Consider the following 72,089-nt stretch of genomic DNA (forward strand, 5'->3'; position numbering starts at 1 on the left):
AAGAATTCCTTCCCGACTCCAATCAGACAATCAGAATAACTCCCTGGATCAACAACCCATCTCTTATAACTATAACCTGGAATATTCTTACTAGTGTTGAGCGCGAATATTCGAATATCGAATTTTTTTCGCGAATATCGGCACTTCGCTAATTCGCGAATATTTTGAATATAGTGATATAAATTTGATATTTCGAATATTATATTTTTTTTTTATTGTTATAGTTTTTTCTTTCCCACTTCCCTAAAGTTGTTCTTACCTGTCAGTGCCCGTTGCCGCTTCTGCCGACTTCCGTGCTCATCGAGCGTCCCCATCACCATGGGAACGTCTCCATATACTAGAATGTACTGTCGGATTTGAGAATTACGTGAAAAATCGCAATTCGATTAATTCAAGTTGTGGAATATGACGAATACATTCGTTATATTCGCTAATTCTACCAAGCCAACCATAGTAAACCAGGTCCAAGTTGATATCGCAATTCGATTAATTCAAGTTATAATAATCGAATTTCGATTTTAACTTAGCACTGCTATATTTAATTCTAGCCTAATATGGAATATAGCAGTGCTAAGTTAAAATCGAAATTCGATTATTATAACTTGAATTAATCGAATTGCGATTTCAACTTGGACCTGGTTTACTATGGTTGGCTTGGTAGAATTAGCGAATATGACGAATGTATTCGTCATATTCCACAAAACGAATATAACGAATGTATTCGTCATATTCCACAAAACGAAGATAACGAAGTATTCTGCATCTTCGTTTTAGCTACCTATTCATCAACTTCGCTAATTCTAGCAATCATATAGGAACGTTTACTATAGAGACAGCTAAGTTTAATTCGCTATGCGATTATATGACTGCTTTTTTAAAAAAAATAAATAGAATAATTATAATACCTGATAATTATTATAATTATTCTATTTATTAAAAAAAAGCAAAGTAATATAATCGCATAGCGAATTAAACTTAGCTGTCTCTATAGTAAACTTTCCTATATGATTGCTAGAATTAGCGAAGTTGATGAATAGGTAGCTAAAACGAAGATGCAGAATACTTCGTTATCTTCGTTTTGTGGAATAGGACGAATATATTCGTCATATTCGCTAATTCTACCAAGCCAACCGTAGTAAACCAGGTCCAAGTTGAAATCGCAATTCGATTAATTCAAGTTATAATAATCGAATTTCGATTTTAACTTAGCACTGCTATATTCCATATTAAGCTAGAATTAACGAATATGGAATATAGCAGTGCTAAGTTAAAATCGAAATTCGATTATAACTTGAATTAATCGCATTGCTATTTCAATAGGAGAGTAGCCTTTAAGTTAAAATCGCAATACGCGATTATTTAAATCGCATATTAATTGCGATAACAAGAATAATGACGAATATTCGATTTCGACGAATATAAAACGAATATTCTATTGAATATTCGCGAATTTCGTCGAAATCGAATATGGCACCTGCCGCTCATCCCTAATTCTTACTCTCCAGAAATACATCCAGGCCCCTCTTGAATTCCTTTATTGTACTCACCATCATCACCTCCTCAGGCAAAGGGTTCCATAGTCTCACTGCTCTTACTGTAAAGAATCCTCTTCTATGTTTGTGTACAAACCTTCTTTCCTCCAGACGCAGAGGATGTCCCCTCGTCACAGTCACAGTCCTGGGGATAAATAGATGATGGGAGAGATCTCTGTACTGATCCCTTATATATTTATACATAGTTATTAGATCTCCCCTTATTTGTCTTTTTTCTAAAGTGAATAACCCTCATTTTGATAATCTTTCTGGGTACTGTAGTCCACCCATTCCAGTTATTACTTTAGTTGCCCGTCCTCTGGACCTTCTCCAGCTCTGCTATGTCTGCCTTGTTCACAGGAGCCTGGACACACAGAGTAATATTCCACATTCTGAAATGACACTTTTTTAGTGTACCTCAATATTAAAAATTAAGTTTATCCAGAGCCAGAACCACCCAGGAGAGAGTCATTAGAGCAAGTATCCCTAGGACAAACTGTGAAAAACATCATTCCTTCAGTAGGAAGGAAATCATCTTCTATAGGTACCTACCCCATATCAATGTCTTTTGACAACCAAGATCATGTTTCAAGGCTCATTGAAGGGCTAGACACTGACTAGGTAGCATCTACGGGAGCATTACTATGCATACTATGAATAAGAACTCTTTGCATTGATAGAGAAGGGGAGAGGAAACAGGATCTCACTAATGATTGTCCATTATGAAACGCCTGCTTTGAGTACAGATAAAGATTGTATTGAGTGATAGAGAGGGACTACACATGTGTGACCACTTCTCCAATGGTTTGAGCTGGGTAAAGAATGAATGGATTCATCTAGAACCCACTCCAAAACTTGACTGAAGAGTTTTTCCATACATGCACATTAACGCTACACTGATGGAAATTGGAATTGGTGCATCTTTCCAATATGAGAACAAGCATGTATACAGTGTGTGATCATGTTCGCTTTGAAAACATGGAGCAATTTGTTAGGGATCTGAATATTGGTGGTAGTCTTGGCTCCCAGACTCTCACCATCTGTCTAATATGAAAGCTCTTTAAACAAATGTAAAGGGCATGTCAACGCTGAAACTCTAGTGAGTGTATTTTATCAGTTCTTTTCTTGTGAGAATTTGGAGCATGCAAAATCATAAATAGGCAAATGTCCTTATGAAAGTTGCCCAGAAAAAATAAGGTTCTTCAATGTAGCACTACCTATTGTAGCATATTGTCATTTATATTGACAAGGCTAATGCTCCCATAAGTAAGAGCACCCTATGATTATGACCCAGTCCCCCTTGTCTTAATTTGATGGATATCCAGTAATGATCGAAGACACCTTTCTGTGAACCTATCTATTATATATGCTGTTCAGTGGCATATTGTGATGTATTTATAGCCCGGATTAGAACATAAGGAGGAGGGGGTCATACGTTTACACTGCTCCCTGTCTGTTGAGAAGATTTTCATCCTTAATTTGCTAATCTTGGAACACAAGACACACACAAGTGCTAAATGCTGGCCAGAAGGGAAATTCTCGCCATTCATGCCCCTATATAGTTAATTTATTATTTTAATCCAGAACAGATATAAAATGTCCATACAGTTTCCACGGCCAGCACCATGGAGGAACAACAATATGACCCTACCACAAAAAGAAAATCCACTGTCGGAGCAAGGGGAGACAATAATAGGCATCTATCTACTTTGTCTAGGTATGTACAGTCAATACAGTGCACATTTATGACACATTATTTCTTGTGTGCAGGTCTTATATAGAAAGACTAAATTATCTACTTATGATATATATGCATTTAAATCTATCTATCTAATCCGTATCTATCTACAGTATCTATCTATCTATAGTATATATCTATCTATCTATCTATCTATCTATCTATCTACAGTATCTATCTACAGTATCTATCTACAGTATCTATCTATAGTATCTATCTATCTATCTATCTACAGTATCTATCTATCTATCTACAGTATATATCTATCTATCTACAGTATCTATCTATCTATCTATCTATCTATCTATGTATCTACAGTATCTATCTATCTATATATCTATCTAGCTAAGTATCTATCTATCTATCTATCTGTCTGTCTACAGTATCTATCTATCTATAGTATCTATCTATCTACAATATCTATCTACAGTATCTATCTATCTATCTATCTACAGTATATATCTATCTATAGTATCTATCTATCTACAATATCTATCTACAGTATCTATCTATCTACAGTATCTATCTATCTATCTATCTACAGTATCTATCTATCTATCTATCTATAGTATCTATCTATCTATAGTATCTATCTATCTATCTACAGTATCTATCTATCTATCTATCTACAGTATCTATCTATCTATAGTATCTATCTATCTATCTATCTATCTATCTACAGTATCTATCTATCTATCTATCTATCTACAGTATCTATCTATCTATCTATCTATCTATAGTATCTATCTATCTATAGTATCTATCTATTATCTATCTATCTATAGTATCTATCTATCTATAGTATCTATCTATCTATAGCATCTATCTATCTACAGTATCTATCTATCTATAGTATCTATCTATAGTATCTATCTACAGTATCTATCTATCTATAGTATCTATCTATCTATCTATCTATCTATCTATCTATCTATCTACAGTATCTATCTATCTATAGTATCTATCTATCTATCTATCTACAGTATCTATCTATCTATAGTATCTATCTATCTATAGTATCTATCTATCTATCTACAATATCTATCTACAGTATCTATCTATCTATCTATCTATCTACAGTATCTATCTATTTATCTATCTATCTATCTACAGTATCTATCTATCTATCTACAGTATCTATCTATCTATAGTATCTATCTATCTATCTACAATATCTATCTACAGTATCTATCTATCTACAGTATCTATCTATCTACAGTATCTATCTATCTATCTACAGTATCTATCTATCTATAGTATCTATCTATCTACAATATCTATCTACAGTATCTATCTATCTACAGTATCTATCTATCTATCTATCTATCTACAGTATCTATCTATCTATCTACAGTATCTATCTATCTTTATCTATCTATCTATCTATCTATCTATCTATCTATCTATCTACAGTATCTATCTATCTTTATCTATCTATCTACAGTATCTATCTATCTTTATCTATCTATCTATCTACAGTATCTATCTACAGTATCTATCTATCTATCTATCTATCTACAGTATCTATATATCTATCTATCTATCTACAGTATCTATCTATCTATCTATCTACAGTATCTATCTATCTATCTACAGTATCTATCTATCTATCTATCTATCTACAGTATCTATCTATCTACAGTATCTATCTATCTATCTATCTATCTACAGTATCTATCTATCTATCTACAGTATCTATCTATCTACAGTATCTATCTATCTACAGTATCTATCTATCTATCTATCTACAGTATCTATCTATCTATCTATCTACAGTATCTATCTATCTATCTATCTATCTATCTTTATCTACCTATCTATATCTATCATTATCTATCTATTTCTAGCTACAGTATCTATCTATTTTTATCTATCTGTCTACAGTATCTATCTATCTATTTATCTATCTATCTTTATCTATCTATCTATCTATCTATCTATCTATCTATCTATCTATCTATCTATCTATCTACACAATGTTGGGTATACAGGTATATAACACTTAACTGCTTGAACGCCTGAAATAAGTAATTTTATTATCTACCATTATTATACAACTCATAGCTCTCTCTATCTTTTTAACTATTGTATTACATTTTTTTTATTAAGACAATATGACCTTTAGCATTTGCAAACAGAGCGCTATGTATTTAAATTCATTCTTCATGAAAATTCTCAAGATTTTCCGATAGGGTACAGCACAAGCATCACTGCGATCAGGTACAAATGGATCTATCAGTAGCAGAAGTGCATCTGTCAGAATGACTTAATTACAAACTATCTCTCTGTTGCATTACATAATGTACGTCAATGGAAGGACTAAGTCTCATTGCATAACTTACTTGTGTTAAGCTGCAAATCATAAGCAAGCTATTGTCAAGTCAAATTGAAACCATATGAAAAAATACTAAAATATTTCAACATAAGTTTTGGTCACCTGAGTTTCCTACGCTCAAATGTTTGCATCAAAACCATTTATTGCCACATTACTCCCTTCCCTGAGCTCACTGCCATCCCCTATGAAAAAAAATCACAGAATAGCAAGGAAATTTCCTTAAAACTTAACTTTTATTACCCTGATTAAAATTATTGCATAATGATACCCAAGGAACTAAGAATGTCCGTCTCTGACCCTACCTAAAGTGGAACACTTGCCCTGATAAGGGCGATCCCACTCTCTTTAAAACTATTCACGGATGGCCCTAATGGATGACTTTAGGGGTACCGAAAACAGACAGTTGCGGGATTGCCTGCGAGTATAGGCTGGCCAAAGGAGAATATAGCTCTGCTCGACCCTATGTAAAGCGGAGCGCCCGCCCTGATAAGAGCTATCCTATTATCTTCGGAACGCCCCTAAATTACCCTAGATGATTATACAGGGAGAATATACTGCAGTGGCACTGCCAGAAAGGTCAGATAGTTCGTCAAACAAATGCACCATACAAGGTGTATAACATAGTTTAGACCAGGTAACTGAGAGGTACAAGCAGATAACCCATACAAATGAAGAAATACATAATATGTATTGCCCATAAATAGCTATTTCCCAAATCATTCCCTCACCTTCAATGTGAGGTTCATCTGGGGCAATGATAACACAGAATTGAGTATGGGTAATAGAATAACCATGATATCTAAAACACTGTTCCCCTGCTATTACTTGGTAACAAGCAGATAGTTAGTACCACAGCACTCATTAGTTTTATATTAAGTAGAGGGTTTTATTGATGCATATAGTCACAATAAATCCGGACAAACATAAAATATGTGATTGCCAGAAATACTCATTACAATTGGACATTTTGGTTCTTCAGCACAATGAGTGTAGAGCAAGGAGGCAAGTGGAGTTGTGGATGTCCGGGTTGATGCAATAGTGATATATGATAGTGTGAACATTCACCTATCATGGGCACCACACTTTTTAACGGAGTGCAGGTGTCTACACTATATTTTGCTAACAAGCAGTACAAAGCAGTACAGAAACAGCAACCAGCTCAGGTGGTTGAGCAAAATAGTATGACACGTAGCAGTCATTACTCATCTGTCTATGGTGGCGGTGACTCCATGGATCGTAACGTAGATAACACTGCCAGCATGATATACACCCCCTACTGAATAATCTACTTTATACAACCTGGGAGGAAGAGAAAGTGAGAGCTCTTCTTGCAATATTCTTGGCTCAGAAAGCTGATGGTTGCTTTTCAAGTTGACTGATAAATTGACATTGATTTTCCAAGTATTAATAGTGTGTCCTATGGATTAGAATAAGGATCTGAACAAGAACAAACATTTTCATATTAGACTTTGGTCTCACTTGTGTTTTGGCACTATTGAAGAATACAGATTGCTAAATTGTAAATTGCATTCTGCCTTTGCTTGATTTCTTCAGTAATAGAATTCTTCAGAACTTTTGAATGAATTCCTTTTGTAATATTGATGTCAGTCTGGCATTAAGAGTCTACAACTGTGCTGTAAATTCGCTATTTACGTCCTTCGTCCACTACAATAGCCTACCTGACAACACACAATGTATTGTTCTCAGCATGAGAGAAAGGGGAAAAATTCTCTAATATTTCATTACAAAATGTTTTCTTCTCTCGCGTGTCAAGATCGGATTGCCCTTTTGATAGAAAAAGACAAAGAAGATCAGATGTCCAAAATTTGGAATGAATGGGTTTTAAGATTATCATATTTACTGCTTTGTTTAATACATTGTGAAAACTAAGAAAGTTTGTATTGTAACGAAATAAATAATATGTATAAATATGTTATGCATTGTAAAAACTGATAACGTTTGGTACAGAATTATTGTATATAAATTTGTGTACATGCTGCTATAGGTGTCTGTTGTATGTTATAAGCAAGTAATGTTTTCAATTAGTATACTTTTACAATTATTTAGATCTATTATAGCATCTTACACTTTCATCATTTTCATTTATACTACTGACTTACTACTGTTACTCACATGAAAATTTTCTTATTTGCAGGATGGATGTCATGGTTTGGAAACAGTATTGTCATTTTTATCTTGTACAAGCAGAGGAACAGTTTGCTGCCCACAGATTATCTTACTTTTAACCTGGCAGTTTCTGACGCCAGTATTTCTGTATTTGGTTATTCCAGAGGCATTATAGAAATCTTCAATGTTTTTAGAGATGATGGCTTTCTCATTACCTCAATATGGACATGCGAGGTAAGAAAGAAAAGCAGAGTTCTGTCTAAGAGTCCCGTAGCATGTCTGTTATATGTTTGTGAAGTATTGTTTGAAGTTAGGCTTGCTATTTCTCTTGCAGGATTGTGGGAATCAACTGGCCACACATTAGATTTTTTTTAAAAATCGCCAAATATAAATACCATATAATATATACACCAAACAATCATAACAGTAAAAGTTTAGAAAGGTGGTACAAGACAAGCAACATCCACATGAATGCCAGGACGCTCAACAGAAGATTGCCTAGTGTAGTGGTTCTCAACCTTTTCACGCTAAGTATAACCTAGTCTCAAGATTTTCGAATTGAGTACCTCCAAGGAAGCAAATAATGATAAATGTTAACAAAATAATGCTATTCTCACACTGCTGTCTATTCGTAGCCTCTACCAGCCATTTCATCAGATTTGATTGAAAGTATAGCACAGCATGCAGCACTAATCTTCTTGTCAAAATGATAGATACCACATTAGAACCCATGATGGGTGACTATTACTTTTTAAATTGCATTCTGTGCTATTAAACATACAGGAGAATACATAACCACATACCTCTTACATCTAGTGATGTCTCATCCGATGTACATGTTCTCGTTCCTCATCTTCTCCATTCGGAGCAGACCACCATGATGACTTCTCATCTCTGTACAGAGTTTGTTACACAGTAGAAATTTGTAGAAAGTAGCTTGTGCCAGTAGAAAAAAAATGTCCCCTTACAATTTGTCAAAAAATAAAGTACAATCCCTGTTCAGATATTATTCCCTCTAGCGCTGCAAATTCCAGGACAAAGTGAGTGAAAATAATCCTTACAATTTGTGCTAGTAGATTACCTTTGTGCCAAATGATTACCTCCATGCCGCTGTTAGCAATGCAACGCAGGACACAAGCCTCTTCCGGCCTGTGTCCTGAGCTGTATGCAGCCAGGCTCAGGCGGCACAATGATGATGTCATCTCTCTGCATTCACTGGCCTCTGATAGGCTACAGGCAATAGACCTGCGATCAGAGTAAGTCGCTGGGCAGGGAGATATCGCCCCCATGCCCCAGAGAAGCATTTTACTGTATTGCCATACTGAGGACTATGATCCAGTTGAATTTCGAGAGGCCTTAGGAACCAGCATACCAGTGTACCACAGGTTAACAACCACTGGCCTAGAGCATCACACTGCCTTCTTCCCATAGTGCTTCTTGGCATCTTGGTATCATCTCTTCCCTATGTACTGTAGGTGATGCACACACATCAAGCTGTTATAATATAAAAGAAAATGATTTATTAGACCAGGCCAACTTTTTTATTGCTCATTCGTCCAGTTCTGATGCTTATGTGCACTAGACAGGCTAGTGCATCAATGCCCAACCTATATACTGTTGCCTGTTCATTGGTTGTCATTTCTGGGACCACTTTTGATAGGTACTATTCACCGCATACTGGGAACACCACACAAGAGCTGCCATTCTGGAGATGGTCTGACCAAGTCATCTCAAAATCACAAATATGTCCCTTGCCAAGATCATTCATATCTTAGTTTGGCCAACAGATCAGAACTGTTCAATCAATGTTAAATTATTTCAGAATTGCTAAGAATGTGTTATAGGTTGTAATAAAGGGATTGAGAGCTGTAGCTTCTCCATTCTGGAAATCACTGTTACAGACATCCCAACCTGCAAAAACTCATTTCAGGGAGGTTTTCTTTTTTTTTTTTTTTTTTTTTTTACGAACTTTTTATTACATTTTCCAAACATATGAAGTATCTGCACACTTTGCTCTATGGTGTGGAGGATGGGGCTCATTACCCTGCCCCAAATTATCATATTTATATATATGATTAAAGCATCCAGGGGGTGTGAATTTAACACTGGGGTAAATAATATAATTAAAATGGAGGGTTAAATGTGCAAATGTATTTTCAAAAAAATGCTCTAGAGCTCAATAGTTCTATAGCTACTGAATGAGACAGAAGAAGGGATGCCTTTAACATATAGATCTCCTTGAGAAGCCAATTTGACCCTAAAGGGTTAATTCAACCTGTAATCTAAACTCTGTCCTATCACTTCTCTTATCTCTCTGCTCTGCTATCTGACTGAGATAAACCTTTCCGGGATATATTGTCTCACATGCGGGTGTCAGGGAGCCGCTATCTAATAGCGGGAGACTCCCTGAACCTCCAGGAGAGTTGAGATCCCTGCTGTTAGCTTAAAGGGAGTCTGTCACCTCCATAAGGCCATATACAGTGCTTACATGGCTCTGTAGCAAACCTATACAGGATTGTAACGGTACCTTTGTTATTTTCTTTAGACTTGCACCAGCAGGAAAAACTGCGTTTAGTTCATATGCAAATAAGCACTCGCAAGTGCCCCGGGGCGCCGTTCAGTGTGTAGGTGCCCAGGCTGCTCTGCCTTCTTTTCACTTTACTCCTCCCCAGTCTCTGCCTTTGCCCGCCCTCCAAGTCTCTTGCCTCATCGATAGGTCTGGACTTGGAGGGCGGGCAAAGGAAGAGGCTGTTGAGGAGTAAAGTGAAAAGAAGGCAGAGCAGCCTGGGCACCTACACACTGAACGCCGCCCCTGGGCACTTGCGAGTGCTCATTTGCATATGAATTAAACTTATTTTTTCCTGCTGGTGCAAGTCTAAAGAAAAGAACAAAGATACCGTTACAATCCTGTATAGGTTTGCTACAGAGCCATGTAAGCACTGTATATGGCCCTATGGAGGTGACAGACTCCCTTTAAGATCACAAATTCATCCAATATGTTCCTATAACACATATCACTGAAATGCTAGCAGACCATTTTGCCTGGATTTCCCCTATAATTCCCATGTAGTATTGTAGTACACCTGTTTTACCTATATTTTATAGTTTCATGAACACTTGACTTAAGGGAAATGAGTCATGACTCACCTATAACATTTCTTTTTTAGCCAGTTACAACCAAACAGGGATAAATATCCTTTTCTTCTCATCTGTTTTCTGATTGTAGATTTTTTATTCTATTTCCTGATCATGATTATAAAGGCAGCCATCCTGCCTGACCTGTAGTTAACAAAAATTACAGATATATCTTACTGCAGCAACCATGGGCCATAGACGCAATGGCCAGGAGCTGACTCCTTGACTTTTATGCTCTGTGACTAGATATGAGTGATTCTAAACAAATCAAATGTGACCTTTATTTTCCAACTGGGCTCAATTCTGAATTAGAATTTTTGGTAATTTGATTTGGGTGAATCTTTCAAAATGTCATCAGTCATTTTTCAGATCAGAAGATAAGAAAGATAAGGAAGAAGGATCAAATGACCTCAGGACAGGGGTGTAGCTAAAGGGGATGCAGAGGTAACAGTTGCTACTGGGCCCAGGAGCCTGAGGGGGCCTAAAGACCCTTGTGCCACATAAGAAGATGCCGGTATTATAGAAAGTGCATTCTGCTCAAGTTACACCTCTGGCTGGAGAGAAGGGGTTAGTTCAAGAATTTGGCATGGGAGTTGCCGTTTAACTTTGTGCCTGAGGCAGCACGAAGGCTATGTGCTTCCCTGCCCTTGGCCACAAAGCACTGAAGGAAGGGGGGGCCCAAGCTGAACTCTTGCACCAGGGCCCATGAGCCTTTAGCTACGCCCTTACCCCAGGAGGTGCATGTATACACAGCAGCAGGCATGTGCTGCCAAAATATGAAAAACATTTTTTAAAAACATTAAAATCCTACAGCGCAGTTTGTTTTTAAAGAGGCTGTTTTTTACCACCAGCAATCATGCATTTTTCCATAGCCATATATATTGCTGTCATTTTAAGATACGCTGTCTTGGTGTTAAAGAGATTGAAATAAGTTTATTACTGTCCTAGGAGACCCAATAATGTTATCTACAATTTTCCAGGGCCATTGTAGCACTTTTTATTCTGACCTAAATCAAATTGTTTTGCCACGTACGTTCCCGCGACAGGTGGCAGGAGATCGGTGAGACTGGCAACACGTGGTTTGATCTGACATGTTTTCCGTTTGGATCAAATGACGTCTGTGTTGTTTCTGGTGCTTGCCACACCTTCTTTCCCCAAGTGTGGCTATTAGGGTCATTTAACCTTCTCTATTTATTGTTGTTTCTCCCACTATGCTTTGCGATTTATTGCTTATGTTTGAGTTGTGGATAGCTGTTGTGTGGATCTCGGCTGAGTTCCTGATGCTGCCATAGCCACTTGAAGTTAAGTGTTTTCTTTCCCTTTCGTATTTTGTTTGGATTATTTTGTGTGTTGCATTTCCCTGTCATTTGTATTAAGGCCTGAGCGAGACTCCTATTCGTCCTTCCGTTTGGAGGAACAGGTTGTCTCAGTCCTGACATTAGTACCAGGGTCCTATAGGGTGAGTTAGGACATTAGGTATTCCTGTGTATGAACTCACCTATCTCTGGGGTCTGTTCACACTGGTAGTTAATCAGGACTTTGATTAGGGTTTTACTAGGAGGTGTCCATCTCTTTTCCCTAGTTTCCAGGCCTTATTCCCTCACCCCTTTCCCTCCGATGTTCGGTGTGGTGTTTCCCTCCCACACCCGAACGTGACAATTTTATTCGGACCTGAATCGAATTCACTGACTGATTTGGCCAAATTAAATCTGAATCGAATTTCAAGAAATTCATTCATCTTTATCTGTGACCTGTGCAAAGGTCAGGAGGGAGTAGATAAGCTGTGACAATCCCCTATTGTGAATGGTGGATCCTGTGTTATCTATATATAAGTGATATCTGTCGTTGCAATCCTGTCTGTACTGCTAAAAGAGATGACTGCAGAAAACTGATCAGTACAGACCAAGAACTGGCTCCTGTTATTAGGCTTTGTAGCCAGTGCAAAAACTGCAGGATTTCAATACATAGATAGATAATTAAAAATTCTTTAGAAATATGTTTAACGTAAGAACTTTTTAAACAATCGGTTATTCCTTTTAATAGTTTTTGTCCATAGTCAAATAAGTTAGGTTTATGAGCCCTTTAATAATGCTTAAAAGCTACAGCTATTCCTTACAAGGTGCAAATGGTAAATACTGGGTCATTATTTAGAAAGCAGCAACAGAAATGTCTTTGATTACGGAACAATGCAGTGTACTCTGTACTACCGAGCAGGAAAGAAAACTCAGCAAAAATCAATTGACAAAAAAATCGGATGTGGTTTCTGTGACTTGTGCAGCAGCTTTATTAACAGATAATGGAAGGATTAGAGGCGCAGACTAAGTTGACATACAATAGCTACTTTGGCAATCTGTTTTCAAGCCATTCTAACTCTGTTAAAAAGGGATTAGAAGAGAAAGGTTGGTAACAAAAATTCTATGACAGCTGCCATGTGATAAATGAACAGAAGCAAAGTGGAAAGCATGGAGCAAAGGGAAATATGTCATGCATTGATGAAAACAGAGAGAAATGTTTGTATAATTTTTTATCATTATTATTATTATTATAAATTGGCCTCAGCAGGAACAAGAGGCTCCCTATCTTGCTCGGGAAGGGTGATTTTGTGTAAAGTTCTTCCAATGCCCAAAATTTATTGACTACTTCAATGCATCTAATATAGTAACATTAGGGGCATCTGTCAGCAGTTTGTTGATGAAAAACTGCTGACAGATAGGTAGGGGCATGAGACAACAGGTATTATATACAGTACTTCTGCCCCAGCTTTTAATCAGTGGATTGCGGTAAAAATAAGCTCTGAATGCTGGGAGTGTCACTCCTACAAGTGTAATGCAAGTGCACTGTGGATGGGCACACAGGTCTCCTGGTTGGACCCAATAGCTGTACTCAGAGGACAAGCATACACTGAGCCTGAAGCACTCCAACCCTTGGTGCATTCTTGGAGCACTTGTTGGAGTGGCACTCGTGGCATTGAATGTTCACTGTTACAGGCCTCTCGCGATTAAAAGCAGGGACAGAGGTTTGTATCACCTCCTGGACTTTGCCCCTAACTAGGACAAGTTAGCAATTTGCATCAACAAAACTTGTAAAATACTCCCTTTGAATACTTTATATATACAAAATATAGTAAAGTGGACCCCCAAATAAAATATTCAAAGTCACAGATTGTAAAATAATAAAACCGTTTATATTGCATTGTTCCATACATTAAACAATTAATAGTGCCATACAGTACCAAATGCAGATAAACAGTACATATAAAACTCAGATAAATGTCCCCAGATAGTGGATAGAGTGCCCAGATAGACATTGAATTATATTGTCCTGACGAATAATGCTTTTAGTGCACATGTGCATACAATACTCATGTCAATTGTGTCATATGGTGCACATGTAAACAGTGTCATACAATACTCATATAAACAGTGCCATACAGTGCACATGTAAACAGTGTCATACAATACTCATGTAAACAGTGTCATACAGTGCACATGTAAACAGTGTCATACAATACTTATGTAAACAGTGCCATACAATACTCATATAAGCAGTGTCCTACAATACTCATGTAAACAGTGCCATACAGTGCATATGTAAACGGTGTCATACAATACTTATGTAAATTGTGCCATACAGTGCATATGTAAATGGTGTCATACAATACTCATGTAAACATTGTCATACAGTGCATATGAATAGTACACTGCCCATAGAAACAGCATATGTGGTCCATGTATATAGATTTTTTACCTATAACTAGAAATGAGCGAATTTCATGTTATGAAATTCATTCACGCTTCGTTTGGTGGTACAAGCAGAATTGCTTTATGGATTCCGTTACCACGGACCATAACGCAATTCTATGACAGAATACATAACAGAATGCCTTTAGAGGCATTCCGTTATTCATTCCGTCATAATAGAAGTCTATGGCCTGCATAAAGGATCGGTCCCGTTTCGCGTTATGCAGGAGAGGACTCCCCTGCATAACGGAAACGGGACAGATCCGTTTTGCAGCCCATAGTCTTCTATTATGACGGAATGAATAATGGAATGCCTCTAAAGGCATTCCGTTATGCATTCCATCATAGAATTGCATTATGGTCCGTGGTAACGGAATCCATAACACAATTTTGCTTTGACCACCAAACGAAGCATGAACGAAATTCAAAATATGAAATTCGCTCATCTCTACCTATGACTTCAAGCAATCATATCTCAACATACAAGTATTTTGTTTCTCATTTTTAGTGTATTGCCTTTAAAAAAAGCTTAAAAATTTAACTACACTTTAGTTTGTGATATACACTATGCTGTATGTGAAATGTAAGTGCTTAGGTTGTAATAAGTAGAGATGAGCGAATTTCTCAAAAATTCCATTCGGTCGGTTCGCCGAATTTTCGGAACCTTCTGGCCACGCTTAACCTTCTGCCCACCGATTCGACAAATGACCATGTTCACCTCCCCTGGCGGCTTAACAAAAAACTGCCACACCGCCAAGTAGGTGATTTTACCCTCAACACTCCGCACTGACTGACTGCTACCTGCCTCCGTGAACCCCTGCAACATTCCTTACCTCCCACTGCTGCCACCCTGCTGACTCCTAGCCACACTACCAACTTGCTGGTGTCATGGTACCTTCTGTGACAGAGGTTAGAAGATCGGAGAGACTGACTGCACATGAGGTTAACTGACAGTCTCTTGATTCTCAGTGTTGTGGTTTGGTAATGACCACACCTCTTGTCAGGTGCAGCCTGTGGTCATTACTGCATTCCCTACTTAGTTTGGTCTCACACTTCATACCATGCGGTTGATATTCTCTGCTTGGATTTGGAAGAGTTGGTGTGTGGACCTTACGTGTGTTCCTGCTCATCCATTTTCTATAAAATTGTACTGTAGATAAATTGTACTGCTCTTTGTATTTGTTTGTTCCACTGTGCTTGTGGTTACTAGGCCTCAGGGAGACGCTGGTTCGTTCACCTGGGAAGGAACCAGTAGTATCATTCCCTGCCACTACCAAGGGTATTTCAGGGCTCCTAGGGTCTAGGTTCCGACGTATGTATTTTCCCACCTTCAGGGTATATAAATAGTGACAGGAGTCAGGGCCAGGTTTAGGGGCCTCCTAGGAAGTGACCTTTTCCCTCTCCGTAGCTTGATGCCTAGTTCTGTTTCCCTCCCCTCCCCTGTATTCATGACAGCTGGCCCCACCGCTGCTTAAAGCGCAAGCTGTCACCCTCTTCTCCCGATGATGATTAAGCCCCTTCGTCACCTGGCTCCCAATTGCTACATCATCATTGAGTACTGTCTGCACGTCACTGATGTCCTCCTCAACGGTCTCTTAGCAAGGAGCCTGACCTCTCGCAACACCAGCTCCCACACCACTCTCCTCATCACTACTTTCCCGCCTACCAAAGGAAGCGGCAGATGTCTCCTCCGGATCTTGGCTGGGCATTAGCTGCTGACTGTCCTCTAATAGTTCGTCCTCGCTGTCTAGTGGAGCTGACACTGGGAGCTTAGGCCTCTCGAAGTGAACCCTTCTGCCACGCCCCCTTACCTGCACCAGAAACATTTAGGCCTCTGCCCCTCCCCTGTGCAGGGCCTGTCACTTCTCTGTCTTACAAACTGTTAGATCAAATAAGTAAATAAAAAGGAAATTAATACACGCCAAAATGGGCTTTAATTTTCTCACTTCACCACACAACGGCCAACAAGCCCTTTTTCTTTTTCTTTTTCCCCACATAACTGCGGCCGTAAACGGCAAATAATATATATTTTTTTGCCACTAATACACGCCAAAAAGGGCTGTCATTTTCTCACTTCACCACACAACGGCTAATAAGCCCTTTTTCCTTTTCCCCCCACTAATAAATGACATAAAAAGCTTTAGAACATACAACTGCGGCTGTGAACGGCAAATAATACTTTTTTTTGCCACTAATACACGCCAAAAAGGGCTGTCATTTTCTCACTTCACCACACAATGGCTAATAAGCCCTTTTTCTTTTTCCCCACTAATACACGCCAAAAAACGTCTTTAGAACATATAAACAGCAAATAAAGTTATTTTTTTTGCCACTAATACACGCCAAAAAGTGCTTTAATTTTCTCACTTCAATAAGCCCTTTTTCTTTTTCCCCACCAATATGCGCCAACAAAGACTTTAGAACATATATATAACTGGACCGCACATGGGGTAAAAAGACCCCAATAACAAAAAAGGTTTGCTGGAATTACAGAGGTATCATCTATTGCAAACCTGAAATGAGCAGCAGTATAATGGCAATTTGGATCCCCAGTCAGTGCAGCAAGGTGTAATAGGATTGTTTCTATTACCCAGGCTGTAAACACCCCTATTGAACCCTGTTCTGCTTCAATACTGCGGAATAATTCCTCCCTATCCTTTCCCTATACTTCTAATGTTCTTTCCCTGAACTTCTATTGAGCAAAATATAAGTTTTCAAGTGTTTCCTATCACTGTCCCGAGCGCCTGCTGACGTCTCTCCCTGCACTAAGTACACTGGAAAATGGCTGAATCCAAGATGGCTGAGGCTATTTATAGGGCTGTGGCATCACAGGGCTGGCTGCTGATAGGCTGCATGCATGGCATTGTGGGTGATCCCTTGTTCCCAGAGTTCCTTGCTCCATGTCCTAACATGTACAGCAGCCATTTTAGAAAAATATGCGATTCGCTACCATGAAACGTGAGGAAATTTGGATCGAATTCCACTTCGTCAGCTTCGATTCGCTCATCTCTAGTGATAAGCACAAGCCAAATATTACAAACATTAGCCCCCTTTTATTATAGGCAATTCATTTCCAGAGAAGACAACATGTCTAAAGGAGACCTCCTTGCCTGGACAGACCAGCCATTTTGTTATAGGTAGTGATGAGCGTCATAGGCAATATATTCGTTTTCGTGATATTTCGTGAATTTTAGCTTAATATTCGCAATACATTTGCAAATTCTAGAATTCGAGATCTCTAGTCATTATTTTCACAATTGTGCAAATTGGTACTAATGATGCACATATTTTTTGCGCAATACATGCAACTTCACATTTTATCATGTCTGAGTAGATATTTGTACTGGAGGCCATATCTCCAGAAGGATATAGATACTCTAGAGAGAGTTCAGAGAAGAGCTACTAAACTAGTACATGGATTGCAGGATAAAACTTACCAGGAAAGGTTAAAGGACCTTAATATGTATAGCTTGGAACAAAGAAGAGACAGAGGGGATATGATAGAAACTTTTAAATACATAAAGGGAATCAACTCGGTAAAGGAGGAGAGCATATTTAAAAGAAGAAAAACTACCACAAGAGGACACAGTTTTAAATTAGAGGGGCAAAGGTTTAAAAGTAATATAAGGAAGTATTACTTTACTGAGAGAGTAGTGGATGCATGGAATAGCCTTCCTGCAGAAGTGGTATCTGCAAATACAGTGAAGGGGTTTAAGCATGCATGGGATAGGCATAAGGCCATCCTTCATATAAGATAAGGGCCGGGGGCTATCCATAGTATTCAGTATATTGGGCAGACTAGATGGGCCAAATGGTTCTTATCTGCCGACACATTCTATGTTTCTATGTTTCTACTGATTGGTGCACTAAGTATTGTTGTGACATCACAGCACTATGTCTGTAGCATGTATGTACGGACAGCAGAACCTATCAGCTACAATAAATCACTATCTAACCTACACTGACTATCTTCCACTAACTATCTGTATTATATATATGAGCTTACTAAATTCCTAATGTAATTGGATAAGGAATATGATCCAGATGAAAGCACAGAGCACAGCAATGTCACTGCTCTCTCTGAGAACTGCAAAAAAACAGCAGAAAATGGCTGCTGGGGAGTTTCTTATATAGTAAAGGGGTGGGCAACTTTCCTATTGGTTGCTACGGATGTTGCTAAGCTCTGACAAAGATATTGCAGCCTTCTCATTGGCCCACAAGCAAGAAGGGGGGTTACTGAGGAAAAAAAATCTAGAATATTCGCGAATATATAGCAAAATAATAGCAAAGACAGGTGCACTCTGCGGTCTTACTAAACCCTCAAACTGATTTTAAAATTGAGAGATTAGCCAACATGTCCTACGGTGTAGGACATGTCTGATCCCGAGCACCGCGCCAAGGTTTCTCAAGTAGCTCGGGGGCCTAACACTCACCTACCTGTGCCATATGGGCAATACCAGGAGCCAGTGGGCAAATTACAGGAGCATGAGGCCGACTCACAAACAACTCACCAGTTACCTCGAGCATGTAGCCATGCTTGCAATGGGAGGAGGGAGGAGTCTGCGAGTCCCACTCAAGACTGGCTGATATGGCCCAGGCCTCACAGGTGCACCTAAATATAGCCTGTAGATGGAAAGAAGGCACATTTAAATTGGAGTTTATACACCTCCAGGAATCTCTATATATACAAACTGAAAAGAATGTTGTGGTATTAAACAAGCAGGACGTGCTCAAACCCACATGCAGTTGTGCATATATACAGGGGAGCAAATCCTGCACTTGTGGCTCATTGCTAATGACGATCCCTAGCAAAAATGCATACAGTGGAGGATGCCGCATCGAACCACAAGTGCCACAATAGACATCCTACACAAGATAGCAATTATGTGGATGTGATAATCAATATAGCAATATAACAAAATAATAGCAAAGACAGGTGCACACTGCGGTCTTACTAAACCCTCAAACTGATTTTAAAATTGAGAGATTAGCCAACATGTCCTACGGTGTAGGACATGTCTGAGCCCGAGCACCGCGCCAAGGTTTCTCAAGTAGCTCGGGGACCTAACACTCACCTACCTGAGCCATATGGGCAATATCAGGAGTCAGTGGGCAAATTACAGGAGCATGAGGCCGACTCACAAACAACTCACCAGTTACCTCCAGCATGTCTCGGGCTCAGCTCGGGCTGAGCCCGATGCTCGGGCTCAGACATGTCCTACCCCGTAGGACATGTTGGCTAATCTCTCAATTTTAAAATCAGTTTGAGGGATTAGTAAGACCGCAGAGTGCACCTGTCTTTGCTATTATTTTTTTATATTGCTATATTGATTATCACATCCACATAATTGCTATCTTGTGTAGGATGTCTATTGTGGTACTTGTGGTTCGCTGCAGGCATCCTCCACTGTATGCATTTTTGCTGGGGATCGTCATTAGCAACGGGCCACAAGTGCAGGATTTGCTCCCCTATATATATGCACAATTGCATGTGGGTTTGAGCACTTCCTGCTTGTTTAATACCACACCATTCTTTTCAGTTTGTACGAATATATAGCACTATATTCTACATCTTCACGAATTCTCGAAGTGCCGATATTCGCAATAAAAATTCACGATTAGAATCAACACTAGTTATAGGGAGGTTATTACTTGATCAAATTTCAACATGGAAAAAACCCTTGTTTTTAATCATGAATATTAACGTAGATTCTGATTGTGTTCATGTTTAATTGGGAGAATTTCTTAAAGGAGTGACTTATGCAGTAAGGAAATGTGAAATTGGATATTTTTGAAAAAAAAATAGCAAAGGAAATATTCAGCACAGGGCACGCTATAATTATTTGGTATAATTATCCCTGGCCATATGAGACAACCTCATTATGATTAATTCATGACCACATGATATTTTATATTCTTCTCTTGGATAACATAATAGATGATATTACAGGACTTTCTCAAGCTAGAAATGATATTCATCAATATATAAAAGTGACAAAAGCTCATTGCTTGGGGCTTTGGCTACTTGAAATGTGATCTAACTAGAAAAGAAAGCCCTTGGTCTTTTGGGATAGTTTATCACTCACTTCTTATCAATGGCTCACTGGGGATGATGTCAACTGCCCTTTGGCATATTGATGAGTTATACAGATTTAGGTAAAATGTTTGTGTCCTAATTTTTTATTTTCTCTTCTTGGAATATTGTTGCTACTGACAACTGGGTTGCAGAATTTAAAATGGTTATCAAACATCTGGAGACATAAAGACAGTATCAAACAAAAAAAAAAAAAAAAAATAATAATAATATATAATAAAATATAAAAAGAACACTATGTAGTATATACCTCTTCAATTCCCCTCTGATTCAGCTCAGATGCTCTAGCAGTTCCCCCTAGTCTACTGGCATCAATGCTGAGCTAGGAATGAACTGAACATCTCAGCTGGATCTGTGTGAGATTGAAGAGATGAGTAGCTTTTCTGGGGGGTTTGGGAATGGTAATGAGAGCTTCTAGCCAGCCCATTGGGCGAAGAAATTCCCCTTTAGCTATTGCTTTTGCTAATATTATGTACCTTATTCCATTGTTACATTATACTGATAATGAAAATAAAATAAACAATTTAAAAAAAAAAGAGATGAGTAGCTTTTTTAATTTATAGTATTTGGTGCTGTTTTTATTGTTTCCAGAAGTCGTATAACCCCTTTATACAAAACCTTCAATAAAGAGACTGTTGGGGATTCATTATGACTTTTATAAACTAGTCTGAAAAATCCCCTAACAACAATTATACCCATTGGAGAGAATGGTTAAGGTTTTGTACCTAGCGATGTACTTCACTGACAATTTTTGTAAATAGAAAATAGGTAGAGATCCTTTCGAAAATTAGATGCACTTAGTGCTACACGTTAAAGTATTAGGTTGTTTTACTTCCTTCAAGTGCAACCACATCTGAAATCTCCCCCATTGTATCTCATACTTACCCCTTTGGTAACAAGCAAAAATATATTCATACCTGAAGCTACTACTCTGCAGACCGGTCGCCATATACTGCTGGAGGCAGCAAGAACTTAAGGCTGGAGACCTGGAGTCTTTAACAATTAAGTGAGATAGGATTCTCTGAGAGGACTGGTGTATGCAATAAGCACAGTGATATCTCTATATGGTAGAATTCTGGATTGGAAATTGCAGTTATACTGCTATGGGCTCATTTACATGGTTGGATACATGGGGCAATGAATGAGAATGAACCATTAAGAAGAAGCATTTATATGCAGCAGTCATCTCTTTTGTATGGGGATCAATGATCGCTACTACGATTAGTCATCCTGATACAATTGGCAGCACATTCTTGTTTACATAGGAATCTGTGCTGCCAACAAACAATGATAGGTGCCACAATAATGGTTGGATCACCTGAAAAATGACAGTTTTGTCAAGAACAAACATTCATATAAATAGTCGTTCCAAATATTTGGCCCAGTAATCTGCCCATGTAAATGGACCCAAAGAAGCCTTATCTATTAGCACGTAGTTCAGTGTGGGCATACCAACACTGAACACAAGTCAACTAAGAGTAGTATTGTTATCAGGAAGGATCCTTAGAAATATTAACTGAACCCAAACATCAGAAATGTGACGTTTGTTCTTTTTCATTACAGGTGGATGGATTTCTCACACTGCTTTTTGGTCTGGCCAGTATAAATACCCTTACCCTCATTAGTGTAACTCGCTATATTAAAGGTTGCCATCCACAAAGAGGTAAACTTTAAAGTGGCAGTACTTACTCTTATCATTTCAAAAACTCACTTCAATTTTTATAACTGCAAATTTTTATAATGAAAAGTATTATAATAAAAAGTTTTGCAAATTGCTAATATAATTGACATATGTCTGAAAGCAGCAGAGATTTTCATTATATAGGGTAATTATATCAGTCCAGAAACCCCTTTAAATTCAACATAAACACTTGACTGAAATGCTGTGGGTCTGTCGAATCTGCAGAGTTGTACAGTACCAGCAAAGCTGTAGTATTTCAGTCTTGTGTGGATTGGGCTGGCCTTTGGGGTGTGCGAGCTGTGCGGCCGCACAGGGCGCCATGGCAACAGGGGCGCCCGGCGGCCGACACAGCTCGCAGTCGGTCTCTTACAGCACGCCGGCCCGAGATTGTGTGAGGCGAGCCTGATGAGCTGAGCCGCTGCAGCTGCCAGGTCAGGTTCCGGAGCGTGGAGGAGGAGCTTAGGGGCGCAGGCGCATCGTCCAAGTGCTGCGCCTTCACAGAGAGCCACGGAAGGATCCGCTCAATGTGTGTGGGCGGCGGCCGGTGCTCTGCAGACAGGGAGGGAGCAGAAGACTTCAAATAGTAAGTACCTGTTCTTATTGTTTTTTTTTTTTTTTTACCAAATATCTTTCATTAAATGGGGGCAGGGTCTAATTAAGGGGGGCAGGGGACTGGATAAGGGTGACAGACACTGGGTATGATTAAGGGGGCGGGGGACTGGATAAGGGTGACACTATGTATGACAGGGGCAGAGGACTGGGTAAAGGTGACAGGGTATGATTAAGGGGGGCAGGGGACTGGCTATGGGTGACACTGGGTATCATTAAGGGGGGCAGGGTCTAATTCAGGGGACAGGGGACTGGGTAAGGGTGACACTGGGTATGATTAAGAAGGACAGGGGACTTGGTAAAGGTGACAGGGTATGATTAACCTCCTCAGGACCACCGTACGCAGGATTGCGTCTTTGCGGCGGTCCTGTTGTTCTGGGTGGACGCGCCGGTGCGTCCTCTCGCGAGACGCGAGATTTCGTGCATTGCCGGCCCGCGCATGCGCATCGCGGGCCGGCAAAAGTTAAAGAAGTATTTCGTCACCAGCCTGCCAGCAACGATCATTGGCTGGCAGGCTGGCGATTTTCAAAAAATCAAATCAGAAGCCAGATAACAGATCATATTAGTAAATATGATCTGTTATATGGCTTCTCTGCTTCTCTGCTGGTCCTTTTCGTCGGTTGGATCCAGCAGAGAAGCAGACTTCACTGTGAGTACCCACCAAACACTGTCCTTAGCCCCAGATCACCCTCCATCACCCCCATCACCCGAATTAACCCCTTGATCGCCCCCTGTCAATCACTTAGTGAAAGACAAAAAGTGATCAGTGTAAACTGTCACTTTTTTTTTTTCACTAGTATTGGCTGTTAGGTTTTAGGGATAGTTTAGGCCCCTTGGTTAGGTAGTTAGCGTCAGTTAGCGCCCACCCCACCGCACCGCAGTCACTTTTATTCGCTGATTAGCGTATCGCTAATCAGCATTTGTACTTTTATAGTATCTGTAAGTGATCAAAACTGATCACGGTCAGATCTATAATAGTATTAGTGTCACTTTAGTTCGCCCTCCACCCAAAACGCAGTGTTTGCCCGATCAGGCCTGATCAGTCGCCCACACGTGCGTTCACCCACGCCCGCCGCACCGCAGTGACAAAAAAAATTTTGTTTTTTGATCACTGCACATTCACTTTACACGCACTGCGGCGATAAAAAAATCTGTTTTGATATTTTTTAACAACCGCAGCAGCCTCCGGTACTTCGCTAGCCTCCCCTTTGTAAGACAGGTTTGCTTTTTTTCTTGGGTAGTCTCAGGGAATACCCCTAAATTTAGTAGTCCAAAATGTCAAACAGGGGGTATTCTTCTGAAGAGGCCTACAGGATTCTGACCCAGTCGGATGAGGAGTGGGAACCCTCATCTGACGAATCTAGCGGGTCAGAATATGAACCTGTAGAAAGCAGTGGCTCTCTGACCCAAAGTTCGGACGAGGAGGTGGAGGTCCCTGGCAGCACCAGGCGTACCCGGCCCCGTGTCGCTAGACCACAGGTTACGCAGGATCCGTTTCAAGAGCAGCAGAGTGGGGCTGTCGCTGCCGGATCACGTGGTGAGGCATACACCAGCAGCGCAGCCCTTCCTGGACCTAGTACCAGCACTGCCGTACAACATGGTGACGTGGCGAGCACCAGAAGGGCAGTTGAAGCTGGTACGGTGGCACGTGCACTAGTTACCCCGTCGCAGCCACCGCGCAGACAGGCCCGTAGAGCCCCTAGAATCCCTGAGGTGCTGGTAAACCCTGATTGGCAGTCACCAACTTCAGCCGCACCAGTAGTTCCCCCTTTCACCGCCCAGTCTGGAGTTCGGGTTGAGACGGCTCAAATCGGTTCGGCCCTGGGATTTTTTGAGCTGTTCTTGACTGCGGAACTCTTGGACTTAGTCGTGGCAGAAACAAATCGGTATGCCACACAATTTATATCCGCCAACCCGGGAAGCTCTTATGCCCAGTCTTTCCGGTGGAAACCAGTCCAAGTTTCCGAACTTAAAATTTTTTTGGGCCTTCTCCTCAACATGGGTCTAACTAAAAAGCATGAATTGCGGTCATATTGGTCCACGAACCCAATTCATCACATGCCTATGTTCTCTGCTGCTATGTCCAGGACACGATTTGAGACCATCCTACGTTTTCTGCATTTTAGCGACAACACCACCTCCCGTCCCAGAGGCCACCCAGCTTTTGACCGGCTCCACAAAATTCGGCCCCTCATAGACCATTTCAACCAGAAATTTGCAGATTTGTATACCCCTGAGCAAAACATCTGCGTAGACGAGTCCCTAATATATTTTACCGGGCGCCTTGGCTTCAAACAATACATCCCAAGCAAGCGTGCCCGGTATGGGGTCAAATTGTATAAGCTCTGTGAAAGGGCCACAGGCTATACCCACAAATTTCGGATCTATGAGGGAAAAGATCAGACCCTGGAGCCGGTCGGTTGCCCTGACTACCTGGGGAGCAGTGGGAAGACAGTCTGGGACTTGGTGTCACCCTTATTCGGCAAGGGGTACCATCTTTATGTGGAAAATTTCTACACAAGTGTGGCCCTCTTTAGGCATTTGTTTCTAGAACGGATTTGCGCCTGTGGCACCACGCGAACTAGTCGCGTGGGCTTCCCCCAACGGCTTGTAACCACCCGTCTTGCAAGGGGGGAGAGGGCTGCCTTGTGTAATGAAGAACTGCTCGCGGTGAAATGGAGAGACAAGCGTGACGTTTACATGCTCTCCTCCATTCACGCAGACACGACAATCCAAATTGAAAGGGCAACCCGTGTCATTGAAAAGCCCCTCTCAGTCCACGACTATAATGCGCTCATGGGAGGGGTGGACTTCAATGACCAGATGTTGGCTCCCTATTTAGTTTCCCGCAGAACCAGACGCTGGTATAAGAAGGTGTCTGTATATTTAATTCAATTGGCTGCCTATAATAGTTTTGTTCTCTACAGTAAGGCTGGGAGAACAGGATCCTTCCTTAAATTCCAGGAAGAGATCATCGAGAACCTCCTTTACCCAGGAGGTTCCGTGGCCCCATCCACCAGTGTAGTTAGCCATCTACATGAGCGACATTTCCCCAGTGTCGTTGCTGGTACCTCAACCCAACCGCCACCCCGAAAAAAATGTCGTGTCTGTAGCAGGAGTGGAATAAGGCGTGACACCCGCTATTTCTGTCCTGACTGTCCTGACCACCCTGCCCTATGCTATGGAGAGTGTTTCCGGAAGTACCACACACAGGTACACCTAGCATAGGGATTGCATCTCACAGGACAGGCACACAGGGCTATTAGGGCCCTTTTACTCACAGCTGCTGCAAACCTCTCCTTTCACCTGGGATAAAGTGCATAACGTACTTCGCCACATCTTTGGGCGATTTGCGCTTTGCACATTGTCCCATGGGGAAGGAGAGGTTTGTTCTATAAAGGTAAAAAAAACTAAACAAAAAAAAAATTACCGGTAAGTAAAAAAGTTAAACGTTCAGTTAAAAAAAAGTTTCTATGTTCCGTTCAACAGTTAATAAATTTATTGCGTTGCGGCCTGGTTTTTTCTTTTTTGTTTTGTTTTTTTTACCTTCCAGGTGGACCAACCGATCGACTAGCTGCAGCACTGATGTGCATTCTGACAGAAGCATTGCGCTGCTGTCAGATTACACGCAAGTCGGTGTATGCGGCGCTGCAAGACGAGATTTCTCCTCTGCAGTAAAAGATACGTTTGCCGAGGCATATGAGCTGAGGAGGTGGCGGTGTTCATATACTTTGGCAAACACTTTGTATATATATATAAAAAAAAAAAAAAATCCCGGCAATGATTTATTCATCCACATCGATTGATGTGAATGGAGAAATCGGGTTTGCCAGGGCATACGAGCTAAGTGGGTATGGATGTTGGGCGGAGCTCCTATGTCCTGGCAGACGCCTTTCCCCTCCTTTTTCTTTTTTTGGCAGAGATTTTTTCATCCACATTGATCGATGCGAATGAAGAAATCTGTGCCGTTCATTTTTTTCTTCCAGCCCAGAGGCTGAACGGAAAAAAAAAATCTCATTACCTGTATGCTCAATATAAGATGAATAGCAGAAACTCCTAATGCTGGGCATACATGTAATGATTGTGGAGACCCTCAAATGCCAGGGCAGTACAAACACCCCACAAATAACACCATTTCGGAAAGAAGACACCCCAAGGTATTCGCTGAGGGGCATATTGAGTCCATGAAAGATTGAAATTTTTGTCCCAAGTTAGCGGAAAGGGAGACTTTGTGAGAACAAAATCAAAAAATCAATTTCCGCTAACTTGTGCCAAATTTTTTTTTTTCTATGAACTCGCCATGCCCCTCATTGAATACCTTGGGGTGTCTTCTTTCCAAAATGGGGTCACATGTGGGGTATTTATACTGCCCTGTCATTTTAGGGGCCCCAAAGCGTGAGAAGAAGTCTGGTATCCAAATGTCTAAAAATGCCCTCCTAAAAGGAATTTGGGCACCTTTGCCCACCTAGGCTGCAAAAAAGTGTCACACATCTGGTATCTCTGTATTCAGGAGAAGTTGAGGAATGTGTTTTGTGGTGTCTTTTTACATATACCCATGCTGGGTGAGATAAATATCTTGGTCAAATGCCAACTTTGTATAAAAAAATGGGAAAAGTTGTCTTTTGCCAAGATATTTCTCTCACCCAGCATGGGTATATGTAAAATGACACCCCAAAACACATTTCCCACCTTCTCCTGAGTACGGAGATACCAGATGTGTGACACTTTTTTGCAGCCTAGGTGGGCAAAGGGGCCCACATTCCAAAGAGCACCTTTCGGATTTCACAGGTCATTTACCTACTTACCACACATTAGGCCCCTGGAAAATGCCAGGGCAGTATAACTACCCCACAAGTGACCCCATTTTGGAAAGAAGACACCCCAAGGTATTCCGTGAGGGGCATGGCAAGTTCCTAGAATTTTTTATTTTTTGTCACAAGTTAGTGGAAAATGATGATTTTTTTTTTATTTATTTTTTTCATACAAAGTCTCATATTCCACTAACTTGTGACAAAAAATAAAAACTTCCATGAACTCACTATGCCAATCAGCGAATACCTTGGGGTCTCTTCTTTCCAAAATGGGGTCACTTGTGGGGTAGTTATACTGCCCTGGCATTCTAGGGGCCCAAATGTGTGGTAAGGAGTTTGAAATCAAATTCTGTAAAAAATGACCTGTGAAATCCGAAAGGTGCTCTTTGGAATATGGGCCCCTTTGCCCACCTAGGCTGCAAAAAAGTGTCACACATCTGGTATCTCCGTACTCAGGAGAAGGTGGGGAATGTGTTTTGGGGTGTCATTTTACATATACCCATGCTGGGTGAGAGAAATATCTTGGCAAAAGACAACTTTTCCCATTTTTTTATACAAAGTTGGCATTTGACCAAGATATTTATCTCACCCAGCATGGGTATATGTAAAAAGACACCCCAAAACACATTCCTCAACTTCTCCTGAGTACGGAGATACCAGATGTGTGACACTTTTTTGCAGCCTAGGTGGGCAAAGGGGCCCATATTCCAAAGAGCACTTTTCGGATTTCACTGGTCATTTTTTACAGAATTTGATTTCAAACTCCTTACCACACATTTGGGCCCCTAGAATGCCAGGGCAGTATAACTACCCCACAAGTGACCCCATTTTGGAAAGAAGACACCCCAAGGTATTCCGTGAGGGGCATGGCGAGTTCCTAGAATTTTTTATTTTTTGTCACAAGTTAGTGGAAAATGATGATTTTTTTTTTTGATTTTTTTCTTCATACAAAGTCTCATATTCCACTAACTTGTGACAAAAAATAAAAACTTCCATGAACTCACTATGCCCATCAGCGAATACCTTGGGGTCTCTTCTTTCCAAAATGGGGTCACTTGTGGGGTAGTTACACTGCCCTGGCATTCTAGGGGCCCAAATGTGTGGTAAGGAGTTTGAAATCAAATTCTGTAAAAAATGACCTGTGAAATCCGAAAGGTGCTCTTTGGAATATGGGCCCCTTTGCCCACCTAGGCTGCAAAAAAGTGTCACACATCTGGTATCTCCGTACTCAGGAGAAGTTGAGGAATGTGTTTTGGGGTGTCTTTTTACATATACCCATGCTGGGTGAGATAAATATCTTGGTCAAATGCCAACTTTGTATAAAAAAATGGGAAAAGTTGTCTTTTGCCAAGATATTTCTCTCACCCAGCATGGGTATATGTAAAATGACACCCCAAAACACATTACCCACCTTCTCCTGAGTACGGAGATACCAGATGTGTGACACTTTTTTGCAGCCTAGGTGGGCAAAGGGGCCCATATTCCAAAGAGCACCTTTCAGATTTCACAGGTCATTTTTTACAGAATTTGATTTCAAACTCCTTACCACACATTTGGGCCCCTAGAATGCCAGCGCAGTATAACTACCCCACAAGTGACCCCATTTTGGAAAGAAGAGACCCCAAGGTATTCGCTGATGGGCATAATGAGTTCATGGAAGGTTTTATTTTTTGTCACAAGTTAGTGGAATATGAGACTTTGTATGAAAAAAAAAAATCAAAAAAATAAATCATCATTTTCCACTAACTTGTGACAAAAAATAAAAAATTCTAGGAACTCGCCATGCCCCTCACGGAATACCTTGGGGTGTCTTCTTTCCAAAATGGGGTCACTTGTGGGGTAGTTATACTGCCCTGGCATTCTAGGGGCCCAAATGTGTGGTAAGGAGTTTGAAATCAAATTCTGTAAAAAATGACCTGTGAAATCCGAAAGGTGCTCTTTGGAATATGGACCCCTTTGCCCACCTAGGCTGCAAAAAAGTGTCACACATCTGGTATCTCCGTACTCAGGAGAAGTTGAGGAATGTGTTTTGGGGTGTCTTTTTACATATACCCATGCTGGGTGAGATAAATATCTTGGTCAAATGCCAACTTTGTATAAAAAAATGGGAAAAGTTGTCTTTTGCCAAGATATTTCTCTCACCCAGCATGGGTATATGTAAAATGACACCCCAAAACACATTACCCACCTTCTCCTGAGTACGGAGATACCAGATGTGTGACACTTTTTTGCAGCCTAGGTGGGCAAAGGGGCCCATATTCCAAAGAGCACCTTTCGGATTTCACAGGTCATTTTTTACAGAATTTGATTTCAAACTCCTTACCACACATTTGGGCCCCTAGAATGCCAGGGCAGTATAACTACCCCACAAGTTACCCCATTTTGGAAAGAAGAGACCCCAAGGTATTCGCTGATGGGCATAGTGAGTTCATGGAAGTTTTTATTTTTTGTCACAAGTTAGTGGAATATGAGACTTTGTATGAAAAAAAAAATCAAAAAAAAAAATCATAATTTTCCGCTAACTTGTGACAAAAAATAAAAAGTTCTATGAACTCACTATGCCCATCAGCGAATACCTTAGGGTGTGTACTTTCCGAAATGGGGTCATTTGTGGGGTGTTTGTACTGTCTGGTCATTGTAGAACCTCAGGAAACATGACAGGTGCTCAGAAAGTCAGAGCTGCTTCAAAAAGCGGAAATTCACATTTTTGTACCATAGTTTGTAAACGCTATAACTTTTACCCAAACCATTTTTTTTTTTACCCAAACATTTTTTTTTTATCAAAGACATGTAGAACAATAAATTTAGAGCAAAATTTATATATGGATCTCGTTTTTTCTGCAAAATTTGACAACTGAAAGTGAAAAAATGTCATTTTTTTGCAAAAAAATCGTTAAATTTCGATTAATAACAAAAAAAGTAAAAATGTCAGCAGCAATGAAATACCACCAAATGAAAGCTCTATTAGTGAGAAGAAAAGGAGGTAAAATTCATTTGGGTGGTAAGTTGCATGACCGAGCAATAAACGGTGAAAGTAGTGTAGGTCAGAAGTGTAAAAAGTGGCCTGGTCTTTCAGGGTGTTTAAGCACTGGGGGCTGAGGTGGTTAAGGGGGGCAGGGGACTGGATAAGGGTGACAGACACTGGGTATGATTAAGGGGCAGGGGACTGGATAAGGGTGACACTGGGTATGATTAAGGGGCAGGGGACTGGCTTTGGTTGACACTGGGTATGATTAAGGGGCAGGGGACTGGCTATGGGTGACACTGCGTATGATTAAGGGGGGTAGGGTCTAATTGAGGGGGCAGGGGACTGGGTAAGGGTGACACTGGGTATGATTAAGAAGGGCAGAGGACTGGGTAAAGGTGACAGGGTATGATTAAGGGGGCAGGGGACTGGCTATGGGTGACACTGGGTATGATTAAGGGGGGCAGGGTCTAATTCAGGGGACAGGGGACTGGGTAAGGGTGACACTGGGTATGATTAAGAAGGACAGGGGACTTGGTAAAGGTGACAGGGTATGATTAAGGGGGGCAGGGGACTGGATAAGGGTGACAGACACTGGGTATGATTAAGGGGGCAGGGGACTGGATAAGGGTGACACTGGGTATGATTAAGGGGCAGGGGACTGGCTTTGGTTGACACTGGGTATGATTAAGGGGCAGGGGACTGGCTATGGGTGACACTGCGTATGATTAAGGGGGGTAGGGTCTAATTGAGGGGGCAGGGGACTGGGTAAGGGTGACACTGGGTATGATTAAGAAGGGCAGGGGACTGGGTAAAGGTGACAGGGTATGATTAAGGGGGGCAGTGGACTGGCTATGGGTGACACTGGGTATGATTAAGGGGGGCAGGGGACTGGGCAAAGGTGACAGGGTATGATTAAAGGGGGCAGGAGACTGGCTATGGGTGACACTGGGTATGATTAAGGGGGCAGGGGACTGGATAAGGGTGACAGACACTGGGTATGATTAAGGGGGCAGGGGACTGGATAAGGGTGACACTGGGTATGATAGGGGCAGAGGACTGGGTAAAGGTGACAGGGTATGATTAAGGGGGGCAGGGGACTGGCTATGGGTGACACTGGGTATGATTAAGGGGGGCAGGGTCTAATTGAGGGGGCAGGGGCTGGGTAAGGGTGACACTGGGTATGATTAAGAAGGGCAGGGGACTTGGTAAAGGCGACAGGGTATGATTAAGGGGAGAAGGGGTCTGATTAAGGGGTACAAAGGGTTGTTGAAGGAGTGCAGCCTGGGGATTGATGAAGGGGTTGATCTATACCTGCAGTACAGGGTTTTATGTATTATTCATTTGATCGCTAGGTGGTATCTAGTGCAGCCCTATGTTATTTGGTATTTTGTTTATCTATTCTTTATTTGGCGCAAATGTTGGCGTACTACATTTAGGAAATTCATATTATCTGTACACTGCTGCTGCGAATCTTGCATTTCTTTTGTACCTATACTTAAAAGGGCCTCTCTTTTAAATATAGGGGAGCGCCACAAGTTAGCTCGCACAGGGCACCTGAACACCTAAGGCTAACCCTGTGCGGATATATTCTAAAAGTCAAATCTAGGATGATCACTCGCAAAGATATTGAAGTATTTCATTTTTTCTGCAAAACGGTATCTCATATCTATAACATAAATAAAGAATATAGACGTTATGACAGAATACATGTAAAAATTACATTGACATTTAATAATTTGTAAAAGAAAATGTAAGCCTGTAGTTTACAGTTCCCTACCTGCAGGCTCTCTGTAAATGTTAAGAAACCTCAACAGTCACCCAAAACAGTAAAAATTAGATGGGGATGGTGCAGTCTCATGTTGTCAGAGGGGAGAGGGAACATTAGGAGTGAAATGATTGGATCAGACTGAACCTACTGGATCCAATGATGGGTAAGGACCTTACAAGTATTCCAAACATGATCAACATGCTTAACCCTTTGTTCCTGTGTCTCAGGCTGAAGCTACTGGTTTCAGTGGGTTCTGCCTATGATCTAATGATCGGTGAGGAGTTGGACCTTCTGATCGTTCCCCAGCAGATCAACATGCTTAATCCTTTGGTCCTATGGCAGCTAAGCTGCTGCTAAAGGTGTCTGACAGTGGCTTGTTCCCCTCTCCGAATTGAAATAAGCAAGCATACTTGGCCAGTTTGGACAAAATAGCTGTTGGCTTACAATTTTAAGTTATTTCTCAGTTCAGAATTTTCCACTGCAATTCTCTACTTATCTCTAGAAGAGCCATAGATTACTCACTAGTCATGACATCAAGGAACTCATTACCTTGATGACCCTGAACACTGCTTCTGGTTATTATACTTGTAAAGAATGGAAAGATGAGCAGTCAGGGTCATTGCTGGGGCAAACTAGAACAGGAATGCTACATAAATATGTTACCCGTGCCAAGCCTTTCTCGTTTTTCACCCTTTAGAAATTGACCTACAGTCTTGTGAAAAAATTAGGACACCCTTTGAAAGCATGTGGTTTTTTGTAACATTTTTAATAAATGGTTATTTCATCTCCGTTTCAACAATACAGAGAGATTAAAGTAATCCGACTAAACAAAGAAAACTGAAGAAAAGTCTTTTCAAGATCTTCTGTAAATGTCATTCTACAAAAATGCCTATTCTAACTGAGGAAAAAGATAGGACACCCTTGCCCCTAATAGCGAGTGTTACCTCCTTTGGCTGAAATAACTGCAGTGAGACGGTTCTTGTAGCCATCTACCAGTCTTCGACATCGGTCTGAGGAAATTTTACCCCACTCCTCAATGCAGAACTTTTTCAGCTGTGAGATGTTTGAGGGGTTTCTTGCACGTACAGCCCTTTTCAAGTCACCCCACAGCATCTCAATGGGATTCAAATCTGGACTTTGACTTGGCCATTCCAGGACTCTCCATTTCTTCTTTTTCAGCCAATCTTTGGTTGATTTACTAGTATGTTTTGGGTCATTGTCATGTTGCATGGTCCAGTTCCGCTTCAGCTTTAATTTTCTAACTGATGGTCTCACATGTTCTTCAAGCACCTTCTGATACACAGTAGAATTCATCGTGGATTCTATGATGGTGAGCTGACCAGGTCCTGCTGCAGCAAAGCAGCCCCAAACCATGACACTTCCACCTCCATACTTCACAGTTGGTATGAGGTTCTTTTCTTGGAATGCTGTGTTTGGTTTACGCCAAACATGTCCTCTGCTGTTGTGTCCAAATAATTCAATTTTGGACTCATCTGTCCAAAGAACATTATTCCAGAAGTCCTGGTCTTTGTCAACTTTATCGCTGGCAAATGTCAGTCTGGCCTCGATGTTTCTCTTGGAAAGCAAAGGTTTCCTCCTTGCACACCTCCCATGCAAGTTAAACTTGTACAGTCTCTTTCTGATTGTAGAGGCATGTACTTCTACATCAACAGTAGCCAGAGCCTGCTGTAGTTCTCGAGATGACACTTTAGGGTTTTTGGATACCTCTTTTAGCATCTTGCGGTCTGCTCTTGGGGTGAACTTGCTGGGGCGACCAGTCCTGGGCATGTTGGCAGTTGTTTTGAAAGCCCTCCACTTGTAGACTATCTTCCGGACAGTGGAATGGCTGATTTCAAAATCTTTTGAGATCTTTTTAAATCCCTTCCCAGACTCATAGGCTGCTACAATCTTTTTTCTGAAGTCCTCTGACAGCTCTTTTGCTCTCACCATGGTGCTCACTCTCACTTCAACAGTCAGGAGCACACCAAACTAAATGTCTGAGGTTTAAATAGGGCAAGCCTCATTCAACATGCAGAGTAACGATCTACTAATTATGTGCACCTGGTGTGATATACCTGTGTGAGATCTGAGCCAATTTAAGAGGGAATACATGTGAGGGTGTCCTATCTTTTTCCTCAGTTAGAATAGGCATTTTTGTAGAATGACATTTACAGAAGATCTTGAAAAGACTTTTCTTCAGTTTTCTTTGTTTAGTTGGATTACTTTAATCTCTCTGTATTGTTGAAACGGAGATGAAATAACCATTTATTAAAAATGTTACAAAAAACCACATGCTTTCAAAGGGTGTCCTAATTTTTTCACATGACTGTAAATGAGTGTAAATTATTTTGAATATCCATTTCACCCAAAGTATGACTGAAATTGTATGCTGAATTGCATTAAAATTTACCACATACATACTAATCATACATATATTATATTCCACAGCAAACTGCATTAGCTTTGGCAGCATTACAATATCATTGGTGCTGATCTGGATTGCAGCCTTGTTCTGGTCAGTGGCTCCTTTACTAGGTTGGGGAAGCTATAGGGGTAAGTTGCCTACCAGCAGGTTTACTAAACATTACAAATTATATTGGGTCAGAATTTTTCTGACAGAATCTAAAAATGTGATGTTCAGCCCTTACATATAACAAAGAACACTGTGTCCTCTTGCTAAATAACTATGATCAATGTACTACTCCAGATATATCTTGAACAACCTTGAGACATGTTTTAGCAAAAAATGACTTCTCATCATGAGCTTTATAAATTAGCAAAACTTATATTCCCTGTTGTATGACAAAACAAATTAGCTCAGGCCCTGTAACCTGAGAGGTCCAAAAACCCTTCCGCTACATAGGAAAATTGTATTTGGAATGACACATAGTAAGTGAGGAACCGATTTTGAATCATGGCCAAAATGTTCAGCATCAGGTTGATAGTGTATAAACCACCCAGAACATTGGCATGGAAATCTTCCAAATCCTAGTAGAAATTTGAGCTTCCAAAGCAATTTTTACACGTTCCCCAATGTTGTTGTTCAGTCATGGAAATTTAAGGAGTCTCATCTATAAAAACCTACATATGCACCAAAATGTCTTTAGACACATGTTGGAGGACCTTCTTGTACAATTATGGCCATGACCATTGAACATTATACATGAAGTCTACTAGATTTGTAATAATACAAAATATTTATTACTTTACAGTCTTGGGATAGCCAGGAGAGGCTATCCCACAATTGCACTAGGGTCATAAATTTGGTTATGTACAGATCTACAGTAGCCTGTCATCACCATAATATAAATTGTACTATGTCTATATTGGTTACATTATTAATTGCACATTTTCTTCTTTTTCTAGATCGGATGTATGGAACTTGTGAAATTGACTGGTCCAAAGCCAGTTTTTCCACAATTTTTAAATCCTATATTGTGTCCATTTTTATATGCTCCTTCTTCTTACCTGTGTTGGTTATGGTTTTCTGCTATATTTCCATAATTAACACTGTTAAATCAAGCCGCGCTTTAACTACGGAAGGGAATTTATCAGAAAGACAAAGGATGGTGGAAAGAGATGTAACTAGGGTATGTTTCCTAATTTATAAAATATTCCATTTCAGCCAAGAGTCTAGATAAAAAAATGCTGAAAAGAGAGATATTATCACTTTCAATACTAATTTTCCCAGCAAGGCTCATTTTCATCAGTATTTCACCTGGAGGGAACAATGCTGCTTAACAAAATTTACAAAAACATTTAGCATTTTCACACAGAATTATTTCCTCAATAATATTATACAATATATTACAGTCTATATGAATAAGAACTCCTAACTAATAATATATGTAATTTTAATTTAATTAGATGTTGTTTACAAGTTCAAAATATTTACTCCACTTCCTGACAAGATGCATTTTCTGTTTTTTCAGTAAATGCATCTCTGAAAAACAATTTTTTTCCACTCAGTTATTTAAACAATTTTTGTGCCTTTTTATGGTAATATGTGGGCTTTATTTTTATGTCATTTTAATTTAGTATTTTTTTTATTTTTACACAAAAAAGTCTTTTTTTTTTCAATTTTCTAAACTTTTAAAAGTAGAACGTGCCTGCTGTTTAAAACTTGTGAGCTAACTTTAAACCCCACACTTCCGCCGTACATGTATGGTGGTGGGAGTGAAGGGGTTAATTTCTAGCAGTTTTTTCCAAAATTCCAAACTAGCACTGCAACAATTATACAGTTAGTGGCAGTTTTTATATGGACCACTACTTATGTTTCTTTTTTTATTTATATTTTTATTTCCACTTTATGATTTTCCAATGTATTTTTTCTGGACATAATTTCCCACTGTAATTGCAGCTGCATAGCCTGACACTCAACATTCATCTTCCCAATCATTGGGAACAGGTTTTAGGAACCAGTAGCATGTCAACAAACTATACATACCTCAGTAGTGCAGGTGCGCATAAGAAACTTTGCAATTTTTATTTTATCAAATATAAATGTCTCTTTATTCCCTTCCCTCCTTCTGAATAGGGTTGAGCGAACACGTGGAAGTTTGGGTTTGCCCGGTTCGGCCGAACTTTAGGTCAAAGTTCGGGTTCCCAATGGGGACCCAAACTTCACTTTATTATTTTCCGTTATAACATGGTTAGAACGGAAAATAATAGCATTCTTAAAACACGTGGTGAAGTCACCGTAGGTCCTTTTGCAGGTCCTGAAGAAAAAAAGATACCGGCTGCGCGATCAAGTGGATGAGGTGAGTTTTTAGTTTTTTTTTAACCCCTCAATAGACATTTTATTTAGCATTCTGTTTTAAGAATGCTATTATTTTCAGTTTTAACCATGTTATAACGGAAAATAATAAAATCACCTGAACACCGAACCCTAACTTCAGTGAAAAAGTCTGGGTTCAGGTCGGGGTACCCAAACTCGCACTTTACAGTTCGGGTTCGCTCAACTCTACTCCTAAGTTAACATTTTCTGCAGAATCTGCCCTAACATTCAAGACAGACTGTCATCTCACTGAAGGATACAATTGCATGGTGTCTATAGAAGTCTATTGAGAGAGGAAGGTTTCTTCTCTGATAAGATATATTACAAAGTTTCATATGTTAACCTGTACTGCTGATTTATGTAAAGTTTGTTGAAAGTACAGTGACCATATAAATTTCCCTGCAGTGCCACCACTAGGGAAATTAAGCATTATACAATTCCTAGGGAAATCAATGGCCTTCTTATGTAATGCATAGAGGCAATAGGTCTGCCCCATCAATGGACACTCTGCACCACCTAATGACCATATTATACAATGTAGCAGAGTTCTATAGCATTTACTAGATATTTTGACAGAGTAAACTATAGATTTTCTTTCTATTTACAGGTGTCAATTGTGATTTGTACAGCCTTCATAATTGCTTGGTCTCCATATGCTGTTATATCTATGTGGTCCTCAAGTGGATATTATGTGCCTAGTCTTACTAGCATATTGGCAAGCCTCTTTGCAAAATCTGCCAGTTTTTATAATCCCCTCATCTACTTTGGGATGAGCTCCAAGTTCAGAAAGGATCTAAGCATCTTGCTTCCATGCACTCAGAAGAGTGGCAAGGACCCAGTCCGACTGAAACGTTTCAAACGTCTAAAGCACAAACAGGAACCTGTTCAACAATTGAGGCATGAGAAATGCCTTGAACATCCAGAAGGACAAGTCGCACCAAGTCATGACTCTGGGGTGGGAAGCCCTAGCAATAGCCCTCCACTTGAATTGAAAGATGTCTACAACTGTCATCTAACTATAACACCTGAAAACCCTAGTTATCAATGTGATCGATTATGAATTGTTGAAAGATTTAATAGTTTTCATAAGATTTAACACTTTTCTTAAGCTATAAATAATTGCTTGCTGTTTGGGTGTATCTTATGTTATCCTTTATTATTGAGCTACATTTCATATGTTATCTTCAAATAGGCAATTAATACAAACCTGCCTTATGGGGATCAATATGCTTGCCTTCATAAACCAAATGAATCACATAGTAATATGCACAAAGAGAAAAAATATCTCTTCATTACGATTGAACTAGTTTTGACTTTAAAGGGCAATAAATAATTTTTAGCTCACCAATTCTGGAAATCTTTTTAACATTGCATTCTAAACCCAAATCATTCTCCTAAATGAAACTGAAATGCAAATCCAAATACAGGGCAAAGGGAAAGAAAAGAAAGATAGAGCCCAACAGAATATTGAGATCAGTATCTGGATTTCAAGGGGTTATAAGGGATTAGAAATAAAGGTTTGTGTTTCTCCAGAAACAGTGGCCATTCAAGTCCACAATCCCCCTTTTAAAGATCTTACAATCAATAAGCTACTGTTATTCAACTTTTTTCAAACTGTTGAATTTAATTTTTTTCATTTATATAGCGCCAACATATTCCACAGCACTGTATAGATAAGGTCTTCACTCACATCCCAACCCCCATTGTGGCTTAGAATCACAGTTTCTTGGAAGGTGGAAGAAAACTGAAGGAAATCCATGGGAAAAACACGCAAACTCCCAGTAGAAATTGCCCTTGATCAAATTTTAACCCAGGACCCCAGATCTACAAGGCAACAGTGTTAATCACTGAGCCTATATCATGTCTGATCATATGCCATATAGAGCAATAACATTAGGTCAAGTCTTATGTAGTGTTGATCGAGCACAAAAGTGCTCGGGTGCTTGGGTCGAACACAGCATGCTCAGGTGCTCTACCGAGTACCCGAGCACAATGGAAGTCAATGGGAGAACCTGAGCATTAAACCAGGCACCCCCTGCTCTGAAGAGGGGTGGGTGTCTGGTTCATAAGAAAAGGTCAAAAATTAATGGAAACACCACCGAAATGGTTCCGGAACAGCATGGGGAGGATGTCTGGATGCATCTTGGACTTCCTGGTCGCTGCTGGGAACGATGTTGTCCGAGAAGTACGCCACTTTTACAGACTGACAATAAGACACACAAAACCGAAGATAAAATAGATTTTAGAGAAAAAATTGTTAGGAAAAATTATTTCCTGTATGTTTACTTGTATATAAAGTGCAAGTGCTGCCAAAAATTACAAGGGAGAGGCACTCCGATACAACCTATACATCACATAATGTAATACCTCATTCACATTGTGGTACAATTGTTCAGGTAGTGGGACTCCTACACTCATAAAGCCTATACACAAGTGAAAGGGCTTCCATAAATTACAAAGAATCGGCACTCCAATACACCCTTTATTACACATAAAGGAGGGAATCATACACCCTTAAAAAATTATGATTGATGGCCTGCTGGTGACTCTCTAAAACATTACGGGTGAGGGTCTGCTGCTGAGCTGACCATCTAAAACATTAGGGGTGAGTGCCTGCTGCTGAGCTGACTATTGAAAAAATTATGGACGAGGGCCTGTTGGTGAGCTGACCCTCAAAAACATTTTATGCAAGGGCCTGCAGGTGAGCTGACCCTTTAAAAGATTGTAGGTGAGGGCCTGCTGGTGAGCTGGAGCTTTAAAAGATTGTAGGTGAGGGCCTGCTGGTGAGCTGGCCCTCTAAAAGATTGTAAATGAGGGCCTGCTGGTGAGCTGACCCTCTAAAACATTATATGCGAGGGCCTGCAGATGAGCTGACCCTCTACAACATTAGGAGCGATAAGCATGTTGATATGATGGAAGAGGAGGAGGAAGAGAAAAGGAAGATTGAACCATACACCCTTTTTTGCAGTGGAAGGGGTGCATGGGAATACAGTGTATTCGGTACATTATACAAAAAAACATTCAGGGGCAATCCAGGCCTTGTTCATTTTTATTCAGCATTTTAAGTTGACAGGCGGATGCACAGAGGGATCATTGAGGATGCTGACACGGTCTACTACGTACTCCTTTACCATCTTCCAAAATGTTTCCCTCCTTGTGACACTAGGCCGCACATCAGGGTGAGGGTGCTGGCTGGGTGTCATGAAACTGTCCCAGGCTTTGGAGAGTGGTTCCCTGCCTCTGTTGGAACTGCTGTGTGTTCCCCTTGTCTCCCCTACTCGGTTGCCCCAAGGAACTATGTACTCTGATGCCAGCGTTATCAGTTTTGAGAAACCGCTGAACCACTAAGTTGAAGACGTGGGCTAGGCATGGGATGTGTGTGAGCTTGCCAAGCACCAAAGCTGCTACCAAGTTACGGCCATTATCAGACACAACCATGCCTGGTTCTAGGTTGAGTGGCGAGAGCCACAGCTCTGTCTGGTCTCTTATCCCCTGCCACAGCTCTGTGGCGGTGTGCTGTTTGTCACCTAAGCAGATCAGCTTAAGCACGGCCTATTGACGCTTCCTCACTGCAGTGCTACACTGCTTCCAGCTACCGACTGATGCCTGACTGGTGCTACAAGAGGATAATTCTGAGGTGGAAGTGGAGGAGGAGAAGTGGGGGTTGGAGCCCCTAACATAGGTGGTGGCGGAAACCCTGATGGAATTGGGGTCCGCAATGCTTGGCATCGGTAGCACCTGTGCCATCCCAGGGTATGACTCGCTCCAGGCCTCCACAACGTTCACCCAGTGTGCGGTCATGGAAATGTAGCGTCCCTGGCCTAAACCACTTGTCCATGTGTCAGTGGTTAAGTGGACCTTCCCGGTAACTGCGTTGGTCAAGGCACGGGTGATGTTACGGGACACATGTTGGTGTAAGGCAGGCACGGCACACCTCGAAAAATAGTGGCGGCTGTGGACTGCGTAACGCGGGACGGCCGCCGACATGAGCCTGCGAAAGGCCTAAGTGTCCACAAGCATAAATGGCAACATTTCCAGGGCCAGTAATTTGGAAAGCTGCGCATTTAGTGCTATGGCCTGAGAGTGGGTTGCTGGGTATTTACGCTTGCATTCAAATGCCTGGGGTAAGGCCATTTGTATGCTGCGCTGGGACACGAAAGTGGATGTGGTCGCTGATGGTGCTTGCGAAGTTCCAAGTGCAGGGCGGTAGGCATCCGGGCCTGCGCCTTCGACAGGAGATTGACCAGCACGTAATACAGGGGAAGAGGAGGCAGTGGTGTGACCCGCAGACACAGATTGTGGACCCAGGCGTTCGGCCCAACTATTATGGTGCTTTGATGCCATGTGGCGGATCATGCTGGTGGTTGCTAGTGTTCACGCCCCTGCTCATTTTTTGTATGGCACAGGATGCAAATTACAATTGTTTTGTCGTCCGCACTTTTCTCAAAAAAGCGCCAGAGTGCGGAACATTTACCCCTTGGCAAGGGAGATTTCCGCAAGGGTGTGCTCTGGGGAACAGTTGTGGGCCTGTTTGGTGTGGCCCGCCTTATCCCTTTTGCCACCCCACTGCCTCTTCCAGTCTGTTGCGGTGCTGCGGATCCCTGTACTGCTGTCCTCCCTCGGTTTGCCACCTTCCCACGTGAGGTCAGTAGCTTCATCGTCCACCACCTCCTCTTTCACTTCTTCACTCTGCTCATCCTCCTGACTTGTTGACCTAACAACAACCTTAGTTATTGACAACTGTGTCTCATACTCATCATCAACCTCTTAAGGCACTAATTGCCATTGACTTATTGGCAACTGTGTCTCATCATCATCATCCACCACGTGAAACACTAATTGCCGTTCCCCACCGTCATCTTCTTGTGACTGTGGATGCTCAAGAGTTTGGGAATCAGGGCACAAGATATCATGTCCCTCTTCAAGCGGGCTTGTCGAGAGGCCCAAATGAAGGTATGGCGCTGAAAATAGCTCCTCTGAATATTCGAGTGTGGGATCACTTGTTTGCCAAGACTCTCCATGGTGGGAGGAAGGAGGATCAGGGTGAGGATTCTGTTGACCAGACTCTTGGCTACTGAGACTGGACTTTGTGGAAGAGAGGGTGGTGCTTAACCGAAGCATTATCTGCTGCAATCCAACCGACCACCTGGTCACACTGGTGTGACTTCGAGAGTGGTGTCCTGCGCCGCCCTGCAAACTGGGACATGAAGCTAGGTATCGTGGATGTGTGTACTTCTTGTGCTCTGGCAGCAGGCACAAAAAAATTTAAAAGGGTATTTGGGATGTGGAAATGTCACAGGAGATATACCGCAGATAATGTCGCTGATGTCAGCAGCGGCCAATATAAAATTACAGGGAATGTCACAGGTACTTTGGATGTGGAATCGTTACACAGGAGATGTAGCGCAGCTAATGTCACTGTCCGCAGCGGACACCATCTACAGAAAAAGTACAATGGATGTCACAGATATTTTTGAGATGCGCACACATTACACAGGAGATGTAGCGCAGATACTGTCGCTGTCTGCAGCGGCCTATTGCGGAGGTCAGCAGCGGCTAATATGTAATTACAGGGAATGTCACAGGTATTTTGGATGTGGAAATGTTACACAGGAGATGTACCCCAGGTAATGTCACTGTCCACAGCGGACACGTCTAGGGAAAAAGTACACTGGATGTTACAGATATTTTGGGGATTCGCACACGTTACACAACGTAGATAATGTCGCTGTCTGCAGCGGTCTAACTATTGCACGCTATTTAGCTCAGGATGCGCTAAAAATTTATATTGCTGCCACATACAACAGTCCTTAAGAGGAATCTTGGGTCTGTAAAGTTTTAGCAATTTAGCGCAGGTTGCGCTAAAAATATATATTGCTACTGCCACACACAACAATAGTCCTTAAAAGGACTTTTGGGTCTCTGACAAGTTTTTAAACTTCCCCCAAAAATATTTCACTCCCTACACTATCTTTCCCTTCTTCAGCACAGCTCTCTCTGACTAACACTGAGCCGAACACGTGTCATCGGGTGCTATATAGCACCCAATGACATGTTCCGGCCAGCCAATCAATGTAATGCCAGTAACCAATATGGCTATGGCATTACAGTGAAGGGCAGCACTTACCTGCACGTTTATTGGCTGCGTAGCAGGCAACAAACCTGCGGGGAGGAGTCTTGAGCATTGCGCTCGAGCACATGCGGTATTCGGCCGAATACCGCCATGTGCCAAGCATCAAGATGCTCGAGCCGAACTGGTGTTCAGACTAGCATGCTCGATCAACACTAGTCTTATGGTACTCTTTTTTATTTATATTTTTGTATTAAGGGGAAATACCTCTAAGGCCACTTTCTTACAGTCAGTGTGTGGTCGGTGTTTTAACAGTGGTTTCCTTTAGTGATTGTGAGCCAAAACCTGGAGTGTAGACTACTCAGAGATAAGGTATAAGCGATAGATTCACGTTGTTCTGTGTTTTGGACTCACAGGTAAAGTAAAAAAAAAAAGAATAAAAAAACTTGTATTCGCTCACCCTTTTACAGCAGTACCACACCTCTTGGATCTCCACACTGCTCTAGAGGAACCCAGGCTTGGCTGTGTCTGTTCAATCCACCACTTATGCTGTGAATCCTGGACAAATGTTCAGGCACTTGTGGTTAAAAACTCCAAATCTTTATTTCAAGCGCAAAAAAACATCATACACTATAAAAAATGTATAATCACAGTAAAAAGAAAGACTTTTGCAGCGCTCACCTATCTCCGATTTTCAGATGCACGGACGTTGCCTGGAGCCGGCTACGTGTAAGAATCCAAAAGAGAAAAAATCCAGACACAGGATAAAAGTACACGGTCAAAAAATTGTACACTATAAAAAATGTGTTTTTAAAAAGCTATGCTTTTCAGATGAAGCACATCAGCCTTTCTTATGGTTTTTGACTCACACCTAGATTTGGCTCACAAAAAGATTACTGATGAAACACTGAATAAATGTAATAAATGCTTAATAAATGCCTAATGTATACTTCTCAAAGATTACTTTCCAAGAACTGAAATGGTTAGTAAGTAGGGTTGAGCGAACCTGAACTGTAAAGTTCGGGTTCGTAGCGAACTTTAGGATTTTTGGACCACGGACCCGAACCCAAACATTTCAGTAAAAGTTCGGGTTCGGTGTTTGGCTATTTTAAGGCGCTTTTTGAAAGGCTGCAGAGCAGCCAATCAACAAGCGTTTAACTTGTGTGCCCTTAGAAGCCATCACAGCCATGCCTACTAATGGCTGTGATTGGCCAAGTGCAGCATGTGACCCAGCCTCTATATAAGCTGGAGTCACGTAGCACTGCACGTCACTCTGCTCTTACTAGGGATAGGATGCTGGTGCTGTAAGGGACTTGTTAACTCTGTGATCTACAGCAATTTTTTTTTGTGGGTGCAAAGCATTTTTGTACCCTGCCCTGAGCCCAGTGACACAGAAAAATAAGTTTTATCCGTCTGTTAGTTAGGTTGGCGTCGGCGGCCATTTTGTGCAAGTTTAGTGCACCAGCACTGCATATGTGCCAGGGATAATAATTAAATCCTGTTCTTTTAGTTCAGCGGGCAACATATACCAATTTTTTAAGTGCACCTGCACGGCATATGTGCCAGGGGAAGGAAAAATAATATAGGGAATCCATCTGTGAGTTCATTGACCCAGGGGGTGACATATTCACATTTTTTTCTTTAAAGTAGAATCCAAGTAAATCCATCTATTAGATTCTGTGGGGAAAGAAAATTAGTTAAATCCATCTGTTTAATTTTGGGGGAAAAAATCATATTTTTTCTCTCATAAAGTATCTTTGCTGCCTTTGCTGCATTTGTGACAGTCCAATACAAGCGTTAAATACTGCTGTTATATTCTGGTTTAAAAAAAACACCTATTTTGTGGAAGATATTACATTAGCGGCCTTTGCTGCATTTGTGACAGTCCAATACAAGCGTTGGATACTGCTGTTATATCCTGGTTTTAAAAAACACAAATTTTGTGCAATATACTACATTAGCAGCCTTTGCTGCATTTGTGACAGTTCAATACAAGCGTTAAATAATGCTGTTATATCCTGGTTTTAAAAAAAACACCCATTTTGTGCAAGATACTTCATTAGCAGCCTTTGCTGCATTTGTGACAGTCCAATACAAGCAATAGATACTGCTGTTATATCCTGGTTTTAAAAAAATAGCAATTTTGTGCAAGATACATTAGCGGCCTATGCTGCATTTGTGAAAGTCCAATACAAGCGTTAAATACTGCTGTTATATTCTGGTTTTAAAAAAACACCTATTTTGTGCAAGATATTACATTAGCGGCCTTTGCTGCATTTGTGACAGTCCAATACAAGCGTTAAATAATGCTGTTATATCCTGGTTTTAAAAAAAACCACCCATTTTGTGCAAGATACTTCATTAGCAGCCTTTGCTGCATTTGTGACAGTCCAATACAAGCAATAGATACTGCTGTTATATTCTGGTTTTAAAAAAACACCCATTTTGTGCAAGATACATTAGCGGCCTATGCTGCATTGTGACAGTCTAAGGGCTCTTTCACACTTGCGTTATTGTCTTCCGGCATAGAGTTCCGTCGTCGGGGCTCTATGCCGGAAGAATCCTGATCAGGATTATCCTAATGCATTCTGAATGGAGAGTAATCCGTTCAGGATGCATCAGGATGTCTTCAGTTCCGGTACGGAACGTTTGTTGGCCGGAGAAAATACCGCAGCATGCTGCGCTTTTTGCTCCGGCCAAAAATCCGGAACACTTGCCGCAAGGCCGGATCCGGAATTAATGCCCATTGGAAGGCATTGATCCGGATCCGGCCTTAAGCTAAACGTCGTTTCGGCGCATTGCCGGAGCCGACATTTAGCTTTTTCAGAGTGGTTACCATGGCTGCCGGGACGCTAAAGTCCTGACAGCCATGGTAAGTGTAGCGGGGAGCTGGGGAGCAGTGTACTTACCGTCCGTGCGGCTCCCCGGGCGCTCCAGAGTGACGTCAGGGCGCCCCAAGCGCATGGATCACGTGATCGCATGGATCACGTCATCCATGCGCATGGGGCGCTCTGACGTCATTCTGGAGCGCCCCGGGAGCCGCACGGACTGTAAGTATACCGCTCCCCCGCTCCCCGCTCCTTCTATGGCAACCAGGACTTTAATAGCGTCCTGGGTGCCATAGTAACACTGAAAGCATTTGGAAGACGGTTCCGTCTTCAAATGCTTTCAGTACACTTGCGTTTTTCCGGATCCGGAGTGTAATTCCGGCAAGTGGAGTACACGCCGGATCCGGACAACGCAAGTGTGAAAGAGGCCTAATACAAGCGTTAAATGCTGCTGTTATATCCTGGTTTTAAAAAAACTGCCATTTTGTGCAAGAAACTACATTAGCGGCCTTTGCTGCATTTGTGACAGTCCAATACAAGCGTTAAATACTGCTGTTATATTCTGGTTTTAAAAAACAACTATTTTGTGCAAGACACTACATTAACAGCCTTTGCTGCATTTGTGACAGTCCAATACAAGCGTTAAATACTGCTGTTATATCCTGGTTTTGAAAAAACACCCATTTTGTGCATGATACTACATTAGCGGCCTTTGCTGCATTTGTGACAGTCCAATACAAGCGTTAAATACTGCTGTTATATTCTTATTTTAAAAAAAAACACCTATTTTGTGCAATATACTACATTAGCGGCCTTTACTGAATTTGTGACAGTCCATTAAAAGCGTTAGATACTGCTGTTATATTCTGGTTTTAAAAAAACACCCATTTTATGCAAGACACTACATTAACGGCCTTTGCTGCATTTGTGACAGTCCAATACAAGCGTTAAATACTGCTGTTATATTCAGTTTTATAAAAACACCCATTTTGTGCAAGATACTACATTAGCGGCCTTTACTGCATTTGTGACAGTCCAATACAAGTATTAATTACTGCTGTTATATTCTGGTTTTAAAAAAACACCCATTTTGTGCAAGATACTACATTTGCGGCCTTTGCTGCATTTGTGAAAGTCCAATACAAGCGTTAAATACTGCTGTTATATTCTGGTTTAAAAAAAAACACCCATTTTGTGCAAGATACTACATTAGCGGCCTTTGCTGCATTTGTGACAGTCCAATACAAGCGTTAAATACTGCTGTTATATTCTGGTTTTAAAAAAACCACCCATTTTGTGCAAGATACTACAGGGTGGGCCATTTATATGGATACACCTTAATAAAATGGGAATGGTTGGTGATATTAACTTCCTGTTTGTGGCACATTAGTATATGTGAGGGAGGAAACTTTTCAAGATGGGTGGTGACCATGGCGGCCATTTTGAAGTCGGCCATTTTGAATCCAACTTTTGTTTTTTCAATTGGAAGAGGGTCTTGTGACACATCAAACTTTTTGGGAATTTCACACGAAAAACAATGGTGTGCTTGGTTTTAACGTAACTTTATTCTTTCATGAGTTATTTACAAGTTTCTCTTTGTTTACAGCCATTGACATGTCGCCGAGGTTAACACGTGAGGAGCGGATAGAAATTGTGTTGATGTCTGGTGTAACGCAGTAACCGGGTCATTGCAGCAGATTTCAATGCAAGACACCCTACGAGACCACCCATCTCCCATGCTACAGTTAGCAAACTGCTTGCTAAGTTTCGTGAAAATGGTTCAGTGTTGGATTTGCCAAAATGTGGACGCATGAAATCTGTCTCTAATGAAGAAACATCAGTGGCTGTCCTAGCTTCATTCAGCAAGAGCCCACAGCGTAGCACTCGCCGCATGTCACTGGAGAGTGGCATTAGTCGAACATCCCTTCGGCGGATATTAGCTACTCACAAATGGCACCCTTACAAACTCCAGCTACTGCAGCATCTCAACTAGGATGACCCAGATCGGCGCACTGAATTTTCAGAATGGGCAAAACAAAAATTGGAACAGGACCCTCAGTTTACGCAGAAGATTTTGTTCAGTGATGAGACAAACTTTTATGTGAATGGTGAAGTTAACAAACAAAACCACCGCTATTGGTCTGACACTAACCCACATTGGATAGATCCATCCAAGACTGTTGGAACCAAAAAATTGATGGTATGGTGTGGTATATGGGGTACAAAGATAGTGGGGCCATTCTTCATCAATGGAAACCTCAAGGCCACTGGATATGCGAAATTGCTACATGATGATGTGTTTCCCTCTTTATGCACTGAAGCTGGCACGTTCCCTGAGTTTTTCCAGCAAGATGGTGCACCACCACATTATGGGTGTCAGGTCCGAGCATTCCTAGATGAACAGTTTCCTGGAAAGTGGATTGGTCATCGTGGGCCAGTTGAATGGCCCCCAAGGTCTCCCGATCTGACCCCCTTAGACTTTTATCTTTGGGGTCATCTGAAGGCAATTGTCTATGCTGTGAAGATACGAGATGTGCAGCACCTGAAACTACGGATACTGGAAGCCTGTGCTAGCATTTCTCCTGCGGTGTTGCTATCAGTGTGTGAAGAGTGGGAGAAGAGGGTTGCATTGACAATCCAACACAATGGGCAGCACATTGAACACATTTTATAAGTGGTCAGAAACTTGTAAATAACTCATGAAAGAATAAAGTTACGTTAAAACCAAGCACACCATTGTTTTTCTTGTGAAATTCCCAATAAGTTTGATGTGTCACATGACCCTCTTCCTATTGAAAAAACAAAAGTTGGATTGAAAATGACTTCAAAATGGCCGCCATGGTCACCACCCATCTTGAAAAGTTTCCCCCCTCACATATACTAATGTGCCACAAACAGGAAGTTAATATCACCAACCATTCCCATTTTATTAAGGTGTATCCATATAAATGGCCCACCCTGTACATGCAGCCTTTGCTGCATTTGTGACAGTCCAATACAAGCGTTAAATACTGCTGTTATATTCTGGTTTTAAAAAAACACCCATTTTGTGCAAGATACTACATTAACGGCCTTTGCTGTATTTGTGACAGTCCAATACAAGCTAAAGATACTGCTGTTATATTCTGTTTTTAAAAAAACACCCATTTTGTGCAAGATACTACATTAGCGGCCTATGCAGCATTTGTGACAGTCCAATACAAGCATTAAATACTGCTGTCATATTCTGGTTTTAAAAAACACCCATTTTGTGCAAGATACTACATTAGCGGCCTATGCTGCATTTGTGACAGTCCAATATAAGCATTAAATACTGCTGTTATATCCTGGTTTGGAAAAAACACCCATTTTGTGCAAGATACTACATTAGCGGCCTTTGCTGGATTTGTGACAGTCCAATACAAGCGTTGGATACCGCTGTTATATTCTGGTTTTAAAAAAACACCCATTTTGTGCAAGATACTACATTAGCGGCCTTTGCTGCATTTGTGACAGTCCAATACAAGCGTTAAAATTGTATTAAATTTGCATGTCACACTGATGTGTGACCTCAAGAAATTTTTCCTCTTTATGACATCAGCACTGCCTTACTCTCAGTGAACTTAATTGTTGACTATTGACGGTTACATTGTCGCTTGATATGATGATGATGATGTATAGTCTTGTGTACATGCAGTCTTACCCTTCAGGCCTCGATGCGCTTAGCTGACTAATTCAACAGGGAGGAAAAAAAGAAGGCATGACACTTTGCCATGGGCCACAAAGGCCTAGAGAATAAGGCACCTATTCCAGAGACCAATTTCCTAGCACTTATCAAATGGAGACTCCAGAAAAAGGGGAGGAAGGTAGGGGGATCTCAAGGTTCAAAGGGTTCGGACGATATGCAGTATATATATATAAACCATCTGTTAGTTTGGTTGGTGAATGCAAAGAATGAGGAAAGCATCAAATAAGGGACATGGCCCTGGTCGTGGTGCTGCTGGTGGAGCTCCTGTTGCAGGGAGAGGACGTGGTCAATCTGTGCCAGCTACACGCACAAGTGAAACACCTTCCTCAGGTGCGAGAAGGCGTCAGAACCTTCAGAGTTTTTTGGTAGGACCGAATGCGGCTCTACGAATGGTGAGACCAGAACAAGTACAGGCGATAGTAGATTGGGTGGTTGACAGTGCCTACAGTTCCTTCACATTGTCTCCCACCCAGTCTCCTGCTGAAAGATTAGAGTTGGCACCTGCAGCCCATAGCCATCAGTCTTTCACCTCACCCCCCTTGCAAATCATCCAAGCAGTCTGAGCCTCAAGTCATGCAGCAGTCTCTTCTGCTTTTTGGTGACTCTGCTAGCAGGGTTTCCCAGGGCCATCTACATAGCCCTGCCCCAGAAGTGGAAGAGATTGAGTGCACCGATGCCCAACCACTTATGTTTCAGGATGAGTACATGGGAGGACCACCGCAGAACGTCTCGGATCATGACGAAACACAGTTGCCAACTGCTGTGGCTTTCTGCAGTGTGCAGACCGACAAGGAGGGCAGGGGTGAACACTGGGTGGAAGATGATGTGAAGGACGATGAGGTCCTCGACCCCACATGGAATCAAGGTCATGCGCAAGTACAGAGCCCCCAGCACAGCAGAAGAGGGAGCATGGTGCAAAAGCGGAGCGGCCGTCCCCTAGACAGTACACCTGCTACTGCCCACCGCACCAAGGGACTGAGCACACCAAAGCCAGCTCCAAGGAGTTCCCTGGCGCGGCAGTTCTTCAGACAATATGCTGACTACAAGACACAAGTGGTTTGCAGGCTGTGCAATCAGAGCCTGAAGTGAGGCATAAACATTCTCAACCTGAGCACAACCTGCATGACCAGGCATCTAACTGAAAAGCACGAGCTGCAGGGGAGTAGACACCTCAAAAACAAAGAAAGGTCTCTGGCTCCTCCTGCTTCCTCTTCTGCTGCAGTCTCGGCCTCTTCATCCCCCTCTGGAGTGACAGTGGCACCTGGCACCCAGCAAAAAGAGGATGTGCCAGCAACGCCACCACCTCAGTCACCAAGCATCTCCACAATGTCCCAAGATAGCGTTCAGCTGTCTATCTCCCAAACACTGGAGCGAAAGAGGAAGTACCCCCCCTACCCACCCGCGATCCCTGGCTCTGAATGCCAGCATGTCAAAATTCCTTGCCTTTGAAATGCTGTCATTCCGTCTGGTGGAGACTGAGTTTTAAAAGCCTTATGGCGGTGGCTGTCCCACAGTACGTCGTTTCCAGCCACCACTAGTTTTCCAGGCGATCCATCCCTTCCCTGCACAACCAAGTGGGGGACAAAAGGTGTGCACTGCGCAAAGCCATCTGTGGCAAGGTCCACCTAACTACGGATACGTGGACCAGTAAGCACGGTCAGTGACATTATATCTCCCTAACAGCACACTGGGTAAATTCAGTGGCGGCTGGGCCTGTTAAGGATAGCAGTTTGGTGCATGTCCTTTCACCACCGAGGATTGCAGAGCTTTTTTCTTTGCCTCCTGTTGCTTCCTTCTCCTACTCCGCTTCCTCATCATCTACCACCTCCTCATCCGGTCAGCGTAACACCTTCACCACCAACTTCAGCACAGCCAGGGGTAAGCAGGCAGGCAGTTTTAAAACTTGTCTGTTTGGGGGACAAACCCCACACCGCGCAGGAGCTGTGGACGGGCATGGGACAACAGACTGATGAGTGGTTGATGCCAGTGAGCCTCAAGCCCGGCCTGGCGGTGTGCGATAATGGGTGAAATCTCGTAGCAGCTCAGGGCCTAGCCGGTTTGACGCACATCCCTTGCCTGGCCATGTGCTGAATTTGGTGGTGCAGAAATTCCCAATATGTCAGAGCTGCTGCAGAAAGTGCCGGCCGTCTGTGCACGCTTTCGGCGTTCTCACCCTGCTGCTGCTCACCTGTCAGCGCTGCAGCATAACTTCGGCCTTCCCACTCACCGCCTCATATGCGACGTGCCTAAAAGGTGGAACTCCACCTTGTACATGCTGGCAAGACTGTGCGAGCAGCAGCATGTGATAGTGGAGTTTCAGCTGCAGCTTGCAACATGAGTCGCTCTGCGGAACAGCCTCCTTGAAAAAAACGCTTCGGGCGATCATGGAAGAGCATGTGGCACAGGAGGAAGAGGAAGAGGGATCATTTACAAGGGTTTCAGGCCAGTCATTTACAAGTGGCTCCGAGGGTGGGTTCCTGCACCAACATACGCCAGGTAAACAATTGTCCAGCCAGGGCACAGTTCTGGAGGATGAGGAGGTGGAGGATGAGGAGGAGGAGACGGAGGAGGAGGAACCATGTTCACAGCAGGGTGGCACCCAAACAAGCTCATGGCCATCACTGGTGTCTGGCTGGGGGAATACAGAGGACACAGACGATACACCTCCCACAGAGGTCAGCTTGAAGTTGCCTCTGGGCAACTTGGCACACATGAGCATTTACTTGCTGCAGTGTCTCTGCAATGACCGCTGAGTTGGCCACATTCTAACTTGTGCTGATTATTGGGTGGCCATGCTGCTGGATCCCCATTAGAAGGACAACGTACCATTCTTAATTCCGTCACTGGAGCATGATCGTAAGATGCGCAGGTACAAGCGCACGCTGGTAGACGCGCTGCTGATGGCATTCCCACCTGACAGCGGGGGCACAGTGGAAGCACAAGGCGAAGGCAGAGGAGGAGGGAGAGGTCGCCAACGCAGCTGGGGCATCGCCAGCACCTCAGAAGGCAGGGTTAGCATGGCCAAAATTTGGAAAAGCTTTGTCAGCACGCCACAACAACCAGCACCACCAGCTGATATGGAACGTCTTAGCAGAAGGCAGCATTTCAGCAACATGGTGGAGCAGTATGTGTGCACATGCTTACACGTACTGACTGATGGGTCTGCCACCTTCAACTTCTGGGTCTCCAAATTGTGCACATGGCCTGAGCTTGCCCTTTACGCTTCGGAGATACTGACCTGCCCTGCAGCCAGTGTATTGTCTGAACGTGTGTTTAGCACGGCTGGGGGCTTCATCACAGACAAGCGCAGCCGCCTGTCCACAGCCAATGTGGACAAGCTCACATTTATTAAAATTAACCAGGCAGGGATCCCACAGGACTTGTCCGTACCTTGTGCAGAAGAGACATGTATACCAGCCTCACCCAGCCATTGTTGTACTCCAGCGCACTTTCTCTTTGTTTTATCTTTTATATTTCCCAATGTTTTGGGGTCTCCCCAAATTTGAACAATTTTTTAAAAATAAAATAAAAAACAAAAACCAGTGTTGGCTACCTCCTCCACCGCTGCTTCCACCTACACCGCCACATCCACTGCCTCCTCAACTTCCTACTCCATATGGACCTCCTCCTCCTAGATCAAGATTATTATTATTTTTTTTACGTATTTTATGTTATTTTAAGTCATTTCCCTATCCACATTTGTTTGCAGAGCACTTGCCATGCTCTTAACCACATTTTGCTGCCTTTTGCAGCCCTCTAGCCATTTCCATGACTTTTTTAGAGCCATTTTAGTGCTCCAAAGTTCGGGTCCCCATTGACTTCAATGGGGTTCGGGGTCAAGTTCGGGTCCCTAACTCGAACTTTTTTGTGAAGTTCAGCCGAACCCGTCGAACCCGAAAATCCAGGTGTCCACTCAACTCTATTAGTAAGCAACTAAGTCAAGATGACCATCCTGGATGTACATCTAGTCCGCTCAGTCAGCAACTCAACTAATGCACTCTGCTGACGAACATAGCTGCTGATTTCCAGCTCTTATGCAGGCAGCTTTAAATGGGTTGTCTCAACTGAATTGACAACTGGAGATGGAGCCATTAGAAGGGAGAGACTGCTAAAAAAATACTTACATACTGTTATTACTCAAGTACAAAGACAATGTCTTATTATGAAACAGTCTCCTGGAATGATAGGCACACTTTATTAGAATGATTCAGCATGTAAATACATCATGCTGCTACATCTGTCTACTCCTGCACCCCAACACCAAAGACATACAGACACACTATAATTGCCCAAAGTCAGGCAGAGAACTTGAATACATATCCCTCATTCCTAAACAGTGTAGTAGACTGCTTAAGGCAACTATTGTTGCCTGCACCTTCTCAAGCAACTCTTGTCTTTGTTTTCCTCGCCACCTTATGTGGACCTGCCAGCTATGGCAATTACTATTTACTATAAGCAGTGACATGTGAACAGATTTTGGAATGACTTGAAAATTTACTATTTTGGTGGTCTCCACAAGGAGAAAATTTCTCCAACTGCACATCAAAGTCCTCTCACCCAGCCAAACCAGTTACCTGCTCTGCCCTGACGATGGGGCAAAAAGCCTGAAACAGCTGTCTGCAGATGAATGTCTTTTCCTTATGGGTTTTGGCTTATTTCCCAAGTCACTGGGGGTAATTTACTAAAATCTGGCGTTATACAAATAAGTCAGTAAAAAAAAAAAAAAGGCACAAATTTGCTTTTGTTATACACCCGAAAACTTGTATGCATATTTGGTAAATGACCCCAAAATCTGTCTGCAGGGCCATTAACATTAATGTATAGGTTAGCCATCCAATAGGTGGCACTACAGCACTAGTTTTTGACCTTCTGAATAAGAACCTATCTACAGTTTAAGTCATAAGTTTACATACACATTGTCTACATTCATTAATACTCAGTTTTTTACAATCCCTGGCATTTAATCCTAATACACATTCCCTCCCTTAGGTCTGTTAGGATTACTATTATATTTTAGAAAGAGTGAAAGGTCAGAAAGACAGATACAAGTATTTATTTCAGCTTTTATTTCTTTCATATTTCTTTCATAACATCCTCCATGGCTCAGAAGTTTACATACATCAAGTCGACTGTGCCTTTAAATTGTTTATAAAATTCCAGAAAACAATGTCATAGCTTTAGAGGCTTCTGAAATGCTGACATCGTTTAAGTTTATTGGAGGGGTACTTGTGGCAGTACCTTAATGATCTACTAACTTCTTTGCTTGACATCATTGGAAATCAAAAGAAATCAACTAAGATATCAGAAATAAAATCATGGACCTCCACAAGTCTGGTGCATCCCTGTGAACAATCTCCAAACACTTGAAGATACCACGTTTACCTATTCAAATACCATGGAACCACGATGCCATCATACCGTTCAGGAAGGAGACTCATTGTGTCTCGTAGAGATGAACGTCCTTTGTTGTGAAAACTACAAAATAATGACAGCAAAAGGCCTTGTTAAGTTTCTGGAAGAAACTGCTAGATAGAAGCCACTGTTCCATAATGCCATAAAAAGTCAGCATATAGTTGACAGATATAGTCCACATTGGGCTAATATTTAACTTTTTTTTAGAAATTACCTCTGGTCTGATGAAACAAAAATGGAATTGGAATTAGAGATTATTTCAGGATAAATTCGATTCGCCTCGAAGCTGAATTTCCTCGTGCTTCGTGGTAGCGAATCGATTTGACCTGAAATAGTGTAAAAAACTAAAAAATTCTAACATCGGAGTGTAAAAACAGTATAAAATTAACATAAAAAAATGAATTCAAACTTACCGCCTCCATTTGCTCGTGACAGGCCGCCAGCCACCATCTTGATTGAAGATCTCGGCCAAAATCCCCTGCGTAGTGACGTATGATGACGTCATCTCGCACCATGTGAGATTTCGCGCAAGATATTAAAGCAAGATGGTGGCGGCCACTCACGTTGCGAGCAAATGGAGGCGGTAAGTTTGATAAAAATAATTATTTTAATTTCACACAGTTTTTACACTCAGATGCCGCAATCATGTATGAATGCAGCATCTGAGGGGTACAATTATGGGGAGCAGCGCTATCGCCGAGAATCAGCCGAATCGAACTTTTCAATAATTCGCTCATCTCTAATTGTTATGTGTAAAAATTGTGAGAATTGCAAGCCAAAGAACACCATCCCAACCGTGAAACATGGGGGTGGCAGCATCATGTTTTGAGAGTGCTTTGCTGCTGGATGGGCTCTTCACAAAATATATGGGATTATGAGGAAGAAAAATTATGTGGAGACATTTAAGCAACATCCCAAGACATCAGCCAGGAAGTTAAAACTTAGGACAAATCTGTCTTCTAAATGGACAATGACCCCAAGCATACTTCCAAAGTTGTGGTGAAATGATTACAGGGCAAGAAAGTGAAGATAATGGAGTGGCCATCAACAAGCCTTGAACTCAATCATATCGAAAATTGAACTGTTATTTATATTTATTTAATGTAACATTGTGACATAGTTTGTAAGGCAGAAAAGAAGACATCCGTCCAACCAGTTCAGCCTGTTATCTTGCAAGTTGAGCCAGAGGAAGGCAAAGAACATGATGAGGTAGAAGCAAATTTTCCTCATTTTAGGGGGAAAAAATCCTTCCCGACACCAATCAGAATATTAGAATAACTCCCTAGATCAACGACCCTTCTCCAGAGATCTAGTATATCCTGTAATATTATTATGCTCCAGAAATACATCCAGGCCCCTCTTGAATTCCTTTATTGTACTCACCATCACCACCTCCTCAGGCAGACAGTTCCATAGTCTCACTGCTCTTACCATAAAGAATCCTCTTCTATGTTTGTGTACAAACCTTCTTTCCTCCAGACGCAGAGGATGTCCCCTCGTCACATTCACAGTCCTGGGGATAAATAGATGATGGGAGAGATCTCTGTAATGACCCCTGATATATTTATACATAGTTATTAGATCTCCCCTTAGTTTTCTTTTTTCTAAAGTGAATAACCCTAATTTTGATAATCTTTCAGGGTACTATTCGAGTTAATACTTTAGTTGCCCTTCTCTGAACCCTCTCCAGCTCTGCTATGTCTGCCTTGTTCACAGGAACACAGTACTCCATGTGTGGTCTGAGTAGTGATTTGTAAAGTGGCAGGACTATGTTCTCATTACATGCATCTATGCTATTTTGATGCACTCCATAATATTACTGCCCTTGGCAGCAGCTATCTGACACTGGTTTCTACAGTTAAGTTTGCTACCCTCTAAAATTCCTAGGTCCTTTTCCATGTCAGTGTTACTCTGTGTTTTACCATTTTGTATGTATGGATGACTTGTATCTTTCCTTCCCATGTGCATCACCTTACTTTTGTCAGTGATAAACCTCATCTGCCATTTCTCTGCTCAAGCCTTCAATCTATGCAGCTCCATAGCAGTATACTATCTACTATAATGTTAATTACTTTACACAGTTTAGTGTTGTCTGCAAAAATTTATATTGTACTGTGCAAGCCTTCTACAAGATCATTAATAAATATATTGAAGAGAATATGGCACGATACTGACCCCTGAGGTACCCAACTGGTGACAGTGACCCAATCTGAGTATGTACCATTAATAACCATCCTCTGTTTTCTATCACTGAGCCAGTTACGTACCCACATATACACATTTTCCCCCAGTCCAAGCATTCTAATTTTATGTACTAAGTATTAACTTTTTATGTGGCACTCAAATGCTTTGTCAAGTCAAGAAATATGACATCCATTGACCTACTCCAATCCAGTCTACAGCTTAACCCTTCATAGAAACTGATTAAATTAGTTTGACATGAAGCCATGCTGATATGGAGTTATTTGCTTATTTTCATTCAGGTACTCCAAAATATTATCTCTTAAAAAACCTTCAAGCAGTTTACCCATGACAGATGTTAGACTTACTGGCTAATAGTTTCCAGGCTCTTGTTGTGACCTGTTTTTGAATATAGGCACCATATTTGCTAAGATCCAATCCTGTGGAACTCCCCCTGTCAATATGGACTCTTAAATATCAGAAATAAAGATCTCTTTGACATTACTTAATTTTCTTGGGGATATGGGGGGGTATGCCATCTGGATCCGGAGATTTGCCTTTTTTAATTTTTAAGATGCCACTGCACTTCTAATAGAGAGTTTACTTTTACACTCTGCATTTCATATGACAGTTAATTCTCATTAGTGAATACAGTGAAGAAAAAAAATATTTAATTGATTCGCTTTCTCCTCATCAATTTCTACAACTCCTCCCTTATTACTCTGTTTAACTGCTTTATTTTTGTAATTTATTGTTACCCTTACAATTCTGTTTATCCACATTGAGTTTTTTTGGTTTAGTATTTAATCTTTTATGAATAGTTCCTCTTTCTTTGACATTTAATTGATTCAGTGCCCCTAATGTCTTCACTATTTGAGACGGACTACTTTATGCTTCCGAGAAAGGGTCTGCAAACACCTTTAGACCGTGACCCATGGTTATACTAGTGTGTGTCTATCCAAAAGCACACTACTAGGAGTGATTTGTCAGTTTATTTTAAATAATACCAATAGATAAGATACATGAATCAGTACTAGATCATTTCAAAACATTACAAAAAAAGAAGAAATGTTTTGGATCTATAAGTTACAGTATTTCCAACCGTATTGCTTGAATGAGCAATTATAGAGCAGTTTTATTAAAGGGGTTGTGCAGTGGTTAAATATTGGTGACCTATCCTTAGGATAAGTCATCAATATCAAGTTGTAATTACACTGCGCTGCCCTACATGCAAGATGACAAGCAGGTAATTATGAAAGGGAAGTAGTACTCACATGAGCGCCACTACATCTTCAAATAGTTGATCAGCGGGAGTTGGACCACCACTGATCTGATATTGATAACCAGTCCTGAGGATAGGTTGTCAACATTTACCAAATGCACAAACCCATTATCTTTAGCCCCTTCAACCCCGGGCCTGTTTTCACCTTCCTGCCCAGGCCATTTTTTGCAATTCTGACATGTGTCACTTTGGAACACTTTTACTTATCAAAGCCATTCTTAGATTGTTTTCTCGTGACACATTGTACTTCATGATAGTCATAAACTTGAGTCAATGTATTTCACCTTTATTTGTGAAAAAATCCCAAATTTACCCAAATTTTTTTTTAAATTCCCAAATTTTCAAATTTCAATTTCTCTACTTTTATAATAGATAGTGATACCTCATATAATAGTTATTACTTTACATTTCCTATATGTCTACTTCATGTTTGGATCATTTTGAAAATGACATTTTATTTTTTGGGGACGTTAGAAGGCTTAGAAATTTGGAAGCAAATCTTTAAATTTTTCAGAAAATTTCCAAAACCCACTTTTTAAGGACCAGTTCAGGTCTGAATTCACTTTGTGAGGTTTATATAATAGAAACCACCCAAAAATGACCCAATTTTAGAAACTACACCCGTCAAGGTATACAAAACTGATTTTGCTAACTTTGTTAACCCTTTAGGTGTTCCACAAGAATTATTGGAAAATGGAGATGAAATTTCAGATTTTACATTTTAATCCATTTTTTCCAGTAGCAACCAAATACAACTCAATATTTATTACCCTGATTCTGCGGTTTACAGAAACACCCCACATGTGATCATAAACTGCTATACGGGCACAGGGCAGGGCGCAGTAGGAAAGGAACGCCATATGGTTTTTGGAAGGAAGATTTTAGATGCCATGTCCCATTTGAAGCCCCCCTGATGCACCCCTACAGTAGAAACTCAAAAAAGTGACCACATTTTGGAAACTACGGGATAAGGTGCCAGTTTTATTGGCACTATTTTGGAGTACATATGATTTTTAATTGCTCTATATTCCGTTTTTATTTTTTATTTTTAACATTTATCTGACAGGTTAGATCATGCGCTATTTTTATAGAGCAGGTTGTTACGGACGCTATAATATCAAATATGTCTACTTTCTATGATGTTTGTTTCAGTTTTACATAATAAAGCATTTTTGAAAACAAAAATTTGGTTTTTGTATCTCCACTTTCCAAATGCCCTATTTTTTTTATTTGTCTGCCGATCGTCTTGTGCAGGGGCTCGTTTTTTGTAGGTAGAGTTGACGTTTTTATTGGTACCATTTTTGGGTACATATGATTTTTTGATCATTCATTATTACACTTTATGGGGCAAGATGACCAAAAAATTGGTTGTTTTGGCGCAGTTTAATTTATTTATTTTTACAGCGTTTACCTGAGGGATTAGGTCATGTGACTTTTTATAGAGCAGATCATTACGGATGTGGCAATACTTAATATGTCTACTTTTTCTTATTTATTTAAGTTTTACACAATAATAGCATTTTTGAAACCAAAATAATGATATTTTAGTGTATCCATAGTCTGAGAGCCATAGCTTCTTTATTTTTTTTTACTAATTCTCTTAGGTAGGGTCTCTTTTTTTGCGGGCTGAGGTGACGGTCTGATTGATACTATTTTGGGGGGCATAAGCCTTTTTGATCACTTGCTGTTGCAATTTTTGTGATGTAATGTGACAAAAATATCTTTTTTTTTTGACATTTTTTTTTTTTTTTACGGTGTTCACCTGAGGGATTAGGTCATGTGATATTTTTATAGAGCTGATTGTTATGGATGTGGCGATACCTAATATGTATATATTTTTTTATGTATTTCACTTTAGCACAATAATAGCAGTTTTGAAACAAAAAAAATTATGTTTTAGTGTGTCCATGTTCTTAGAGCTATATTTTTTTTTCTTTTTTGGGTGATTGTCTTAGGTAGGGGCTCTTTTTTTGCGGGATGAGGTGACGGTTTTATTCATATCATTTTGTGGGACATACACTTTTTTGATCGCTTGGTGTTGCACATTTTGTGATGTAAGGTGACCTTTTTTTACACCGGACAGGGTGTTTATCGGACACGGTGAATCATGTGATATATTTATAGAGCCGGTCATTACAGAAGCGGCGATACCTAATATGTGTTTTTTTCCGTTTTTTATTATAAAATAAGGGGAAAGGGGTGTTTTTTTCTTTTTTTACTTTATTAATTTTATTAAAAACACTTTTTTTTTACTTTTTTTTCACTCACTCGACACAAACCCCTTCTATGTCACGGTCAGCGCGGATCGCGGCATAGAAAGGGTTAATCCACCGGCATCGGCTTTTACAGCGATGCCGGCATTTACAGCAGAGGCCCGGCTACCAGAGACTGCCGGGCCCCTGCAGTGATCGCGCGCGCACCGATCACCATGACGTACTATTACGTCAAATTGCAGTGGTTCCCATGACGTAGTAGTACGTCATGTGTCGGGAAGGGGTTAGATTATAGAATAAACACTTGCAATTTTGCTAGTACTGTTTAATAATCTGTACTAGTGTTGATCGAGCAACATAGTGTTCGGGTGCTTGGACCGAACACCCGAGCGCAATGGAAGTCAATGGGAGAACCTGAGTATTAAATCAGGCACCCCCTGCTCTGAAGAGGGGAGGGTGTCTGTTTAATACAAAAAGTTCCTAAATTGATGGAAACACCACTGAAATGGTTCAGGAACAGCATGTGGTGGATGTATCTTGGACTCCCAGGTCGCTGCTGGGAATGATGGTTGTCTGAGTAGTACGCCACTTTTACAGACTGACAATAATACGCACCAAACCAAAGATAAAATCGATTTTAGACGGAGGAAAAATTGTTAGGAAACATTCTTTCCTGTATTTTTATTTGTATATAAAGTGCAAGTGCTGCCAAAAATTACAAGGGAGAGGCACTCCGATACAACCTGTATATCACATAAAGGAGGGCCTCATTCACATTGTGGTATAATTGTTCAGGTAGTGGGACTGCTACACTAAGTGAAAGGGCTGCCAAAAAGTACAAGGAACCGATGCTTCAATACACCCTTATTACACATAAAGGAGGGCATCATACACCCTTGAAAAATTATGATTGATGGCCTGCTGGTGAGCTGACCCTCTAAAAAATTATATGCGAGGATCTGCAGGTGAGCTGACCCTGTAAAAGATTTAGGTGCGGGCCTGCAGGTGAGCTGACCCTATAAAAGATTTTAGGTGCGAGCCTGCAGGTGGGCTGACCCTGTAAAAGATTGTAGGTGAAGGCCTGCTGGTGAGCTGACCCTCTAAAAAATTATATGTGAGGGCCTGCAGGTGAGCTGACCCTGTAAAAGATTTTAGGTGCAGGCCTGCTGGTGAGCTGACCCTGTAAAACATTATATGCGAGGGTTTGCAGGTGAGCTGACCCTGTAAAAGATTTTAGGTGCAGGCCTGCTGGTGAGCTGACCCTTGTAAAAGATTTTAGGTGCGGGCCTGCTGGTGAGCTGACCCTGTAAAACATTATATGCGAGGGCCTGCAGGTGAGCTGACCCTGTAAAACATTATATGCGAGGGCCTGCAAAAAAATTATATGCGAGGATCTGCAGGTGAGCTGACCCTGTAAAAGATTTAGGTGCGGGCCTGCAAGTGAGCTGACCCTGTAAAAGATTTTTAGGTGCGGGCCTGCAGGTGGGCCGACCCTGTAAAATATTGTAGGTGAAGGCCTGCTGGTGAGCTGACCTTCTAAAAAATTATATGCAAGGGCCTGCAGGTAAGCTGACCCTGTAAAAGATTTTAGGTGCGGGCCTGCAGGTGGGATGACCCTGTAAAAGATTGTAGGTGAAGGCCTGCTGGTGAGCTGACCCTGTAAAACATTATATGCCAGGGCCTACATGTGAGCTGACCCTGTAAAAGATTGCAGGTGAGGGCCTGCTGGTGAGCTGACCCTCTAAAAAATTAAATGTGAGGGACTGCAGCTCAGCTGACCCTATAAAAGATAGTAGCTGAAGGCCTGCTGGTGAGCTGACCCTGTAAAACATTATATGCCAGGGCCTACATGTGAGCTGACCCTGTAAAAGAATGCAGGTGAGGGCCTGCTGGTGAGCTGACCCTCTAAAAAATTAAATGCGAGGGACTGCAGCTCAGCTGACCCTATAAAAGATAGTAGCTGAAGGCCTGCTGGTGAGCTGACCCTGTAAAACATTATATGCCAGGGCCTACATGTGAGCTGACCCTGTAAAAGAATGCAGGTGAGGGCCTGCTGGTGAGCTGACCCTCTAAAAAAATTATATGCGAGGGCCTGTTGCTGAGCTGACCCTTAAAAATTTTTTATATGAGAGGGCCTGCAGGTGAGCTGACCCTGTAAAAGATTTTAGGTGCGGGCTGCTGGTGAGCTGACCCTGTAAAAGATTTTAGGTGCGGGCCTGCTGGTGAGCTGACCCTGTAAAACATTATATGTGAGGGCCTGCAGGCGAGCCGACCCTGTAAAAGATTGTAGGTGAGGACATGCTGGTGAGCTGACCCTCTAAAAAAATTATATGCGGGGTCCTGCAGCTGAGCTGACCCTCTAAAAAATTATATGCGAGGTCCTGCTGGTGAGCTGACCCTGTAAAACATTATATGCAAAGAGCATATATGCGAGGGCGAGAGGTGAGGATTGTGTTAAGCAGACTCTTGGCTACCGAGACTGGACTTGGTGGAAGACATGGTGGTGCTTAAGTGACTGGAAGCATTATCTGCTGCAATCCAACCGACCACCTGGTCGCACTGGTCTGACTTCAAGAGTGATGCAAACTGGGACATGAAGCTAGGTATCGTGGAAGATTGTTTTTCTTGTGCTCTGGCAGCAGGCACAATTTCAACGCGCCCAGGGCCACAACCTGCATGCACCGGCCAAATACCGCCATGTGCCGAGCATCGAGATTCTTGCGCCGAACTGGTTTTCGCCCGAGCATGCTCCATCATCACTAATCTGTACCAAACCCGTGCCTTTTTATTTTTATGGAAACCCATAACTTTTCATTTATAAGCCTCATAATAAAGTGTCTGGAAATTGGAAGAGGGGAAAATGAAGGACCCATGCCTCATTATCCGCGAGTCAGAAGGTGGGAAATAGCATCAGTAGCTACACCAGCCATCTAGTAACTATTAGCAGTTGTAGGCCACAGTTCTCCCTGGCTTCCAATAGGTGACACATTATTATCAATGACAAAGAGGATGAGATTGTGGACTGGGTGGCTCACTCCTCCTCTGTCCTCTGATGTCACAGCAGGATGATATGGATATAATGTTTGAGTCTGACCCCATCCCTTGGTGTCAGGGGTCAACCTTTCAGTTAAATCCACATTTTACTGCATTGCTATACCCATGTTAGTGAACTCATTACTGCAACAGACAATGAGATTCAAAGACATTTTACTGCAAAAATTGCATTGCTACACCTGTGTTAGTGGACACATTACGGCATCATACCATGTAGTTCAAAGTTATTTTACAAAAAAAATTGCATTCTTATACCTCTGTTATTGAACGCATTTCTACAACAGACCGTGTTATTCAAAGACATTTTTCTGGACAAAATTGCATTGTTATATCTGTGTTAGCGAACATATTAATGCTTTATATTTTGTAGTACATAGACATTTTACTAGAAAAATTACATTCTTATTAGTGTTGGATGAGCATGCTCGGCCGAACACCATTTTAAATGGAGCATCGCGATGCTCGGCACATCGCGGTGTTCGGCCGAACACCGTATGTGCTCGAGCGCGATGCTCGAGTCTTCTCCCCGCACGTTTGTTGGCTGCTACGCAGCCAATAAACATGCGGGGAAGTACTGGCACTTACTGTAATGCCGTAGCCATGTTGGTTACTGGCATTACAGTGATTGGCTGGCAAGAATGCATCATCGGGTGCTATATAGCACCCAATGACACGTGGTTCGGCTCAGTCTTAGTCAGGGAGAGCTGCAGCAGAAGGAACAGATAGTGTAGGGACAGAAATTCATATATTTTTTTTTCAGGCAGGGTTTACTGTTGAAAATGTTAAAGACCCAAAAGTCTTTTTAAGGACTATTCTTTTATCTGGCGCAACCTGCGCTAAATAGCGTGCAATTGTTTGGCCGCTGCTGACAGTGACAAAATCTCTGCTACATCTGTTGTGTAGGAGACAGAGAAGGGTGCTATATACACTCACCTAAATAATTATTAGGAACACCTGTTCTATTTCTCATTAATGCAATTATCTAGTCAACCAATCACATGGCAGTTGCTTCAATACATTTAGGGGTGTGGTCCTGGTCAAGACAATCTCCTGAACTCCAAACTGAATGTCAGAATGGGAAAGAAAGGTGATTTAAGCAATTTTGAGAGTGGCATGGTTGTTGGTGCCAGACGGCCCGGTCTGAGTATTTCACAATCTGCTCAGTTACTGGGATTTTAACGCACAACCATTTCTAGGGTTTACAAAGAATGGTGTGAAAAGGGAAAAACATCCAGTATGCGGCAGTCCTGTGGGCAAAAATGACTTGTGGATGCTAGAGGTCAGAGGTGAATGGGCCGACTGATTCAAGCTGATAGAAGAGCAACGTTGACTGAAATAACCACTCGTTACAACCGCGGTATGCAGCAAAGCATTTGTGAAGCCACAACATGCACAACCTTGAGGCGGATGGGCTACAACAGCAGAAGACCCCACCGGGTACCACTCATCTCCACTACAAATAGGAAAAAGAGGCTACAATTTGCACAAGCTCACCAAAATTGGACTGTTAAAGACTGGAAAAATGTTGCCTGGTCTGATGAGTCTCGATTTCTGTTGAGACATTCAAATGTCCAAATTTTGCGTAAACAGAATGAGAACATGTATCCATCCTCTGATGGCTACTTCCAGCAGGATAATGCACCATGTCACAAAGCTCAAATCATTTCAAATTGGTTTCTTGAACATGACAATGAGTTCACTGTACTAAAATGGCCCCCACAGTCACCAGATCTCAACCCAATAGAGCATCTTTGGGATGTGGTGGAACGGGAGCTTCGTGCCCTGGATGTGCATCCCTCAAATCTCCATCAACTGCAAGATGCTATCCTATCAATATGGGCCAACATTTCTAAAGAATGCTATCGGCACCATGTTGAATCAATGCCACGTAGAATTAAGGCAGTTCTGAAGGCAAAAGGGGGTCCAACACCGTATTAGTATGGTGTTCCTAATAATTCTTTAGGTGAGTGTATATACGCACTTCACTCTAATTGTTTTCTGTTTAAAGCGTGTAGTGGCCTGTTTCAGTCCAACAAAAAAAATATATTCTCATTTCACTTCTGCAGTTATTTCTGTTGAAAGCATATAGGGGCGTATTTCAGTACAACAAGAAAAATATATACACACTGCACCGTTCCAGTTATATCTGGTAAAAGCGTATAGTAGCGTATTTCAGTAAAAAAAGAAAATATATACGCACTGCACTGTTGCAGTTATTTCTGGTGAAAGTGTATAGGGCGTATTTCAATAATAAAATATATATATAGGCTTGAAAAAGGCTCTAACATTGAGCCGAAACATTGCACCGCACGGGTGATTAAAGGAGTTCTTATTTTTTCATGATACATTGGAGTGCTGTTCATTTTTCTGGACTATAATTGGGGTAAGAAGCCTATTCCCTCAGGAACATGCACCCAGACTTGCTTATTGGCCTGTGCCGCCATATTTCGTGTATATACACACTGCACTGTTGCAGTTATTTCTGGTGAAAGCGCATAGTGGCGTAGTTTAGTACTACAAGAAAAATATATACGCACTGCACTGTTGCAGTTATTTCTGGTGAAAGCGTATAGGGGTGCATTCCATTAAAAAAAGAAAATATATACTCATTGCACTGTTGCAATTATTGCTGGTGAAAGCATATGTGCGTATTTCAGTAAAAAAAAGAAAAATATATATGCACTGCACTGTTGCAGTTATTTCTGGTGTAAGCATATAGGGGCGTAGTTCAGTACTGCAAGAAAAATATATACGCACTTTACTCTTTAATTGTTTTCTGGTCAAACCGTATAGTGGCCTATTTCAGTCCAACAAGAAAAATATATTCTCAGGTCACTTCATCCGTTATTTCTGTTGAAAGCGTATAGGGGCGTATTTCAGTTCAACAAGAAAAATATATACACACTGCACTGTTGCAGTTATTTCTGGTTAAAGCATATAGGGGCGTATTTCAGTACAACAAGAAAAATATATACGTACTGCACTGTTGCAGTTATTTCTGGTTAAAGCGTATAGGGTCATATTCCAGTACAACAAGAAAAATATATTCTCAGTGCATTCTGCAGTTAATTCTAGCGAAAGTGTATAGTGGCCTATTTCAGTACAAACAGAAAAATACATTCTCAGTTCACGTCGGCGGCGGTTATATGTGTTGAAAGCATGACTGGGAGTCAGCAGGGTGGCAGCAGTGAGAGGTTGGGAGACAAACGTGCCCGGGGTAGAGCACCTGCTTTGCAGCAGCCTACCTACCCGGGAAGTAGTAATGCAGGGGTTCACGGAAGTAGCAGCGGTAGTAATCAGTCAGTGAGTGGTTATATGTGGTAAGATCTTTATTTAAGTATTTTGGTCGAAAAACAAAATGTATTCAGCGGTCAGCGCTGCGGTTATATGCAGTAAAATCTCAATGATGTCTCCATGATAAATCTGCAGCGTGGGGGCTCCATGTGACTTCTACCCAATTTAAAAATCATCCTTCAGCGGAGCGAATAGATGCCGGATGACTGGGACGCTCCCTGACCTTCCCAGGAGCTGCTGTCAGGAGCAGCGGTTCATTTGTGAGACGTCCGTATAGTCGGGGGGAATCCTCTCTGCAGCCCGGAAATAGCCATTTTTTAGCGAGATTCGTCGCAAATAAATTCGGATTGAAGCGAATTTTTCCCAAAAAATTTGAAAAATTTGCTCATCTCTACTGATGACCTATCCTCAGGATAGGTCATTAGTATCTAATTGGAGGGGATCTGACAGCTGGGATAGCGGCTGTGCTTGGTATCACGCTCAGTCCCATTCACTTCTATGGGGCTGAACACAATACCAAGCACAGCAGCTATTCAATGCACTATTCTGTGCTTGGGAAGCACGTAAAAGGCCGTGGCGCTAGATGAGCAGTGTTGCCTTCTCAAACAGCTGATTGTGGGGGTCCCCAGTGTCAGACCCCCACAGATTAGATCCTAATGACCTATCCGGAGGATAGGGATAGGTCATCAGTAGTAAAATCCTGGTAAACCCCTTTAATTCTCTCAATCCTTGTTGGATGCACTGGAAGTTATATACAGTATAAATGAACCATCATAGGTCACGCGAGAGAGAAGAAAAACGCACAGAAGCAGTGTGTATATATTTTGCAGTAACAAGCAAATGATCACTGTTATTTACTTCTTTAAATTATTTTCTGGAGGTAGGGAAACCAAGCAACCTTTTAGCTTCTATAATATCTAGCCAAGATTCTTCCAAAGGGGCCCTGCAATTAAAGGGTTAAATGCAATATTGTAACCTATTATGGTCTTGTTATGGAAATCTTTGCACAATGCTTTGCAAATTTATTTGATTCATACACAGTATGATCCTAATTAGATATATCCATATTTGGACTCTATTGATACTCTATTAATACTGAAGAGCAGATAGTGGCTCTAGATGGAGTGTGCAGAGTTTATGGTGCACCCTGCAATAAGACGCCAGGGGTAATAGCGTGCCATTTCAGCAGTACCAGAATGTTTTGCTTTCTGAGTTGTTGGAGACCCTGCATTGAGATCATGCATTAAAGCTTGACTTCATATTTCATTTTCCTTGCTTGTGAGTAATGGTGGGAGTGCAATGTTAGACTTTTTTTAAAAGTTTTGAATAGAGTTATTTTTCTAATTATTTATGAAATTTATAGCTAAAATAAATTGAATAATTAAAAAGGGAGACAAATTAGTTTTTACTGTACTGTAAACTATATATAATATTGGTGACAACGCACCGCCATCTTGTTTTCTATATCTCACACTTACAGATTTCTATATACTCTATTTGGGGCTAATAGTGTGATTTTTGACTGACTCTTCCGACTTCATGAATACAAGGGCTATGTTCCACCACTTTACTCCTCTCAGAACCTCTTTTTTGGCAATCTTTTGAACACCTCCATACCACTTCTGGTTCAGAGGTGACATTTCTTGTGTGCACACCATTTAAACCCTGCCTAATTGATACAGACATGGTGTGAATACACCTTTCCATAACTCTCATCATCTATTTTCTTCTTTCCCATGGCAACTAGGTGAGTTTCATTTTTCCTACTATTCAGGGGACCAGGTACTTTGATCTAACAGTGTGTCTGCAAATTATATTAATGGTAACAGCGATCTCAACACATTTTATATTGAATCAATCAGCAACAAAGTGCATAGCCTGGGGAAGACTACCCACCTATTATTGAAGCATTCTTCCAAAAATTGCCTAAAGCAAGATCATACCCAAATGCCTCTGAACCAGATTATACAGAACTCATATGGTGTGCAAGACATTTTTTCTAAGTTTGTTTCAAAACAATATTCTCTATGTAACTGTACTATAAACTTACAGTAAAAGGCAAGTGTCTGGTGAAAGTATTCAACCCGTGGTGTTTTTCCTATTTTATTTCATTAGAACCTGCAATTAAAGTGGATTGCTTTTTAGATTTTATGTAATGGACCTGACAAAATAGTCCAAATTGTTTCAGTAGAAGAAAAAATACTTATTTAAAAAATGAATAAACAAATAAAACGTGAAAAGTTGTGAGCGCATATGTATTCATCCTCATAGCTATGAAACCCCTAAATAAAGACTAGTCCAACCAATCCGCTCGCAACACCAGCTCCCACACCACTCTCATTGCCCGCCTACCGGAGAAAGCGGCAGATGTCTCGTCCACATCTTGGCTGGCCAGTAGCTGCTGACTGTCCTCTAGTAGCTCGTCCTCACTGTATAGTGGGGCTGAGCCCACAGCATAAAATACTTGTCTGGCTGAGGAAACAGAAAAGGACAGAGGCAGGTTGAGGACAGGTAAGGGCAGGTTGTCTGACGAACCCACTGACTCTTTCCTGGGGGTGTCTGATGTCACTTGCGACGAAGTGGATTACCGAGTCAACCATTCAAGAACTGCAGGGTCGCTGGTCAAGACACGACCGCTAGATGACACTGGGAGCTCAGGCCTCTCGCTGCGACTCCTGCTGCCACGCTCCCTTACTCTGCTGCGACCTGTGCCTGCACCAGAAACATTCAGGCCTCTGCCACTCCCCTGTGCAGGGCCTGGCATTTCTCTGTCTGACATACTGTTAGATCAAATAAATAAACAAAAAGTCTGTAATTTTCTCACTTCACCACACAACGTCTAATAAGCCCTTTTTTTCCACCAATACACACCAAAGAAGGTTTTAGAACATATAACTGCACCGCTGAACGGCAAATAATATATATTTTTGTGCCACTAATACATGCCAAAAAGGGCTTTAGAACATATAACTGCACCGCTGAAAGACAAATACCGTATTTTTCATTTTATAAGACGCACCTAGGTTTTTGAGGAGGGAAATAACAAAAAAAAATTTAACCAAAAGGTGTGCTTTTGGTGGGTTTTGAACTAATGGTGGTCTGTGGATGACGCACTGTTATGGGGAATCTGTGGATGACACACTGTTATGGGGAATCTGTGGATGACGCACTGTTATGGGGAATCTGTGGATGACGCACTGTTATGGGGAATCTGTGGATGACGCACTGTTATGGGGGGAATCTGTGGATGACGCACTGTTATGGGGGGAATCTGTGGATGACGCACTGTTATGGGGGGAATCTGTGGATGACGCACTGTTATGGGGAATCTGTGGATGACGCACTGTTATGGGGAATCTGTGGATGACTCACTGTTATGGGGAATCTGTGGATGACACTGTAATGAGGAATCTGTGGATGACAATGTTATGGGTGAATCTGTGGATAACACTATTATGGGGGGGGGATCTGTGGATGACACTGATGTGTGATTATAACCCCCCTCATCCATAGGAATCCAACCATATACTGCAGTACATGGGTGGATTCCTATGGATGAGGGGGTTATAGTCATATTTAATACAGACATGAAGGGAGCTGATTGGTGGGGGTGGGTGAGCAGGATGCACTCACTGCCTCATATGTTCCCCTGATACCTACGGTGCTCCTTGTGCTTCTCTTGTGGTGGCTGTCACCATATCAAGACAGCACCAGTCAGGGGGCACGTGCAGCTGCCATGCCTTCACTCTGATTGGCTACAGGATTTAGCCACGCCTTCAGGGGCCACCATTTAATGCAGGCATTTAAGCAGCCACTCATGCCCACTACAGTGCCGGAGACAGAGCTCCCCGCATACCATCAGAGGTGGCCAGCTACTAAGCTACAACATTAGATTAGTCCTGACTCTCCTGCTCCTGATGAATTGTGGGTTCACCCTCACTCCCATAGGCTGGATGGCCAGGCAGCACAGAGGAGAAGGGGATCCTCCTGCTGCTCCGGCTGTGGTGAGTGAAGGACATGCTGTCTGGCAGCAGTACAGTGCATACTGAGTAGCTGCCTGCCCGCCCAACGATAGTAAAACTGGCATGAATGGAAGCGCAGGCTGCCAGCATCATATGGCATTTAGTGAAGCCGCCAGCCCGCCTAAAGTAGTGCCACCAAGCCCGGCCTGCTTAGTGCCGCGATGTATGTGCAGGCTGGAGGCTTTACTGAAGGCTAAGTGCTGCCAGCCTGCGCTAACTCCCGCCCAACCACAGTTTTATGGCAGCTCAGGAGCCATTAGTGAGAGCTCCTGAGCTGCGGCAGAGCACCAAAACATGGTCACCTTTTGCTTATAAGATGCACTGACTTTTTCCCTCCACTTTGGAGGGGAAAAAAGTGCTTCTTATAAAGCGAAAAATACGGTACATATTTATTTGCCACTAATACACTCCAAAAAGGGCTGTAATTTTCTCACTTCACCACACAACGGCATATACTTTTTTTGTGCCATTAATACAAGCTAAAAATGGCTTTAGAACATATAACTGCACCACTGAATGGCAAATAAAAAATATTTTTTTGCCACTGATACAGGCCAAAAAGGGCTTTAAAACATATAACTGCACCGCTGAACGGCAAATAATCTATATTTTTTGCCACTAATACAAGGCAAAAAGAGCTGTAATTTTCTCATTTCACCACACAACGGCTAATAAGCACTTTTTCCCCCTA

At 41.6% G+C, this 72,089-nt stretch overlaps 1 protein-coding gene across 1 annotated transcript; it reads left to right on the plus strand.

The window, feature by feature from the left end:
• The first annotated feature begins 3,128 nt into the window (after positions 1–3,128).
• Positions 3,129–38,375, plus strand: LOC120997321 (visual pigment-like receptor peropsin). The gene is made up of 6 exons (XM_040427359.1): positions 3,129–3,249; positions 7,761–7,966; positions 22,265–22,364; positions 34,987–35,091; positions 35,905–36,128; positions 37,923–38,375. The coding sequence occupies exons 1-6, from the start codon at positions 3,129–3,131 to the stop codon at positions 38,373–38,375; spliced, it is 1,209 nt and encodes a 402-aa protein (XP_040283293.1).
• The last annotated feature ends 33,714 nt before the right edge of the window (positions 38,376–72,089 follow it).

The sequence above is a fragment of the Bufo bufo genome, chromosome 4, assembly GCF_905171765.1.
Source record: "Bufo bufo chromosome 4, aBufBuf1.1, whole genome shotgun sequence".
Lineage (NCBI taxonomy): Eukaryota > Metazoa > Chordata > Amphibia > Anura > Bufonidae > Bufo > Bufo bufo.

What these genes read in the sequence shown, in the direction of transcription:
- LOC120997321 (XM_040427359.1), top strand. Translation starts at nt 3,129, where the DNA reads ATGTCCATACAGTTTCCACGGCCAGCACCATGGAGGAACAACAATATG. An exon ending in CATCTATCTACTTTGTCTAG is followed by an intron (nt 3,250 to 7,760) that starts GTATGTACAGTC and finishes TCTTATTTGCAG; the next exon opens with GATGGATGTCATGGTTTGGA. An exon ending in CCTCAATATGGACATGCGAG is followed by an intron (nt 7,967 to 22,264) that starts GTAAGAAAGAAA and finishes TTTTCATTACAG; the next exon opens with GTGGATGGATTTCTCACACT.